The sequence below is a fragment of the Zea mays genome, chromosome 5, assembly GCF_902167145.1.
Source record: "Zea mays cultivar B73 chromosome 5, Zm-B73-REFERENCE-NAM-5.0, whole genome shotgun sequence".
In the NCBI taxonomy this organism is placed as follows: Eukaryota; Viridiplantae; Streptophyta; class Magnoliopsida; order Poales; family Poaceae; genus Zea; species Zea mays.
Genome location: NC_050100.1, coordinates 19,276,384 through 19,346,803, shown reverse-complemented (window position 1 = coordinate 19,346,803; position 70,420 = coordinate 19,276,384). Strand labels below are relative to the sequence as shown.

The window sequence follows — 70,420 nt, the reverse complement described above, 5'->3', positions numbered from 1 at the left end:
GTAACAAAATTTTTGATTGCTCCAATTTTGCCTTCGTTGGTATTTCGGCTGTTTCTGTGACTTCTGGCAGCAAGGTTGGCTCGGCTGGTTTTTCAGCTTCGGTGGCCGAAGAAGTCTCTCCGGTAAACTCAGGCACCGAAGCTGGTTCAATATAACGCGGTCGATGCGTAAGAACCTTTATCTTCTTCCTTTTCGGTTCTGGCTCGCTAGGAGCAGCTGCAGTTTCTTCTTTTGCAAAGGTTGTATTTTTTCTCTTCTGCCTTCGAATGGGGTAGCAATAGTCAGGGTAGACAAACCCGATGGCATCAAATACCCGATTCAGCATTTTCTTTTTTCGGCCTCCGAAGGCTGCTGACATTGCAGTATCTTCGGCCTTCGAGTATGTCCCAAGCAGCTCATCACTTAAATTGTCAATGCTTTTCAACCACTCATCATCTGGCTCAATAAATTTATCTCCAAATTTAAAAGTGTACTTAAATCTGACAAGTCCACCTTCGTCGGCCTCTTTAATGGTTTCTTGTGGCATTTCCCATTTCTCCGCAAGCGGCCACACCCTGAAGGCAATATGCTCTTGTACTAAGTCCCTTGTTCCTATAAAAGAGCAGACAACGCCGAAGGCTCTTTGGCACTCTTCGGCGGCTTCGTTCATTTCAACCTTCGGCCTCCGAAGGCCGAAGCTTTGCCAAATAGGACGCATAATTATACCTTTGATGTCTTCTCGTGCTGATAAGTCATTCTTCACATAAAACCATTCTGTCATCCAATCCCCGGGCCATCTCTTCCGAAAGGTTGGTACGGGACAGCTTGCCCCGGACCGAGAGACGAAGCTGTAGCAGCCAAAGTTGTTATGGTACTGTTCTTTGCCCCAAGGCTTTGTTTCATATAATAATTCATGAACATTACAGAAGCTTCTTGCGTCAGGCTTCAGACCTTGGCTTCTCGCGGCCCACACGAAGATATTTAGCCTTATAATTGCCTCGGGAGTAAGTTGATGAAGATAGACTTCGAAGATTTTCAACACCTCCACGACGAAGCTGCTCAAGGGGAATCGCAATCCAGCTTTCAAAAAGCTTCGATACACCACAACTTCATTTTCTTCAGGGTGTGGACAAGTTTTTTCCCCCTCGTCCGCCCTCACAATGGACAGATCCCGGAAATACCTTCCTCTCATATTAACAAGATGATTCTCTTTGATAGTTGATTTACCATAAACCGAATGGCTTGGTCGCCAGGGGCGATCTTCGGAGTCTTCGCCACCGCTGTCCACATCATAACTTTCACTGTCACCAGTATCTTCAGACAGCCCTTCCAGAATTTCCCTGGTGATCTTTTCTGTGTTGGTCTTCGACATTGCTATAAGAAACCCTAAGTTCTTCTCTTCATCAAGACTCAGCTTCATCTCAGCAGCAGCCTTCTTAGCAGCTTCAGACATCTTCGGAAACACTAAAAAACTGTTTTTAAAAGCCGAAGCTTCAAAGCTAAAAACTTAGCAGATCACAGTGCACAAGAGCTAAAAAATGAGTGAGCAGGAGTGGTTGGCCAGAAAGCGTGCAAAATAAGTTTGCGGTATGGCCGTATTTATACGCTTGATGCGTTGAAAGTTGAAAGACCCCACTTGTCATTGAATGTTGCTATTCTAGCAAAGGGAAGGTGTTTTTTCGGACCTTCGGCATAAAGCCTTCGTTCATATCGCGATCTGAATTTATTATTTCAAACAAATTAATATTGCGAGGGGCTACTGTTGGGGGCCTTCGGCTTCCGAAGGTCCTCAAAAACATGATTTAACAGTGTTTCTAGAGTGTAATGTGTGAACAGGTACCTTCGGACTTATATCAAAGAAGGAGAAGCTCAAAAGATACGAAGGTTGACACAGCGCCGAAGCTGTGAAGCAGTAAAGCTTCGGCATGTTCGCAGAAGAGGGAACCGACTTAAAGATGAAAAGGCCATTTAGACCTCGATAGATTGCTATGGAATTATCACCAAATGTAAAGGGCATGTATGTAATTTTGTATGGGTTGTATCCCGTGCCTATAAATAGGTGAACAGTACCCCCGTACTGTTCACGCTGACTTGGCATTCGCTTTTTGCGTCACACTTGTACTTTCATCTCCTTCCAAGCCGAAGGTACACTTATAATACAATATTGTTTCTATTTCTCTATGATAATATAAAAAGTTAAATGAATAATATTATATAAATATTCATGTTATTTTTTATGTTTTATATGCTTCGTCTTTTGTATACTGTGATGATGAAGGTTCGTCCTTCATGACCTTCGTCCGGAGATCGTTATATCCTAAGGGAAATAATGCTTCAAAGGACGAAGGACTTTATCGTTTAACATTTTCTGTGTTGCCTTGTTCTTAACTCATAGCATTTGAGAACAAGTCCCCAACAGGCAAGCTACCCTGCTACTGACGAACGGGTCCGGATACGCAAAATAGAAGGAAAAGAAACACAACCTTATATTACGATAATAAAGTGTTCGGACCTCGGCGGTCGCAAAAGACACATATGCATTCAAGATAAACTGCTCCGGCAGAATCAGGCGTCGCCCGGAGAAGGAGTCGCGCCCTCGGCTTCATCCCCACCCTCGGCAAGATCCGCCACGGCCTCGGACGACGGCGCAAGCGGAAGGATCTCTGCCTCGAAGGTGGTTGCCAGCACCGCGCTTGGGCCCGCGGCGGCCGTGTCGAGCCTCTGGACTTCGGCCAGGGCAGCTTCATCTTCGTCGGGAAGGCAATACCCCTCGCTGACCCGCTCCAGATCCACGTCGTAGTGGGAAGCGAGCACGGCGAAGGCCCGCCTGACACCGTGATGCAGCGCCTCGCGGAGTCTGCTGCGCGCATGGTCACCCAAGGCCTGCAGGCGACTCTGAGGGGAGCTTCCCGAGGGGACGTCGTCAGAACCAAAGACCCGGCAGAAGGCTGAGATGGCCTCGGACATAGCCGCGTGGTCGGCCTCCCTCTGCTCGCCCGCCTGGGCGAGTGCCTTGGTGGACTCATCAAGGGCAGACTCGAGCTCTGTAAACAACCAAAGCAGAAGACTTCAAACATGAGTTGAGGAACGAAGCAGAATCAAAATCTTAAAACAGCCAAGACATACCTTCGGCTCGGGCACGCTGCTCCGAGGATGCGGCTTGAGCCACGGCTAGGTCTGCCGCAAGGGCTCCGGCCCGAGCAGACGCCTCGGCTAACTGGACTCCAAGAGCCTCAGCCCAGCTTTCAGCCTCGGCGGCCCGGCTCCGAGATTGGTCCTGCTCGCCGATGACCTGGCCAAGCTCCGACCGCTGCCGCTGCGCCTCCACGCGTGCCGCCGCTGCCTCTGCTCCTAGATCGACACAGAGCAACCGAAGGTCCACCACCTCGGCGCTCCGTTGGGAGAGGCGCTCGGTAGCCCAGGCAAGCGTGGTCCTCAGGGACCGCAGCGAGCCCCAGACATCGGCCTCGCGGCGGATGAACGACGACTTGGCGGCGCTCAGATCCGTCAGATCCTGAGGAAAGGAAGCGGGGCGTCACAAAGAATGCCTTGATCACGCGAAAGGTATGCTTGAACTCATTATCTGGAGGATCTTGGGGACGCCCCTGTGAAGGACCTCCAAGGTCGACCGAAGCGACCCCACCGTCGTCTCGGCACACTCATGAAGCTCGTCCCAAGACTGCTCCTCTCGCTCATCGTCGAGGACGAAGAGAGGATCCGAAGCCCCACTAGTCCAGAACTGGAGCGACTGCCGCCGCCCGTCGGGACTGTGGTGCGTGGGGACGAGGCTGCCGCCCCCCAGAATGGGTCGCGGTTCCACGCCCCCCTCCTCCGAGGCAACAGGCAGCGACGCCTCGGCCATCTCAGCGTCGGCGGTGACGGGTGGCTCCACGGCCAGAACGGCAATGGCCTCGGCGGAAGCCGGTGCCAGCGCCGACAATACGTCTGGTGGGCCCAAGGCCACAGCCGTGCCAGCAGCCTCTGAAAGGGAAATGTGCCCTTGGGCCATTTCTAAGTATTTTGGTGATTTAGTGTCCAACACAAGTGCCTAAGTGTAAAATGGTGGACAAAGTACAAATCAAGGATAAAGGTGTGTTTCTCAAACTTAGTACATTGTTTTAGAGACTAATGTATTGTGTCTAAGTGCTGGAAACAGGAAAAATCGAATTGGAATTATCTTGGCTCGAGCAGCCAAGACTCTGCTCAGTCTAGGAGCACCGGACTGTCCGGTGGTGCACCGAACAGTGTCCGGTGCGCCAAGCTGGCTCGAGCGAACTGGCTGCTCTCGGGAATTCACCGGCGACGTACGGCTATAATTCACCGGACTGTCCGGTGAGCCAACGGTCGGCCGCGCGATCTGCGCGGGACACGTGGCCGAGCCAACGGCTAGAAGGAGGCACCGGACTGTCCGGTGCGCCAACGGCTCCAAGGCTGCCAACGGTCGGCTTCGCCATAGAAGGAAAGAAATCGGGCACCGGACAGTGTCCGGTGTGCACCAGACTGTCCGGTGCGCCACGCGATAGAAGGCAAGAATTGCCTTCCCAGATTGCTCTCAACGGCTCCTAGCTGCCTTGGGGCTATAAAAGGGACCCCTAGGCGCATGGAGGAGGACACCAAGCATTCCTTGAGCACTCTTGATCACTCACACTCCAATCTTGCGCACTTATTCGACATTCTAGTGATTTGAGCTCCGTTCTAGTGTGCTAGTCTTTTGAGGCTAAGTCTGGGTCTTGTGTGTGCGTATTTGCTGTGATCTTTGTGTCTTGTGTGAGTTGCTAATCCCTCCCTTGCTCCGTACTTCTTTGTGAACTTCAAGTGTAAGGGCGAGAGGCTCCAAGTTGTGGAGATTCCTCGCAAACGGGATTAAGAAAAGCAAAGAAAAACACCGTGGTATTCAAGTGGGTCTTTGGACCGCTTGAGAGGGGTTGATTGCAACCCTCGTCCGTTGGGACGCCACAACGTGGAATAGGCAAGCGTTGGTCTTGGCCGAACCACGGGATAACCACCGTGCCATCTCTGTGCTTGATATCCTTGTGGTCATTGTGTTTTGTTGAGACTCCTCTCTAGCCACTTGGCGATTATTGTGCTAACACTTAACCAAGTTTTGTGGCTTAAGTTTTGAGTTTTCCAGGATCACCTATTCACCCCCCCTCTAGGTGCTCTCAATTGGTATCGGAGCCGTTCTCTTCAAGAAGGGACTAATCGCCCGAAGAGATGGATCCTAAGGGAAAGGGGATGGTGGTCAACAACGAGAAGGAGTCTATCTTCAATGAGTCGAAAGATGACAAGCCCACCAACTCGGGCTCGGGCCACAAAAGAAGAGACGGGAAGAAGAAGAAGACAAGGCGCATCAAGGAGATAGTCTACTACGACAGCGACGAATCGTCTTCTTCCCAAAAGGACGAAGACGACTACGAGAAAAAGAAAACGGTCAATTCAAACTTTTCTTTTGATTACTCTCGTATTCCTCAAAGTACAAATGCTCATTTATTATCTATTCCACTTGGTAAACCTCCTCATTTTGATGGAGAGGACTACGGATTTTGAAGTCACAAAATGCGTAGTCACTTGTTCTCTCTCCATCCTAGTATATGGGAGATTGTAGAGAGTGGAATGCACTTTGATAGTACGGATAGTCCCATGTTCATTAATGATCAAATTCATAAAAATGCACAAGCTACTACTGTTCTTCTAGCTTCATTGTGCAGGGATGAATACCATAAGGTGAGCGGCTTGGACAATGCCAAACAGATCTGGGACACCCTCAAGATCTCACATGAGGGCAACGATGTCACCATGCTCACCAAGATGGAATTGGTGGAGGGCGAACTTGGGAGATTCGCTATGATAAGGGGGGAGGAGCCAACCCAAACATACAACCGGCTCAAGACCCTTATCAACAAAATAAGGAGCTATGGAAGCACGCGATGTATGGACCACGACGTCGTCCGCCTAATGCTAAGGTCCTTTACTATTCTTGATCCTCATCTTGTGAACAATATTCGTGAGAATCCTAGGTACACCAAGATGACGCCCGAGGAGATACTTGGAAAGTTCGTAAGCGGGCGGATGATGATCAAGGAGGCTAGATACGTGGATGATGCATTAAATGGCCCAATCCAAGAGCCTCAAACTATCGCTCTCAAAGCAACGAGAAGCAAGGAGGCGCTACCAAGCAAGGTGGCGCAAATTGAGGCGGCCGGGCTTAATGATGAAGAAATGGCCCTCATCATCAAGCGCTTCAAGACGACGCTAAGGGGTCGCAAGGAGCATCCCAACAAGACCAAGACGAAGGGGAAGCGCTCATGCTTCAAATGTGGTAAGATTGGTCACTTTATAGCTAATTGTCCCGATAATGATAGTGACCAGGAAAAGAAGAGTGGAAAATAGGAAAAGAAGAAAAACTACAAGAAGGCAAAGGGCGAGGCACATCTTGGAAAGGAGTGGGATTCGGATTGCTCCTCGTCCGACTCCGACAATGAAGGACTCGCCGCCACCGCCTTCAACAAGTCATCCCTCTTCCCCAACGAGCGTCACACATGCCTTATGGCAAAAGAGAAGAAGGTATGTACTCGAAACTCTACTTATGCTTCTTCAAGTGAGGATGAATCTAGTGATGAGGATGAAATAGATTATTCATGTTTATTTAAGGGCCTAGATAGAACCAAGGTAGATAAAATTAATGAATTGATTGATGCCTTGAATGATAAGAATAGGCTTTTAGAAAAGCAAGAGGATTTGTTGTATGAAGAACATGACAAATTTGTAGAAGCACAAAAATCTCATGCTTTAGAAGTTAAAAGAAATGAAATGCTTTCTTGTGAATTATCTTCTTGCCATGAGACAATTTCTAGCTTAAGGAGCATTAATGATGATTTGAATGCTAAGTTAGAAATAGCTAGTAAATCAACATCTTGTGTAGAAATTGTTGCAACATGTAATAGGTGTAAAGATTTTGACATTGATGCTTGTAATGAACACCTAGTTTCAATTTCCAAATTAAATGATGAAGTGGCTAGTCTTAATGCCCAACTTAAGACTAGCAAAAGTGAATTTGATCAGCTAAAATTTGCAAGGGATGCCTACACGATTGGTAGACATCCCTCAATTAAGGATGGACTTGGTTTCAAGAGGGAAGCCAAGGACTTAACAAGTCATAAGCCTCCCATCCCCGCCAAGGAGAAAGGGAAGATCCCTATGGCTAGTAGTGCCAAAAAGAACCATGCTTTTATGTATCATGATAGAAGACAGTCTCATAGGAGTAGTAATGCTTATAATACTTTTGATTCACATGCCTATGATTCTTATGCTATGTTTGCTTCTAGTTCTTCCTATATGCATGGTAGAGATATGCCTAGGAAAAATATTCATCATGTGCCTAGAAAGAATATTGTTCATGTTCCTAGGAAAGTTATGAATGGACCCTCTACAATTTATCATGCTTTAAATGCTTCCTTTGCTATTTGTAGAAAGGATAGGAAGATAGTTGCTAGGAAATTAGGGGCAAAATGCAAGGGTGATAAAACTTGCATTTGGGTCCCTAAGACAATTGTGACTAACCTTGTAGGACCCAACAAGAGTTGGGTACCTAAGTCCCAAGCCTAAATTTGCCTTGCAGGTTTATGCATCCGGGGGTTCAAGCTGGATTATCGACAGCGGATGCACAAACCATATGACGGGGGAGAAGAAGATGTTCACCTCCTACGTCAAGAATAAGGATTCACAAGATTCAATCATATTTGGTGATGGGAACCAAGGCAAGGTGAAAGGCTTAGGCAAGATTGCAATTTCAAATGAGCACTCTATCTCTAATGTGTTTTTAGTTGAGTGTCTTGGATATAATTTGCTATCTGTTAGTCAATTATGTAATATGGGTTATAATTGTCTATTTACAAATATAGATGTGTCTGTCTTTAGAAGAAGTGATGGTTCACTAGCTTTTAAGGGTGTATTAGACGGCAAACTTTATTTAGTTGATTTTGCAAAAGAGGAGGCCGGTCTAGATGCATGCTTAATTGCTAAGACTAGCATGGGCTGGCTGTGGCATCGCCGCTTAGCACATGTGGGGATGAAGAACTTACACAAGCTTCTAAAGGGAGAACACATGATAGGTCTAACCAATGTTACTTTCGAAAAAGATAGACCTTGTGCAGCTTGTCAAGCAGGTAAACAAGTGGGAGGAGCGCATCACAGCAAGAATGTGATGACCACATCAAGACCCCTGGAGCTGCTACATATGGACCTCTTCGGACCCGTCGCCTATCTAAGCATAGGAGGAAGTAAGTATGGTCTAGTTATTGTTGATGACTTTTCCCGCTTCACTTGGGTGTTCTTTTTTGCAGGATAAGTCTGAAACCCAAGGGACCCTCAAGCGCTTCCTAAGGAGAGCTCAAAATGAGTTTGAGCTCAAGGTGAAGAAGATAAGGAACGACAACGGGTCCGAGTTCAAGAACCTTCAAGTGGAGGAGTTCCTTGAGGAGGAAGGGATCAAGCACGAGTTCTCCGCTCCCTACACACCACAACAAAATGGTGTGGTAGAGAGGAAGAACAGGACGCTCATCGATATGGTGAGGACGATGCTTGGAGAGTTCAAGACCCCCGAGTGCTTTTGGTCGGAAGCCGTGAACACGGCTTGCCACACCATCAACAGGGTCTACCTTCATCGCCTCCTCAAGAAGACGTCGTATGAGCTGCTAACCGGTAACAAACCCAATGTATCGTACTTTCGTGTATTTGGGAGTAAATGCTACATTCTAGTGAAGAAGGGTAGGAATTCAAAATTTGCTCCCAAAGCCGTAGAAGGGTTTTTGTTAGGTTATGACTCAAATACAAAGGCGTATAGAGTCTTCAACAAATCATCGGGTTTGGTTGAAGTCTCTAGCGACGTTGTATTTGATGAGACTAATGGCTCTCCAAGAGAGCAAGTTGTTGATCTTGATGATGTAGATGAAGAAGACGTTCCAACGGCCGCGATACGCACCATGACGATTGGAGAGGTGCGGCCACAGGAACAAAATGAGCGAGATCAACCTTCTTCCTCAACTATGGTGCATCCCCCAACTCAAGACGATGAACAGGTTCATCAACAGGAGGCGTGTGATCAAGGGGGAGCACAAGATGATCAGGTGATGGAGGAAGAAGCGTAACCGGCACCTCCAACCCAAGTTCGAGCAATGATTCAAAGGGATCATCCCGTCGACCAAATTCTGGGTGATATTAGCAAGGGAGTAACTACTCGATCTCGATTAGTTAATTTTTGTGAGCATTACTCCTTTGTCTCTTCTATTGAGCCTTTCAGGGTAGAAGAGGCCTTGCTAGATCCGGATTGGGTGTTGGCCATGCAAGAGGAGCTCAACAACTTCAAGAGGAATGAAGTTTGGACGCTGGTGCCTCGTCCTAAACAAAATGTTGTGGGAACCAAGTGGGTGTTCCGCAACAAACAAGACGAGCACGGGGTGGTGACAAGGAACAAGGCTCGACTTGTGGCAAAAGGTTATGCCCAAGTCGCAGGTTTGGACTTTGAGGAGACTTTTGCTCCTGTGGCTAGGCTAGAGTCCATTCGTATTTTGCTAGCATATGCCGCTCACCATTCTTTCAGGTTGTTCCAAATGGATGTGAAGAGCGCTTTCCTCAACGGGCCAATCAAGGAGGAGGTGTACGTGGAGCAACCCCCTGGCTTCGAGGATGAACGGTACCCCGACCACGTGTGTAAGCTCTCTAAGGCGCTCTATGGACTTAAGCAAGCCCCAAGAGCATGGTATGAATGCCTTAGAGATTTCTTAATTACTAATGCTTTCAAGGTTGGGAAAGCCGATCCAACTCTTTTCACTAAGACATGTGATGGTGATTTGTTTGTGTGCCAAATTTATGTCGATGACATAATATTTGATTCTACTAACCAAAAGTCTTGTGAAGAGTTTAGCAGGGTGATGACGCAGAAATTCGAGATGTCGATGATTGGTGAGTTGAACTACTTCCTTGGGTTCCAAGTGAAGCAACTCAAGGACGGCACCTTCATCTCCCAAACGAAGTACACGCAAGACTTGCTAAAGCGGTTTGGGATGAAGGACGCCAAGCCCGCAAAGACTCCGATGGGGACCGACGGACACACTGACCTCAACAAAGGAGGTAAGTCCATTGATCAAAAGGCATACCGATCAATGATAGGGTCTTTACTTTATTTATGTGCTAGTAGACCGGATATTATGCTTAGCGTATGCATGTGTGCTAGATTTCAATCCGATCCTAAGGAGTGTCACTTAGTGGCGGTGAAGCGAATTCTTAGATATTTAGTTGCTACGCCTTGCTTCGGGATCTGGTATCCAAAGGGGTCTACCTTTGACTTAATTGGATATTCAGATTCCGACTATGCTGGATGTAAGGTTGATAGGAAGAGTACATCGGGGACGTGCCAATTCTTAGGAAGGTCCCTGGTGTCATGGAACTCTAAGAAACAAACTTCCGTTGCTCTATCCACCGCTGAGGCCGAGTATGTTGTCGCAGGACAGTGTTGCGCGCAACTACTTTGGATGAGGCAAACCCTCAGGGACTTTGGCTACAATCTGAGCAAAGTCCCACTCCTATGTGATAATGAGAGTGCTATCCGCATGGCGGAAAATCCTGTTGAACACAGCCGCACAAAGCACATTGACATCCGGCATCACTTTTTGAGAGACCACCAGTAAAAGGGGGATATCAAAGTGTTCCATGTTAGCTCCGAGAACCAGCTAGCCGATATCTTTACCAAGCCTCTAGATGAGCAGACCTTTTGCAGGTTGCGTAGTGAGCTAAATGTCTTAGATTCGCGGAACCTGGATTGATTTATAGCATACATGTGTTTATGCCCTTGATCATGTTCCTTATGCATTTCGTTGCTTACTTATGGTGCTCAAGTTGTACAAACACTCCCCGGACCTCACAAGTCCTTTTTGCAAGTGATGCACATATTTAGGGGGAGCTGTGGTACAACTTGACCCTTTGAGACTAACCATGTGCTTGAGTTTGCTTGTTTTAGTCTCAAAGGAGTTTTGAAAGGGAAAAGGTGGACTTGGACCATGAAAGACTTCCACTGCACTCCGATGAGAGGGTAACTTATTCCAAGTTCATCTCATGTACTCTTATTGCCTTTGTATTCTTATTGAAGATTTTGGTGAGGCAATGGGGTTCTGGGGCCAAGATTGATCCCGTTTTGGTGCTTGATGCCAAAGGGGGAGAAAATAAAGGCCAAAGCGATAAATGGATCAGCTACCACTTGAGAGATTTTGAAAATAGTAGAATAGAGCTTTTGGTTTGTCAAAACTCTCAAAACCCTTTTATTGTCTCTCTTGTCAAAAGTTGGCTTCTTGTGGGGAGAAGTGTTGATTATGAAAAAAGGGGAGTTTTTGAAATCTTGAATCATTTTCTCTTGGAATGACTTTCTTTATGTCTTAACATGTGTGTTTGACTTAGAGATAGAAATTTGAGTTTGATTTGCAAAAACAAACCAAGTGGTGGCAAAGAGTGATCCGTATATGTCAAATTTGAATCAAAACAATTTGAGTTCTTATTTGAATTGATTTTGTATTTGTTCTACTTGATTTATATTGTGTTGGCATAAATCACCAAAAAGGGGGAGATTGAAAGGGAAATGTGCCCTTGGGCCATTTCTAAGTATTTTGGTGATTTAGTGTCCAACACAAGTGCCTAAGTGTAAAATGGTGGACAAAGTACAAATCAAGGATAAAGGTATGTTTCTCAAACTTAGTACATTGTTTTAGAGACTAATGTATTGTGTCTAAGTGCTGGAAACAGGAAAAATCGAATTGGAATTATCTTGGCTCGAGCAGCCAAGACTCTGCTCAGTCTAGGAGCACCGGACTGTTCGGTGGTGCACCGGACTGTTCGGTGGTGCACCGGACAGTGTCCGGTGCGCCAAGCTGGCTCGAGCGAACTGGCCGCTCTCGGGAATTCACCGGCGACGTACGACTATAATTCACCGGACTGTCTGGTGTGCACCGGACTGTCCGGTGAGCCAACGGTCGGCCGGGCCAACGGCCGGCCGCGCGATCTGCGCGGGACACGTGGCCGAGCCAACGGCTAGAAGGAGGCACCGGACTGTCCGGTGTGCACCGGACATGTCCGGTGCGCCAACGGCTCCAAGGCTGCCAACGGTCGGCTTCGCCATAGAAGGAAAGAAATCGGGCACCGGACAGTGTCCGGTGTGCACCGGACAGTGTCCGGTGTGCACCGGACTGTCTGGTGCGCCACGCGACAGAAGGCAAGAATTGCCTTCCCAGATTGCTCTGAACGGCTCCTAGCTGCCTTGGGGCTATAAAAGGGACCCCTAGGCGCATGGAGGAGGACACCAAGCATTCCTTGAGCACTCTTGATCACTCACACTCCAATCTTGCGCACTTATTCGACATTCTAGTGATTTGAGCTCCGTTCTAGTGTGCTAGTCTTTTGAGCCTAAGTCTGGGTCTTGTGTGTGCGTATTTGCTGTGATCTTTGTGTCTTGTGTGAGTTGCTAATCCCTCCCTTGCTCCGTACTTCTTTGTGAACTTCAAGTGTAAGGGCGAGAGGCTCCAAGTTGTGGAGATTCCTCGCAAACGGGATTAAGAAAAGCAAAGAAAAACACCGTGGTATTCAAGTGGGTCTTTGGACCGCTTGAGAGGGGTTGATTGCAACCCTCGTCCGTTGGGACGCCACAACGTGGAATAGGCAAGCGTTGGTCTTGGCCGAACCACGGGATAACCACTGTGCCATCTCTATGCTTGATATCCTTGTGGTCATTGTGTTTTGTTGAGACTCCTCTCTAGCCACTTGGCGATTATTGTGCTAACACTTAACCAAGTTTTGTGGCTTAAGTTTTGAGTTTTCCAGGATCACCTATTCACCCCCCCTCTAGGTGCTCTCAGCCTCCCCCGGCGCGACGGCCGCCTCGACAGAGGAGTCGGCCTCAGGAGCTAGCCCCACTGCAACTGGTGCCGCCTGAGCCCCCCCGCTTTGGGGCGTCTTGCGGTGGGGTCAGTTGGCCTCCGAGGCCCGGCCCGGCACTAGCTGCAGAAGCCGCCGCGGTCTTGAGGGCCTTCCGAGGAGCCAGACCGGTCGAACCATGCCTCCGTTTGCTGGGGAAGGAAAGAAAGAGCTGGATCAGGACGTACGAAGAAGGGGCCAGGACAAAGATATCCTAGGATACTTACCCACTCCGGGCCATGATCAATCATGCCTGTGGGGAGGTCTCTCGAGCCCCGATCCCCGAAGGTACCACCGAGGTTGGCCTCGATGCCGGCTTCGGCACCATCCTTACCTCGGGCACCCGAGGCACCAGAGGGATGGATTTCCGAGGAGCCGCCACGACGACTCGAGAATCGCCCTCCCTCGCAGTCGGCACGGGCAACGTTTCTCGGGGAACAGGCGCCTCGGTCTGACTCGCCGGGGTCACCTCAACTACCTCGGCCAAGGGGTCAAGTACCCCCTCGGCCTGCCCCTGTTCTTCGAACCGGGACCCCGACGTCCCGGCCCGCTTGGGGGCTGGCTTGGTGACCCCTGGCCTAGCCTCAGATCCGGGCTGAGGCCGAGGCGGGCGGCCATGTCGTCGTCTTCATCATCGTCGTCGTCATCAGGCGTCTCGTCGACGACTCCCTTGGGAGCCCCTCCCTCTCCTGCCGACGACGAAGCCTTTCCAAGGCGTCCCGAGCCCGCGTCCGCTCGCGGGCCCGAGCCTTCTTCGCGTCCTTCTTCTCCTTCCTCTTCTCTGCGGCGACCCTCCGCGCAGCTCGGTCCACCGCGTCCTCCGGGACCGGTGGCAGGGAAGGCTTGTGATGCCCTACCTCCTGGAGACAGACGAAAAGTCTCGGCTGTGAGAATCGAGGGCAATCCGACGCAAGAAGGAAGAAGGAGCGGATACTCACCAGAGACACGCACCCGCGATCGAGACGCATCAAGGGCTAGGAAAAGGTGTCGGCCTCTAACTTCGCTACCGTACCGGCCACCCGCCTGTGGAGGTCGTCGGTGGGAAGAGGGTCCGAGGACATCTGCAAACCCTTCAAGTCAACCCCCGGCATCATCTCCCAAAGCGGCAGTCGCCGCTCCATCAAGGGGAGCACCCTCCGGCGATGAATGGCGGCAACCACCCCTGCGGCGGTGAGCCCTTTTTCTCGCAGCTCCTCCAGGGCCTTCAAAAGGGGCTGGAGGTTCTTCTGTCTATAGCGCGGGGCCCCGTAGCGCCAGTTCTCGCTGGCGGCGGTCACCACTCGTTGAGAAAACGATGGGAGCCTCCCGTCGTCATTTCGGAGATAGAACCACTGGCGCTGCCACCCTTTGTTCGAAGACGCGAGGATGGCAGGGATGTACTGTGGTGCCCGCGCCTGCCTCAACTGGAGGATGCAGCCACCAGCCCGCACCGCCATGCGAACCCTTCTTTCCCCCGTCGGCGAGGCAAAAAGCTCCGCGGAGAAGAGATGGGTCCACAGGTCCCAGTGGGGGGCAATCCCCAAATATCCTTCACAAACCGCCGCGAAGATGGCTGCTTGCAAGATGGAGTTGGGGCTGAGATTGTGCAGCTCCACCCTGTAGACGTGCAGAATCGCCCGCATAAAACGGCTTGCCGGCACTCCGAACCCCCGCTCGTGAAAGGAGACGAAGCTCACCACATACCCCGGCGGCGGGGACGGGGCGGCTCCGCTCGGAGGGGGCATCCACTCCGGCTGCGAGTTACCGGAGAGAGGGTGAAGCAAACCATCAGCAACAAGGGCCTCCAGGTCATCCGCCGTGATGGTGGAGAAAGGCCACGGGTCGCGCTGCGAAATAACGGTCACCCGGTCGGCCATCACCAAGCAGAAGAGGTGGCGGCGGACAGGACGAGGTGCGCGGTTTCCTTTCTCTGGCTATTCCCTCGGGTTGCGAAAACCTAAGTGGGAGGCGAGCAGTAGAGTAGAGAACCACCACCGGTCCCTCTCTCGAATATATAAAGGCCCAGACGAGACCCGTTCAACACTTCGCCCGAACTCGCCGCGAGATTCAAAACTCAAAGCGAGACGCCCGTTCCTCGAACGGCTCACGCACGCACAACGGCCGCCCCACGAGCCATTCGTCCCGTCGCATTAACTCTGCAGCAGGACAGGCGGCACCTTTGGCAGGCGAAGCAGGCGACGCTTCACCTCCTCCATAATGACCGCGTCAAAAAAGGTGTGCCACGTCATTCGATTTCGTATCCTTTTCCACTTCCTCTTTCTCTCTCTTACCACAGGGACCGGGAAAGGGGATACTCCGAAAGGGATCCTTCTCCACAAAGGAAGCGGGCCCCGAGCCCCCTACTGATCAGAGGTTCGAAGGCTGGCCCCTCGGAAGGGTTCAACGGCTGCCTCAGAGCACTCGGGCTCCGCGCCCACTACTGGTCAGAGGTTCGAAGGCCGACCCCTTGGAAGGGTTCAACGGCCGCCTCAGGCCACTCGAGCTCCACGCCCACTACTGATCAGGGGTTCGTAGGCTGGCCCCCGAAGGGTTCGACAACCGCCTCAGACGCAGAGCGAGGGATGACCCTGGGTATGTTCGATACATAACCAAGGCTCGGGCTACGCTCCCGAGGTACCCTAGGACATTTCCGAGACCGATGGGAACGATTTTGTAACGGAATCCCACCAGAGGGAGGCATCGAGCCCTCGGACCCCGTCAAAAGGGGACCGGGTCCGACAAATCACCCGCAGGTACTTTTGGAGCGCGCCTCCGGGCCACTAGCAGACCCCCTAACGAATGGGGCACGGGCGTCCACTCGGATTACCTGTTAGCAACTCACTGGAGACACCATGTTCGGCGCCCTCCGAGGGCAACATGGCGCTTTCCCCCCCTCCTCCTTGCGGAAAGGCGACGCAGGGGCGTATGTAAAAAAGTCGAGTCTGTCCTTGACCGTCCTCTCGCTCTGTGCGGAGGCTCGGGGGCTGCTCTCGCAAACCCGGCTCCGGCCAAACCGTTGACAGCGTCAACATACCAGCCCGAGAACTTGGGACTCGACTATGCACCCGGGCTACGGCCAGTTCGCATAAGGGAACAACCAGACCGGCCGAAGCATCACGAAACGCGCTAAGACCTCGAAGGAGTCAAACCACTCCTCCGAGGCCTCGGGGGCTACACCCGGCGGGTGCGCTCGCGCGCACCCACCGGAACGAAACGCAACCGAGAAAGGCCGGTCGCCTTGCAAAAAAGTGCGACAAAAGCCTCCAAGCGACCGCGTCAAAAAAGGTGCACCACACCGTTTAAATTCATATCCTTTTCCTCTTCCCCTTTCTCTCTCTTGCTACAGGGATCGGGAAAGGGGATATTTTGAAAGGGATCCTTCTCCGTGAAGGGAGCGGGCCCCGAGCCCTCCTACTGATCAGAGGTTAGAATGCTGGCCCCTCGGAAGGGTTTGACAGCCGCCCGAGAGCACTCGGGCTTCAAGCTCATTACTGATCAGGGGTTCGAAGGCTGGCCCCTCGGAAGGGTTCGACAGCTGCCTTAGAGCACTTGGGCTCCGAGCCCACTACTAATCAGGGGTTCGAAGGCTGGCCCCTCGGAAGGGTTTGACAGCCACCCCACAGCACGCAGAGCGATGGATGACTCTGGGTACGTCCGTTACATGGCCGAGGCTCAGGCTACGCTCCCGAGGTACCCTAGGACATTTCTGAGACCAGCAGGAGCGATTTTGTGACGGAATCCCATCAGAGGGAGGCATCGAGACCTTGGACCCTATCGAATGGGCCCGGGTCCGGCAAATCACCTGCAGGTACTTTTGGAGTGTGCCTCTGGGCCACTAGCCGACCCTTATCGAACGGGGCATGGGCGTCCACTCGGATCACCCGTTAGCAAGTCACTGGAGACACCATGTTCGGCGCCCTCCGAGGGCAACATGGTGCTCCCCCCTTCCTCCTTGCGGAAAGGCGACGAAGGGGCGTATAATAAAAGTCGAGATAGTCCGCGATCGTCCTCTCGCTCCGTCTAGAGGCTCGGAGGCTGCTCTCGCAACCCGGCTACGGCCAAACCGTTGACAGCGTCAACAAACCAGCCTAAAAACTTGGAACCTGACCATGCACCCGGGTTACAATCAGGTCGCATGAGGGAACAACCAGGCCGGCCAAGGCATCACGAAAGGCATTAAGACCTCAGAGGAGTCAAACCACTCCACTGAGGCCTCGGGGGCTACACCCGGCGGGTGCGCTCGTGCGCACCCACCGAAACAAAGTGTAACCGAGAAAGGTCGGTCCCCTCGCAAAAAAGTGCGGCAAAACCTCCAAGCGAGCACCAACACTCCCTTTGAAGCTCGGGGGCTACTGTCGGGTACCGTAATTAGGGGTACCCCCAACACTCCTAAACACGACTGATAACCACCATCAGCACAAACCGCAAAGACTGGTGGGCGCGGTTCAGGTCAAAGCTTCATCTACCCAAGGGGCGCGATCTCGCCTCGCCCGAGCCTAGCCTCGGGTGGGAGCTGTAGTCCCGGTCGAAGTTACGTCTCGCCCGAGGGCCTCCTCAGGCAGTGGGCGCACCCTCGGCATGCCCGAGGCCCAACTCGAGCAGGCTTCGTCGAGAAGCAACCTTGGCCAAATCGCCCCTCCAACCAACCGTATCGCAGACGCATTCAATGCAAGGATCGCCTGACACCTTATCCTGACACACGTGCCTTAGTCGACGGGATCGAAGAGACCGCAGTCACTTCACCCTTTCGCTGACCGACCTGACAGGAAAACAGCGCCGCTCGCTCCGCTCCGACTGCTTTGCCACCCACCAGGGTGAGGCTGACAACAGCCGAGTTCAGCCTCAGGCGCAACAGGAAGCTCCGCCTCGCCCGACCCTAGGGCTCGGCCTCAACCTCGGCCTCGGAAGATGGTATCCGCCTCGCCCGACCCTAGGGCTCGGCCTCAACCTCGGCCTCGGAAGGCGGTCTCCACCTCGCCCGACCTCAGGGCTCGGCCTCAACCTCGGCCTCGGAAGGTGGTCTCCGCCTCGCCCGACCTCAGGGCTCGGCCTCAACCTCGGCCTCGGGAGGAATCGCGTCCTCACCCGACCCCGGTCTCGGCCTCCAGAGAAGTCTCCGCCTCGCCCAACCTTGGGCTTGGACCGACCGCGCCACGGGGGATACATCATTACCCTACCCCTAGCTAGCTCAGGCTACGGGGGAACAAGACCGGCGTCCCATCTGGCTCGCCCCGGTAACAAGTAATGATGGCTCCCCGCGTGCGTCCATGACGACGGTGGTTCTCAGCCCCCTACGGAAGCAAGGAGACGTCAGCAAGGTCCTAGCAACACCGACAGCTGTGCTTCTACAGGGCTCAAGCACTTCTCCGACGGCCACGTTATCGCCTACACAGGGCTCAAGCACTTCTCCGACAGCCACGTTGGCATGTATGCAGGGCTCAGGCACTTCCCTGCCAGACACGTTAGCGCATATCTACACCCCCACTGTACATTTGGACCCTCTCCTTGCATCTATTAAAGGGAGGTCCAGGGCCTTCATGCGAGAGGTCGCGCTAGAGAACGAGCTAACGAACAGGCTCACTCTCTCTCGCAAACGCTTGTAACCCCTACTACGAGCACACCCCCCTGGCGCGGGATAATACGAGCCGCATTTTCCCTTGTGTTCCATCTCGCGCCAACCCATCTGGGCTAGGACGCGCAGCGACAAATTTACTCGTCGGTCCAGGGACCCCCAAGGGTCGAAACACCGACAATATATATATATATATATATATATATATATATATATATATATATATATATATATATATATATATACACACACACTATCGTTAAGATGATATCATTGTTTTTAGTTAATAAGTTCATAAATCATATAATCATATAATCATATTAACAGCTTTTTATATTTCGGGTTATTCGGTCTATTCGGGTTTTAGAGGTTAGGAACCGAACCCGAACACTACCAAAATCGAGTGTTTTGCCGAGTGCCTGAAGCACTCGGCAAAGCCTGAAAAACACTCGGCAAAGTCAGAGATCTCGGCGAACAGTACATCAGCAACGGCTTCTTTGTCGAGTACTTATTATCGGGCACTCGGCAAACACTTTGTCGAGTGCCACTCAGTATTCGGCAAAGAAAAGTGGTCGTCACGACGCCTGGTAACGGAGACGGCGCCTTTGCCGAGTGTTCTAGGTGACACTCTGCAAAGAGATTACCTTTGCCGAGTGTCACCTAATACACTCGGCAAAGAGATTACCTCTTTGCCGAGTGTCTACCGGCCTACATTGAAACCCTATGATTTCATGTGTAGTTCACTTAGGTTTGTACACAATGCGTCACAACTTTCTCGAAACATTCTCAAATTTTTATCACAACCTCTACATATGATATCATGACATGTGAACAAGTTTCACGATTTGCTGACTTTGTTTGTGTTTTATACAATTTTTAAACAACTTGATGACAAGTTCACGGTCATGTTTATTGAGCATGGTGCTCGAAAATTCCGGTCTGCTCCTAAAATCGGTCGTAACTTGTGTTAACTAACAAAGATATCATTTTTGCATTCACAGTTTTCCATTTTTTGAGTGACTTGCAGTTCAAATCTGAATCATCCGAAGAAATCCAATTAAACGAACTAAATCAAATAGTTATAGCAAACACTTTTATGACGGTGTCAAAATGGAACATTTAAGTCTACATAGTGTAGAAACATACCACAAAAAATTTGGTTGGAAAAATTAAAAAATAAACATATACTTTGCCTAGTGCCCAAAGAAGGCACTTGGCAAAGCATGCTCTGCCGAGTGTCATACTCTTCTTTGCCGAGTGCCAAAGCTTGGCGCTCGACAAAGATAACGGTCGTCAGATACAGACGGCTGCTGACGGCTCTTTGCCGAGCGTTGCCATTCGCCGAGTGTTTGGCACTCGGCAAAGATTTTTTTGCCGAGTGTATTTCTGTGCCGAGAGTCCTGCTCTCGGTAAACACGGTCGTTACCGAGAGTAGGACTTTGCCGAGTGCCCGACAAAAAGCACTCGGCAAAGCGCCGAGCACTCGGCAGAGCGCTCGATTCCGGTAGTGGAACCCATACCCTGAAATATAGCACATATAGAAATCGAACCCGAACTCGAACCCAAAAAAACTCGAATAGACCGACAATTCGGTCTGTTCGGGTTCGAGTTCGGTTTTCGATTTTAAAATGCCCACCCCTAAGCAAGACAAAACCCCACCGGTCGGCCACCCCACGTCCCCACCCAACAAAGTCTAAAACAAAACTGTTGTAAAAATACAGGGGCAAACACGCAAAGTCTAAAAAAGGTAAATCAACAATTACATGTTAAAATAGGGGCACCGACGCAATTATCACATAAATAAACTTGTATGGTATAAACAGTGTCCGTGTGGTTGATCCATCAGTCGGTTCAACCCATCCTAGCCCACAACCGAGTGGGGTAAGCACAAGCAAGACAAACCCCCACCCGGCCATCCAAAGTCTAAAACAAAATTGTTGTAAAAAAACAGGGACAAACACACAAAGTCTAAAAAAGGTAAATCTACAGTTACATGTTAAAATAGGGACACCGACACAATTATCACATAAATAAACTTGTACGATACGAACAACGTCAGTGTGGTTGATCCATCAGTCGGTGCAACCCAGCCCAGCCCACAACCAAGTGGGGTAACCACAAGCAAGACAAACCCCCACCCGATGACCCGACCATCCAAAGTCTAAAAAATGTTGTAAAAAACATGGACGAACACACAAAGTCTAAGAAAAGTAAATCTATTGTTACATGTTAAAATAGGGACATCGACACAATTATCACATAAATAAACTTGTACGGTACGAACAGCGTCAGTGTGGTTGATCCATCAGTCAGTGCAACCCAGCCCAATCCACAACCAAGTGGGGTAACCACAAGCAAGACAAACCCCCACCCGACCATCCAGAGTCTAAAACAAAAATGTTGTAAAAAACAGGATGAACACACGAAGTCTAAAATAGATAAATCTACAGTTACATGTTAAAATAGGGACTCCGACATAATCTCTACTATACCATATGTGCTTAGCGTGGGCGTTCACCACGGCTTCACCACGCCTCCGCCTCGGCAAGCGCCCCCTCCCTAGCGGCAATCTCCCTCGGCAAGCGCCCTCTCCCCCGCAGCAATCTTGCCGCGCCCTCGCTCCACGACAATCTTGGCAATGTCCCTCGCTCCGCGCCAATCTCGCTCGCTCCGCGGCGCCCCCATGCTCGCCCTCCCCCACGGCCCCCACGGCAATCTGCCTCCCCCATAAGGGCACCATCCCGAGCCCGCCCCAGCCGCCATTCTCGCTTCGGGGCGCCGCGTCCGCGTCGATTCAGTTTCCCTCGAGTTTCAGAAACCCCGCCCGCCAATAGCCCTCGCGTCTGTAGATCTCGCGTCCTCGATGGAAAGTTCGCCTCCACGCCATTCATGGCGCCTTCCTCGGTCCCCTTCCCCATGACCATATCACGCCATTGTGGAATCATGGTATTTGTCATCTTCGTGGAAGTTGAATAACCGCATATAATTTCTAGGAGCACCCGGGCCACTGCCAGTCCGCCATGCCCAAGCCACCGGCCGGCTTCGTGCTGAATGAATGGGGCAGGTGCATCGCCGCTGCATTCAAGTGCATCTTCATCATCGTGCGGAGTTGGCCTGCCGCCGGCCACCAATACCATCGCCTCGGTCCACCCACCAGTTGCAACGCTGGTCCTGTGCTCTCACCATTTGATAGGGAGTGAGGGACGATGGGATCAGGTCGACCTATGATGGGCATGCCTGCTCCGCCTCTCTGGCCCGATCTCACAGTCATCCCCAAATTCCCATGTACTACTCTTGCTATCAATCGGCTGAAGTTGTATGATGACTGTTGTTCATTGAATTTTCTTTCTGTCAATCGACCCGATTACTCTTATTTCTGACTAAAAAAACTCAGACTCAATGTCATGATATTTGTCTTTGCATTGGTTCTTTGTGAGGGGTTATATATAATTTGAGAAATTTCAAGATGTGATGATTACCAGGAGTCAGCAAAAAAGGTATTGTTTTCAGGAAGAATGTTCTTGTGAACAATCATCTTCACAGCTACCCCTTCCATGCCCATTAAGAAACAAGAAAGAATCGCAACATTTAGGTTCTCCAGATTTTCTAAAGCTCAATAATTGGTAAGCCTACAACCTTTGTACAGACATGACATGGACATATCAGTGAACTGATGGGAGAGTATTAATAATTCTGGTTTGCTATAATTTCTTTACCTTTTATTTCTTTTAGGAATTCAGTCCGAATATATTCATTGAACCAAAGAGAGGATCCATGTCGGACGTGGTGGCTTGGTAGATGTGGAAATTTTTCCAATAGTGACCCATTTTCCTTTCATAATTTTCATTTCATCACTACACAAATTTCATGGATTGCTTACTGACTTTGGCCAATATATTTTAGATATGTCCATAGTTTTGTTTTTTTCATCCCATATCTAAGCTTCAGTAAAACAAAGGTTGTGTTGTTGTGCATATAGATTGCCTGGACATAATCATACGATATTCAGGAAAAAATATTTCACATATTCAGAAGAATTTGCTCTTGTTTCTTCATGTTTCTTTTGCCTCCTTGACTCTTAGCATTTGGTTTTCTGATTTATGCAGGTTCAGTACAAAGAAGATATCAATTATGAAGAGGTTAGTCCTACTGCAATTCTCTTGGGTGGTCTAGTTCCCAACAACGAAAATCTTTTTTGATTCCATTGGTGTAGTATAAGCCAGTTTTTGCTAACACATTTCTGCGTTATTTTTTGCAAGACTTCTTCATGAATTCATGAGGAAACAAGCTCTTCACCTGCAGGTGTACACCGAGGAAATCAGAGTGCAGAGCTCTGGTCTTTATCTGCCACGGTAGAGACATCTCCTTACACTCATTTCCTCCCTTGGCTATGATTTGATTAAGAACTAACGAGCGGCTCTTTCTTCTGTGGCTCAATTTTGCTAGGATACGAAGCCGAGTGCAGCATATCCATCGGAGGTAAACCTTCAGTTTCATTTTTCATGTTCTTTTCATTAGTGAAAACCATGAACTCATGGCATCGATGTATGCTCACAAACTTCCATAAAAAACACAGACACAACCTTTGTTTTAGTACACCGTGGATACATTGTCCATGGAAACAACCATGATGGCCACAGTAAATCTTCAGGCTCGACAGGCTACCTGTCGAGCTTTGATGACACGTTAGAGACTGCTCTGACCATTTCAAGAGTGTATCTGGTGAGAACGAAGCTGTGGATTCTAGTGGCTATGTACGCAAACCATAGCCCTACATGGGACCTCCATTTATTTGCTAACATGTCCATTGCATTTCCATATAAATGAGAGAACATGCTAAAGAAAAGATTCCTCTACGGGTTCTCCATGGGAGGAACTGTGGTGGTGCAGCTCCATATGAATGATCCTTTCTACTGGGACAGTGTCGTGTTGCTTGCTCCAATGTGCAGGGTCTGGTGTTAACTGTATTGAATGGCCTAAGTCTCCTGCCTATATTTCCCCTGTGTCTGTGGACTGTTGTCTTTCTATTTCTTTCTATAGGATTGCTCTAAGTGCTCTCATCAAAATATATGGTTGCTTTTTGTTTCACCTGGCATCGGACTTCGATAACATGCGTCCTCACCTGATCATTGTTGGCGCACTGAAGATGATCAACATCATTGCGCCTAGCTGGAGAGTCATCCCTGCAACAAACATGATCGACAAAATCCGCAAAGACCCTCAGCTCAAGAAAAAGGTATTGAAAACGAGAATAATTTGACACTTTATAATCTGAAGTTCATGCGGAATTTTCTTTTCTCCATGAGGAAACAATGTGTTGCAAGCATACACTTTTGACATGTTGAACACATATTTCGTGCCTGAATTCATTCTTGTGCAGATCTGTTTCAATCCGTACATGTACAGAGGAAACCTCGCACTGCAAATAGGCTGCAAACTCCTTTCCGTCAGCCTAGACATCAAGAAGAGCCTGCACGAGGTGAGATCTTCGCCATCTGTTAGGCCACCACATGCAACATTGGTAGCATGAACGTTCCCGTTGGATCGTCGACCATGGGACTTCTACAGTAACATCGGCACGGACGACGTCGTCACTGATCGTTCCGGGAGCAAGCTGCTGCACAACCTGAAGAAGATTTGTCTTTTTAAGATGAAGGTTCTGAAGAAGTAATGACATGTTTCTTTGAGGTTTCCATAATTTCATCTCAATCCACTTCCCACACACAATCGGGAACCTTCAACATGAGCCCTTGACCCTCGACATGAGTGTTAAACACTTCGACAGATAGCTGTTTATGTGCTTTTGTTCCTTCCACAGCGTGATCCAGGTCGAGGAGATTTCTAAGGTCTTGGAAATCAGCGGCGAGCGCAGCCTCATCGATAACTTCGTCTTCTCCTACCACGTGTAATAATCACGGTACACAATTTTCAAACGAATTTATATTCTATGCTTTGTTTTTGGTTTATTTTTCTTTTTTGTTTCATACTTCCTTAAAATGTGGAGATAGCCTTCAACATGAGCCCTTGACCCTCGACATGAGTGTCTTGCTTAATTTTAGACCAAATAATTCCATTGAAGCTTCCCTTGAGTGTTTTACTCGTGTTAATCTGAATATGCTTCCTTGGTTATGAACTAAAAACAATAATTTAAATTCTTTATTGGTTGTTGGCAAAGAATCTGTCGTGTGATATTAAAGTTAATGATAATATATGTTGTTTGTTTTAATGTAATCGTTGTATATTAACTTTTTATCGAATAATTTGTACGTCGTCACAACGCATGGACACCTAATTATACTATACCTCTACTACTCTATATGACTCTATTGTGGAAGTCCCACCACTTCTACCCAATATCGGGCATATTTTTTGAGTTTTCTCATAAGCCTGTGAATTCACTCCATCCCGTTATTCAATATTACTACATTTACTTGTTACTTGTGCAATAGCTCTTGATTTTTTTATGTCTATATTCAAATAGGCAATGATGAATCTAGAAACGTATGTAAAACACATACATATAATATTGTATGAATCTATTTAAAGGCTAAAATGAAATTTAATTTGGGACAGAGTGCCTTATTATATTAAAAATATATAATCTCTTTTTATTTATAATCAAGTGCAGAGTGTTTAGCATGGATGGTTATTTCACTCCATTTTCCGAGCTTGTAAATTACGTAGAAGATATGAATTTCTTTAGGTCATCCATGATGTTAGTATTTTATCTCCTCTTAAGCAAGTTTTTTGCAGGTCTTTTGTACTGATAGAGTGTTTTTTTCCAATTTTCTTTTGTCAAGGCTAATGTGACACTTTTGCAACAATATCAATGCCGGACAACATGCATGCTCCTTGGGAGGAATTAAGGGGAAGATGAAGAACTAAAAAAATTACCAGAATCTAATTTACGCACGCCAAGTCAGACCACCGTGAAAAACTCTATCTCCACGTGACCAATCTTCTCCATTTTTCAGTTTGCAAGATACTTTTTATATTGATTAAAGTTCAATACCAATAACACTAATGTGAGCTCACTGTGGTGTTCATCTTTTTGCATAAATTTTATGAAAAGAAAACAGAACTCTTTCTATTTTGCCTTCTCTGCTATAGTAAAGATGTACCATTTCATGTTTATTCGTCCTCTTTTTGGTTCCTTACGGTCAATTAAGGATTATACTTTTGAGATGAGTTTTCTTTTCCTATACTTGTACACAGTATTCTCCGAAGTATAACCCCCAATCTTTATATTTTCATAATAACGTATTTTACATTCCCTTTTATATATTGTTTGATGCGGCCAAGAGGACGCACGTCCACGACACATCACCTGGCACGCTGACTACCACCGTGCACGCTGACGACGTCAACGCCATAGCGTGCGTCGCGGTGACAGCGGCAGGTGGGGCGACGAGGTTGTGGTGTATCCGCACTATGCGCGAGAGCTGGTGCCGTTGCCCCGGGGCGCCACGTTGCTCGTGATGTTGGTCCCACTCTAGGGTTTTCCCTGTTTGTCCGCTCCACGTTACCGCGCCAGAGGTCTTGTTCGCGTCCGTAGGGCTGCTCGACATGTTCAACGCCGACAACGTCGTGAAGGAGTGTGTCGTGACCAGCGGTGCTGGCGGCAAGGCCATGGCACTCAGGTCCATGGGTCGTGGGTGCGGCCTGTTCAGCGCCTACTATTCGCACGAGCCGGTGAGGTGCCTACTGGACATGGTGGAAGTGGAGTTCAGTTATGATGTTGACATCGACCTCGTGTTCGTCGACCTGCCCGTACTAGAGCAGGAGCGGTACCGGTGGACACTGGAGATTGTGGTGTAGGCCGTGACGCGCGAGCGTGGTCGTCGACATCAGCGTTTGTCTTCGTGTCTGAGCCACTCTGAGCTGGAGACCATTACCATTTGTGATGTGCATGAGAGATGTACTGTGGCGTCTTGTTGTATAATTGGTATGGAGAGAGTATGTTTTGCTATGTCCGTATTTGCATACTCTATGTGCTCTTAATGTTGTATAATATTGGATAATAAAGGATGATATGCTCCTTCAATAGGAATCTCTTCTCTAAACAGTTAATAGGAATTTGATCTTCTTTATTTCGATCCTGTATTATCAACTTAGGATTTGCTTATTTTGATTAATAGTGGCATTGAACTAAATTTTGATTGTTTAAAATGGCAGACTTCGACATTTGTTATGATTGTTGAGTTGATTCTTGATAGTAACACTAAATAATGATCTATGCGTGCACAAGTGTCATCCGTTGCAACGCACGGGCATATACTTAGTTATTCTACTAGGTGAGTGCCCGTGCGATGCGATGGGAGTAAAAAATTTGTATGAAACATATTATGTTACGTTGCAAGAAAGGGACTAAATCAATCTGCATAAGCTCCATCTTTGTTGAAGAAAAGATAGTTCATCCAAGCGCCCAACAGCATGAATGGCTCTGTTATTGTGAATAACATATATACATAGTGTCAACATAAGGTAATTTTGAATGATAACATAGACCATTAAAAGGCAATTGGTTTCATCTGTCTCGTCCTCATCAGAATCATCGTCATCCTTGCTCTTCTTGGAAGTCGGACTTGATTTTGAAGCTGCTATATTAAATAAACATGAAAAGTCAGAAACTCAACCATTTCAAGCCCTTGAAGATGCATTCTCAGCAACCTTTGTATTCACATCTTGTGTATTGATTGAAAGAGAGAACACCGTGGTGAAGCGAAGCAAGCGCTAACTGTGCTACTACTACTACTAATCTTTTTTGTCTATAGACAGAAAATAACTGAAATTGCACTCTGTTGCCTATCGGATTAGCAGGGTTTGGAAGGGAGAAGGTACTGAATGGTGAATAGTTACAACAGTTTTGGCGGAGGAGGCCCAGAGAGATCAGGCTGGCTATGCTTGAGCCTTTGGACCCAATGAGCAAGCCAGTTCTTGTGATCACGAGTCTCCTGGCAGATCGAGCTTAGCATATTGTTGAGTGTGCCATCTCTGTCAAGGACACTCTTAAACTTCTCCAGTATCAGAACAATTTGAGAAGTCAGGCCTAGTATAACTCACACGTAAAAAAAGCTAGTTATTAAAAAGCATATCAAAGCTATATTCTCATCAAAATTTTCTGATACCGTAATCTCTAATCCAGAAATATAAACAGAAAAAGAATGCTCGGAAATCATAATTGGGATGGATAAATTCATGCATAAGTTCTTGAGTTATGGCCATAGGTTACAGAATAAAAGCATCAACAATTAGCTAACAGATTCGTCAGAACACGTGATCCAAAATTACTGCTCTTAAAAATGAGCTTTATTACGCCAATAGTTCTTCAACATTAAGATCAGTACTTGAACTCTGAGAAAACGAAAATAATAAGTCAATACTTTGTATATTAACATACTCCTGGCTTCTCCATATGCCATCTCGCACACGTTTGGTCCGCAAATAGTTTTTGTGATCAAGACAGGTATTGCTCATATTAAATGATCCACCAACTTGACGACCGGCTAACTCATGTGCGGCTCTTGGCCCAATTCCAAAATCATTGGCTCGTCTTATTTAAATTATTTTGTGGAAAAATATAAAAAGTTTTAAAATCATATTTAAAGTATATTATATCCTAAACAATATCACAGTAAGAATTGGTAATAATTATGATTTTTCTAATAAGACGAGCCGATCAAATCTGAGGCCCAACAGGAGAGTAAGAATTTTATTTATTTTTAAAATCCCCTCTCACGCATCAGCAGGAAGTGCTCAAGAACACATTCTAAAAAAAAGGTGACAAATGGCGAGCAAACGTACCAATTGGACTTCATCTCCTGTTGCATACTTCCCGGCGCATCCTTTTAGTTGTATCAGGTTCTCAATAGCTAAACCATTAGGGAAAGCGAGCACATTACAGGATAGCAAGCTACTAAGGGAACTATGAGTGAATTTCAATAGTGGTGTAATACAACAGAACTGCAAAGCAAGCAATATTTTCTTGAAACAAATTTTGCTTGATGGAATTAATGCAGGCGAAAGTAGTATTCACTTCAATCAGTAAAGGGCGGTTATGTCTGTGAACCAACCTGTGAAACCTCTCTCGATTTGTTGTTGAGTCCACAACACACTCTCCCATGCACCAACCTTCTGGTCAATGAACCTCTGCAAACAGACAGGCAATGGGTCAAATAATGTTCCCATACGGTAACTTTGCATTTGATTTTCCTCTATTTGAGTATGCACGTTCCCATATGTCATTCATCAGCGATTGAGCAGAATCTTTTGTAAAAAATGGCCGTGGGGCTGCAGAGGCTGGAATTGTCCTCTTTTCTTTTTTAAAAACTGTATAATTGCACAATGCAGCGCTGCAGGCCGGAGAACTAGGAATCCTATATCACTATAGAACTTGACTAAGGTGCGCAGATCAATCTATTTCTACACAAATAACCACATATGCCAAGAAATAAGGTATGGTATATTTACCAACACTGTGAGGTTATGGAGAGGTTGAATACCAGAAGCTACAATGCTTGCAATCTGCAATAGGAAGATTGAAAAGTTCATGTTAAGCATGATGAATTGGTGATCAAGAAAAACAAAACAAACCACATGTCATTCCAGATTGCGGGTAGACCTTGGAACCTTGCTAAATTATATGGGCCTGTGCTGCAAGGGTGTTTACCTACAAGTGTGTTTCACGCCGCTGCAGGGTCCCCTGCCATAGCAGCCAGAGAGGAGGGAGCCACCGCCGGTCCGGGCACGCATCCACTGGGGAAGCGCTCGTGGGGGGGTTCTGAATAGTTATGCAATTAGTCATCATATATTTCAGATTTCTCGCTAGCCAAAGAATGACAAGAGATAGTATTTTTGTTAGGTTTATTGAACTTATCTTGGAAAGTGGACACAAGAAAAACAAAATATTGTTTTTAGCATCTTATACGCAACATCCCTTCATAAGTTTTAAATATGTATACCTCACTCCTAAAAGGCATCGAAGTCATGTTTGAGGAAAGTGCACTGATAGTACCATATTTTTTGCACTTTTCTAACTATAGCAACTTATGAACTACTTGTTAGTTAACTTTTCAGGTTTGGAAAAAAATATTGGGCACCTTTGAAGTGTGACCATGAAGCATGAACTATAGAAATAGGGGATGTCTACTTTGCAACCTGAAAATAAAACACAAATAAGCACTAAAGAATTATGGAATTCTGTAAAATAATGTAAAATCCAGTTACAAAAAACCACTGAGGATGCAGTTTTGGTAAATCAAAATTGACTCTAAATGTTACTAAAATAGGGAACCCACTGAGCATGCATTTTTGGTAAATTAAATTGACTCCCCTGCAATGCTAACCCATCAGTGTCTCAATTAGAAAATTTGAGTAATTAAATTCAGAGCATCTCTGAAAATTCAAGTACCTAAATTAGATCACAGAACATGGTGTTTATACAGTAGTAGAGAATGTAGCACAGAACATTGTGCTTTAGTTGGAACTCTACATGTGAAACTGAATTTTCTCCCAAAGTAGTTCTCTGTGAGAAGCCATCGATGGGCAATAGAAAATAAGCTGAGTTAGTGACTGTGATTAACTAAAGAGTAAAGACAAAATGCATAAACAATAAAGAGGACATGTGAAAAGAAACAGTAGAAGGATCTCATTAGCTAGCAGCATTACACGTTAATCACAAAGCATAAGGCATTAACATGGTATTGTGGTATTCTTTATAGCCATTTAAACTCACATTTTTTGAATAATAGAACTCACAAAGAAAAATTTGGAATCCATGGAATGTGTAATATTAGCCATGATCCACGAAAAAAAACTAAGAGCAATAACATTGCTGCCTCATCAGCAACTCAAATACTTTTGTAGTTAAATATGTGTAAATAATTAAGGGGTACTAAGGACCCTCTCATATTTGATTCTTTTAGTTGATTACCTCTGAATTAAGATGCATAATCTTGGAAGAGATGGCAAATGAGAAGAGTGTTGCTTATATATATACAAACATCATGTGAGTTCTGATTAGCTTACCCTATTTATTTTGGTAATATTTTTTAAAGAAAAACAAGAAAGATATATGCATGTTAACTTTTTATAAAATATAGATTAATGGATTTGAAATAAATCAAGAAAACAAACAGTGTTTTGTCTATTTTTCTTAATATCAACTGTTAAATGTAAATTACATGGACATATTTTGTACCTTATGTTGATGGTCCAGCTTCTGATGGTTCAGGAGTATGAGACCCTGGAATAGCTTTCCACAGCTGAACTGCATGTATAATGGTGTCACGTACCAGTTTTACCTATCATAGGAGGCATTAAGTCAATAAAACATAAAGGAAATATGTTACGACATAAATTCCACAGGGAGTGAAGAGATACAATACCTTGTCAAATTTACTACACTCAAGTGAGCGAAGGCAGGAAGTTCTGAAAGAGGTAATCAAATACCCAGAACTGACCACAATACTTGAAAGAGCTAGTGAGGCATCCTTCCTTGTATTCCAGTCAGTACTCTTCAGCGCATCCATAATACTTGTTAGAGCTGATGATAATGCCTGCTCTGTGGAAGCACCTTCAGCCTGAAAAATAGGGGTGCATAAGTAGACTAACACAATGTAAGATCCTATGGTATATTGGTAGTTACAAGCTATGAAATCGAACTGAAGATGAATATTGTTACTGTACGTCATGAAAGACATTAAGAGGTGCTGTTGAATTTACACCATATATTAGTGACCCATCAATCTAGCAATGCAACGCATGAACCTTAGTTTTTTTGAAGCAAGAAAGGCATGCAAATTTGTAGAAAGATTGTAGTATTTCCAATCTGACTAACCATTAATTAAATGACAAGTATTACACAGAAGAATGTTTCTACAAAAAAGGCATGCGAACTTGAGAAAATTGAGCAACTCAAAAGAAAACATGTGAAGTACTTTTGATGAAATAAAACATGAAGACTACCTGAACCCCTGCCATCTAGCCCTCTTGTGTGTCCTTGTTCTCCTTTACAGAACTACAATAGATGTAGGATAACAAAGAGCACTAAAGAGAATATCTAATAACATAATGCGGCAACAGATCATGACATATTTAATAGATGATTATAAACAATTTTGCTAAATGAGTTCACGCGAGATAGACATGCAAGGTGCTACAATCTAGTCATGATATACATACAAAGATATACAAACATAAAGAACCTTTGACCATTGAAAGACAAAAAATATGTTGCATGAAGTAGGCCCCTGTCAGATAAATTAGCAATTTAGAGCTGTAGCATGGAAGTTTGTAAGGGGGACGCAAACTTTTAATGAAGAAAAAACTATGTCTCAGCCTAACAATACTGTCATAATGCTTCAAGAAAGATAAATACAGCGCATTCGCAAAGAGTGGTTAATAAAGAAGAAATTCTGACTCAGGTACCTCATTACATACTGGTACTGGTAGCATGCTTTAGTAAACAGCACAAGTATTTGGTTAATGCAGCTACACAAGCAATCACAATTATATAGCTGACATGGGGCTATACACCTGCCCATGAAACCCTCCTAATTGATGCAGCAATTGCTACTACGATTGCCTACTTCTTAACTACTTGCTAAAAATCTGCTAGTATTGAAGATTGGGCCTAAATAAAATGAAACTGGAAACATGCAAACCTGGTGTTGAAAATAAGCTACCGAATTATCGATGATGTAGCAGCTCTTACATAGTTACACATAATGAGAAAAAAATAACAGTTGAAAATAAGCAAACAGGAGTTTGGATAGCCTAACAAGAGCCCCCACTTAAGAAACATTATTTACAGAACTGATATAATGACAATTTAAAAGGCGGTCAGTAAAGGTCATCGATATCGATTTAAATATTCTAGGAGGAACTTCTATAAAGGGTCAATTTAAAATCTCCTTAACTACTGGCTAAAATACTTAGTCAAAGATTTGGGTCTGAACTTAAACCATCCAAGAAGGCCTTGAAAAGATAATTAAGCAAAAATCTAAAACTGGAAGATTTGAATAAAAACCAAATGAACAATTAACAATACCAGTTCAGGCGCACAAAGATCGATTGGATTTTTAGCCATGTTCATTACCTATAAATTGTTTTAATGACAAGACATTTTAAACATAGGTCCAATAAAACTCATCAGAAGCATGAATGAAACAGTGAACAAAAAAGGAAAAAGACCTTCATCCTCAGGGACGCTAACATCCCGGTGGTTGTCCAGGTTAGACTTTTCATGCACTGAGGCAGACTGTGGCTGCTGGGCCAACTGTTGAGCCTGTTGTGACTCTGTAATCGCCATCGTTGCCTTTGATTTCGTTCGCAACTGATACCAAATCAAGCAATCAAGAAAAGCAGAAATTAGGAGTTAAGCTTAATTATAACATTTATAATGTATTTGCTTACCACTGAAGCATATGTCTTGGGTGCTTCTTCCACAGGTTCTTCAAGGGTAGGTGATGGAGGGTGGGGAGGAGCAAGAGGTGAATCCCTTTTAACATCCGTTGAATTGGGGAATGGGGGAATATGGCCAGTGGAGGCGGTGACGCGGGGGGCTACAGGCAGGCGGTTCCTGGGAGCGAGATGGGCGTGGAGGCGACGGCGCATCGGGGTAGCGGGCAGGTCTGGTTGGGGGCGGCGCTAGACTCGACGGTTCCACCACACGACCTCGGCGGCGGGGGATGTGGCAATGATTGTGGTGTCGATGAGGCACGCGTGGAGGAGGCATCGCGCGTTGTCTCCGCTGGGGGGGTGGCGGGCGCGACAGCGAGATGGGCGGGGAGCGGCGCGATATTTCCGGGGGGCGGGGGCGGGGGCGGGCAGCGGGGGGTGCTTGCGCGAGGGGGCGGGGGCACGGAGGTGTGGACGCCCTCCTTAGCTTCATAATAGAGTAGTATAGATAAATAAAATTGTACGGTACCGACAGCGTCCGTGTGACTAATCCATTAGGTCTCGTTCGTTTCTAGCTGATCCAGCCGTTCCAGGCCTCTTTCCAGCCGGAAAAATTATCCAGTTTCGAATCCGGCATTCAGCTGTTCGTTTCAATCTGAAATAAAAACAAAAACGGCCCGGTTCAAAGTTTCCACTTCCTCTATGGCTCGGTAGGAATCCAGGCCTCTTACCATTTGGATCAAATCCTAGGCTGGTTTGAGTGATCTACTGTTTCCTGGCCTAGAACTGTTTCTGGCCTGGATGACTTCCCAGGCAACCGAACGGGGCCTTAGTAGATTAGTAGATACATTCCAGCCCAGCCACAACCGAGTGGGGTAACCAAAGACAACCCCCGCCCCACGTCCCCACCCACTCCTATATTCCCTTCTCCACGATTACGAACGACCCCAACTCCCTCTGGAGTGCTCTGGACCGCCCTCCCCAACCAACGGACGACGCCTCCATCCAGAATTATTCCAGATCACGCCTCTCTCTCTCTCTCTCTCTCTCTCTCTCTCTCTCTCTCTCTCTCCGCGTCGTCCTCGGTCTCCTCGCTCGCCGACCCTGCCCCCTACTGAACTGCCGCGCGCGCGTCGTGGAGTAGAGATCCCTCCGTCCGGCCATGAAGTGATCCCGTGGCCTTCTTCATCGTCTCTTCATTGGTAAGAATAAGAACCATGCGGGTGTACGTGCCCTAGCAAATTCCGCGGAATAACCCGTCCGAATTGAATCTCCGTATCTTCCTTTTCTGGATCCATGCGGCCGGCGCATGTTGGCTGACCCGATAATCCCTCGATCTCAATCACCCCAGTACAGCACTCATTTTGTACGTATGTGTAGATTTCATCAGCACTGCGTGCATACAAGGAGGAGAGGAGTCCGGCCGCTGGCAGCGAAGATGTCGTCCTCTAACTCTCCATGCGCCGCGTGTAAGCTGCTGCGGCGCAAGTGCACCCAGGGATGCGTCTTCGCGCCCTACTTCCCGCCAGACAACCCAGCGAAGTTTGCTAGTGTGCACCGTATCTTTGGTGCCAGCAACGTCTCCAAGCTGCTCAACGATCTTCCGGCGGTGCAGCGGGAGGACGCCGTCAACTCTCTCGCATACGAGGCGGAGGCGCGCATCCGCGACCCTGTCTACGGCTGCGTCTCCCACATCTCCGTCCTACAGGTCAGGATCAGGCAGGTGCGCGACGAGCTCGTCGCCGCGCGCAAGGAACTGGCCGCCTACATTGGGCCCGCCGCCTTTACGCCTTTCGTCGCGACGCCGCAGCAGTACCACCACCAGTATGCCGCAGGCGCTGGCGGCGGCGTGCCTCTCGCGACGGGCATGGGTCTCGCAGTCGGCGTCGGGCCGCAGCCGCACCAGCAGCACGGTCACCCGCACCAGCAGCAGATGATGGCGCACGGGCAGCACCTCCACCACCAGCACCATCTGATGGCTGCTGCTGAGGCGCAGCAGCAGCTCGCTCTGGCCGCGCAGGTCGCGCGCGAGCAGGATGTCATGATGAGGCAGGCGGTGGTCTACGCGCACGCCGTGCCCGGGAGCGGCGCCACGGTGGCCGTTGGGCCGCCCGACGCGGTGCCGTACGAGGGCGGCTTCCTCTTCCAGCAGCAGCACCACCAGCAACCGCCGTCGCAGGCGCAGACGACCGTGGCGCTCACGTACCAGATGGAGCAGTCCCCGCCGCCGTCGTCCCCGGGCCAGTCTCACTCTCACCCCGAGGTGTCGCAGCAGAAGAACACGGATGGCAGCGACGAGGGCAGCGGTGGCGGCGGTCTCGTTCCGCCGCCGGCCTGATCTGATGAGTCCGATGGCCGCGCCTGCCTCTGATTCGTGCTTCCTTCGGCCTTTTCCTTTCTTGTTTGGTGTTCGTTCGCCCTTGTTCGTTATGAATTCTTTTCCCCTCGTCGATCTCCATCATGTTCATATGGCGTCGCGTCGCGGCATCGTCGATCTCTCGGATCCATGCACGCCTCCCGAAGGCAGGCTATAGCTGGATTATTATATCAAGGTATCTTTTCTTTTTATTGCCACAAATAGATCCCCATAGATATATGCTCCCCTTCCGATTAATATTGAATATGGTTGTGGCCTTCTTTAATTTGTTTGTTTCTCTTTTGACTTTCTCGATCTTCGAAACTATTGTTTGGTACATATAGATCTGTTCTTTTCAACCAGCAATGTAAACATGAGAAGTATATGTGTGTTTGTTTGCCATGTTAATCCTTATTAGAAAAACTCCATCTATTCCAACTTATAAGTTATTCTGGTTTTTATATATACATAGTTTTACCTGGTAGATAGACATAACAAAATTACCTAGGCCCTTACAGTTTAAATTTAGAACGTTCTACTAGTACCATTTTGTATTCCAGGGGAGCTTATTTAACTTCTTAACCTGAAAATATGCAAGTTGTTTGGGAGTGCTATATCTTACAAACTCCAGTAATTCGTGCAGAATTAACAAATGAAATTTACAGGGAAAACTGATTTTTGAGTTGGTGAATATATATTATTGCTCACCCAGATGTATAGTAGTAGAGTGGTGTGGCTTAGCTTCATGAAAAGGCTATCCTGGAATGTTAATGAAGAAGTATACTAGCTAGTATATATAGGTGCTAGCTTCTTGCATATACAAAACCTATTGCTTGAGTTCATTGTCCATATTTTTTTCCTTGTGGGTCAGAAAAAAAGGCAATTCACATCATTAATGTAAGGGGTGTTTGGTTTCTAGGGACTAATTTTTAGTCCCTACATTTTATTCCATTTTAGTTGCAAAATTGCTAAATATAGAAACTAAAACTCTATTATAGTTTCTAAATTTGACAATTTATAGTCTAAAATGGAATAAAATGGGACTAAACATTAGTCCCTACAAACCAAACACCCCCGTATATATACCTATGCATATGTAGCTACTAGTAGGTAGCTAAATGACCACTGCAAGCCAGCATTTCACTTGATTACAAGAAATCATAGTTAGGCATGCAGCTAGCTAGATATGTAAAGATGACAGCCGCCATGTGCACGATCTGAAATATCTTCTATTGGACTTCTTTATCACGCGCTGTACTGCTAAAACTCAGCTGTCCACATTTTTAGCTCTTTGTAAAGTGTGTTCTTGAGGTAGAAAATAGCTTAGTTTAAAAGGATTGGCAAGCTTTGAAGGGCTGACAAAAAGTAAAAAAAAACACGGTGGATTATGGTCATCCCGGCCCTAAAATGGAATTATTGCCTTGTAATCTAGGTCATAGTGCTTTGGAAGCACCTCTAGGTCCTAGGTTTAATTTCTGGTGGGAGCAAATTTAGGCTAATAAACCTTGCTAGAAAAGAAGGGGCCGGGTTTGAGAATTTTCTTGGCCAGGAAGGGCAAAGCAGGAGGTTTATTTGTGACTTTTTAACCTTACCTTCGGGGAGGGGGAGACAAACACATGGCGAGTCAAGTTTTTTTTTATGATCTACCCCCCTGAAGTTAAAGGTGCAATGAATCTGCCTAGTTGTTCAATAATATATATAGTAACATCCTCTTGGTTGCTTAAACAGTTGTTGATATCAGTGCTAGTTACACTCACTAAGCATGACTTGAAAGACACATCAGTTTGATACTTTGATGCATGATTAGGGAACACAAGTAACCAACTCTTGCATTTTTAATCTCTATATAGTCTAGCTAGATTGTGCGTGCAATGGACTTACCTTCTAGGTTAATTAGCACTTAATCTTCTAGTGCATAAATTAAATATCCCTCTTTCTATCCTCCCCGCTGACTACTACAAGCATCATGAACTAACGTGATGTATGAAATACTGTTTATCACTCATCCATTCAATTTCACTCTCGCTGACATATATCATTCACCTGAAATTATGCCATGGCAGGTTCCTCATGATCAGTTGCCTTCCTTGCTCAAGAGTTAGGGCCAAAATAAATGCAAGACAGAAGGAGTGGTATGAAATGGGGCCGGGACAGAGGTGCTCATCATATATATGGATCAGCGTAACACAGAGAAATCAATGGTGGGAAGGTGAGAGAGGCAGACAGACACAGCAGAGAGAAGCATGCATGGTGTGCTGCAGCTGCAGCGCAGGACGACGACGACGACGGCAGCAGCTAGCAGCGAGTGGTGATGTGAGATAGAGAAACAAAATGCATGCAGCAAATAGCTTTCTTCGCTTTTTTTTTTTTGCAGGCGGATCGGAGGGGGAGCGGCAGGCATGAATTGATGAAGGAATTAACACACCAATGCAACTTGGAGGAGCGCTCAGCTAAACATGTATCTTCGTTCACTTGTGCATTTATTTGGTGTCGTTGAACATGTGGATCTTCTTTCTTTCTTCACCCCTCTCGTTAGTATTCTTCGCCTTTAATTTCACTCCTTTTTCCGTTTCCCTTTCACAATTTCTTTCTGCCGTGAGTACGTCTTCAGAGAGAGAGAAACGGTTCTGCCCGTATTGCTTGCATTGTGTCTATAAATAAATAGAAGTATTTATTTGGACATGAATGGATGGAGGGCAAGGAGCTACCTATTCATCATTTTAGTTTATATTGTGTTACTATCGATTTTGTTTGAATTATCATTCATGCCTATGATAGAGAGGGCCATCAGGCTCACTTCACAATTCTATATGTTACGTCGTTGTCCCATGAATAATATGCATGTATAAAGTTTTAACTGAAGATGTGTTATTTCTTTGGAAGGAAATTTCACAAAAAAAAGCAGTGACAATTATGTATATATATCTATGATTGTTATTATATATATCGAGTCATTCACGCATGCAGTCACGCATGTTTTTGTTTCAAGTGGATGGCACCGGTGCACCCCCGAGCGATTATGAATGTAGTTGAGTCAGAATCATCAACTCATCCCTAGCAAAATACTCGTCCGGCCGGAGTCACACCTTGACCCGGACTATATACATCAACCAAATAGCCTGTTAACAAATGGGAGATATATATTACAGAACCTGCTTGTGTGGTGGCTAGCCATTTTGTTCTTTTAAATTTTTTTCGTCAGTTTTGATCCAACATCGGTTCAAGTTTAAATCAAAATGACCTATTACCTCATGCTTGAAGAAACATCTCTTTAACATATAGTAGTAAATTTTGATTCCATTGAACTTGCATTGCATTATATATATGTCTTAAATTACTAGCAAGGGGATTTGGGCCAGAGGGCCAACTTTTTTCGTTGAGTTGAGGCACTCTCTTTTTGCATTGACAGTATTATTAGACCGTCTTCAACAGTTTATCCGTATCGTCATCCAGAATACTGTTTTACGTTATTCACAGAGTGAAGTTTAAATATGAGATGAAAATGAATAAGCCGTTGGAGGTATGTGCAGTGCAGTTAATAAATGGGATCTGGGGATCGAAGTTCTTCTCTATTGCTAGGTCGTCGCTGGTCCTGGATGTCCTTAGCTGTTTGTTTGAGGCTGCTCCCTAGTTTTTTCTTTCTAGAGTGTTGTTTTTTTACTAAACCTCGTGGGGGTGCATGGGAGGGGGTTTTCTTACTTCCCTCCCCCTTTTATCTTTTTAATTTCTTTTAATAAATGAAAAAAAAATCTTCTCTAGAAGAATTAGCAGAGCCGCAGCAAAGTTAACATATCTTTCAGGAAAAAAATTGGCCTGAAGTAAATAAATTACGTTGTTGAGCTAAACCTTGAAGCATGAATCCCCACCGGAGTTCAAAGTACGTATAAGGGAGCTAGCTAGCTAGTATATAGAGTACTCTAGTACTAGTCATTAGCAACGGTTCTATGGATTGCACTGAAATCAATGGATCTCACAGACATCTAGGGCTGACTTCCCATCCCTCCCCAAACCCCAATGATCATATTATTCCATGGCTTGCAGCCTACTGTATCATTGTTTAACCGAGATTCCGTAGCTAGAAATGAAAGGGAGCTATCTAGCCAACAAAAATCTACTCCATGCACCCATGCATGCACACATTTCTTATTCCATGAAGTAAATAAATTTAATTTTTAGAAACCGTGCAAGTCAAACCATGTTAAATTCTTAGTCCTGACTAACTTTATAGGAAAGAGTATGACATAATTAACATGAATATTTTATGAAAATACATTCTATGTTGTATCTAACGATGCTAATTAATTTGATGTCATAAATCTTTGTGGATTTTCTAGATATTTGACCAAAGTTTCGAACTTTTGACTTAAGACATCTCTCTACGAATTATAACCCATTGACGACACACAGCAGGGAGCATTTCTCATCGCATGTGTTGCGCTAGCTGAAGTTGTATGTATGTGTATAAAGTGTGTACAGTAGCCTGTAGTGCAAAGCAAGGTTACTATCTATTAGAGCGAGACCACATAATTAATTAACTAAGCTCCTGATCCCGTCCCCATGCGTAGCTATATATTGACCTACATTATTAACTAGCTAGTTAGAAACAATCCAGCTAGCTGGATTCAGAAGCCGGTCCATGCATCTAGCGTTTGTGTGTTTGTACGTTGTTGTACTAGCAAACAGTGGTGCACCAATGAGTGGCATGGGTAGCCACGTCGTGGTAGGGCTTCCCTTTGCATGCATGGGAACAGAAACAAAGTTGTAGCATATGCTGCCATCGCCATCCCTGTCCTTGCTGTTTAGTACATATGCATATGTATGCATAAATATAATGTGTACAAATACCCCAAATGTAACCTTTAATTAATCCATATAAATTTAGTAATATTGAGTCGGTTTAAATTCATAGCAAGTCAAAATTCATTCCAATCCATTTCAATACAGGCTAATCCATGTAGAATTGGAATAACCAAACAATGTCTAAGAGAGATGTGCATGTATCACCGGCCTTGAATTAATTACAAGTACAACAAGGACGACGGTTTAGACCGTCTGCAACAGTCTACCTAGAACACTGCTTCACACTGTAGACTGTGTTATTCACAAAGTGTGATTTGAATACAGGTATGTGGATGGGTAAACTGATGGAGATAGCCTTACACATGCAAAGAGCAGGGGGAAGGGGACCACATTGTCATCCACTGATTATTGTGCATATATTTGTGTGGGATGAAATTCCGTGGCTTAAATGCAGGAGGAAACGGATGGCCGGGGTGGTTTTGTTGGTGTATCTAACTCTCTGGGGACCTCTGAATTTAGTTGTTGTTGCTCCTGTTCTGGCCGCGGTTTGGATCGGAGTTATTGCCACGACTATCTGCCGACGATACTTACCAACTCCGCGCGATGATGAAAGAGCAGCGAGCGAGCAAAGAGATTAGTATCTTCAATTCAATCATTGCACTCGGCGAAAAGGATAGTGTTATTTTCCTCGCTCTGAGTGTGCATTGCTGTCTGGGACAAAAAGGATTGATCATCAGGCGACAAACGCACGTAAAGTTAAAAAAAATTATACTGCATGAGCGCAACAAACATACTGGGGAGAAAGAAAAAAATGAACTGTAAATATATTGCACCAGAAATGTGATGTTGTGATTCCTTCCTTTTGTCACATCTTATTAACAGGCTGCCTTCAAGACATACAAACATGAACATGAAGAACAGCATTGCTGCAGGGTGTTACCATCTCCTTGATTGAATCTTTCTTGAGATCAACGTAGCTATGATTAGCAGCTGGAATTCCTCGACCCAATAAAAAAATCTAACCAATATGTAGCTATACCATAAAAACTTCTTTAAAAGAACAAGAAGACAAGATTTATTTTCTATTTCATAAGAAACATTAAAAAAATAATTACATAAGAGGGAGCAGGCCATGCATATCGAGGAAGCTACTGGTCGTCAAGATTGGAGGGATCGACCCCATATCACCCATAGAAGAAACACCGACTAAATCATCATCTGAGTCCCACCCCTCGTGGGCGAGCTTGGCTTTCCCTGGATCTAGTGGCAAGCCATCAACTTCGCCATTTCCTAGATTTCATCCTCGATGGACCGGTGAAGCTCCGGTACCATGTCTTCGTGTAGGGGCTCTAGTGAGAGCTCTAGGTTCTAGATGTAGCAAACCTTAACCCTAATCAGGGTTAGGAGCTTAGTGACAGGAACGAGGAACGATGCTGCGTTCCGCGTTCCAGGAATTTCGTCCCAAAACGAGGAACGGGAACACACGGGAACAAGCCAAGAAACGTTCGCAGAACGACGTCTATCATAGCTAGGAACGATGGAGGAAGCCACGCCGCCGCGCTGCCGTCGTCCGGCCACCGCGCTGTGACGCTGCGTCGTCTGTCCGCCTTGCTGCGTCTTCCTTCTGTGGAGGCAACGCAAAGGCGCAGAGCCACCATCGACGTCAAGCGGACAAGGCACCAAGGCTCTTCCAGTCTTCCATGGAGGACGCGGTGGGGGAAACCATAAACGTGTCAGGAAGAGGAAGGGGAATAGCGGCGGGGCCACGGGATGTGATGCGACATAAGAGGAAGGGAAATAGCGGCGGGGCACGGGGCCACCAGAGGAGAAGAGGAATCGATTGGGCCGTCGGCCGCGTTGCAATGGGAAATCGGTGCTGCAGCGTGAGTACAGGGAGCGACGGGGCCACGAAAGGAGAAGAGGAAGGGATTAGGAAGCTGAGACGGCTCCGCGGCTGGCTGCCATCGTGGGGAGAAGAAGGGACGACGCACAGCCCAACCCACAGTCCCACACCATTTAAATAGTACGCTCAATCCGCCAATGCACAGCCCAACCCAAACCTGAAGCTCAACGCAGACATGGTTTCGATTCTTCAAGCAAAAGAAAGTGTGCGGATCAAAAAGATGATGATGATGATGATGTGTAAGTCATCCATGAGGTGCCTGTAGATATCCAAGATGGCGGTGCAGACGCAGACAGTTGTGACGAAGATGGGGCTGCGGCTACTGGTATGAGACATCCACTTCTAGATGAAGTTAATATTATTGGTGTTCCAAGTGGAAAAAATGTTGGTGGAACAAAGGAGTGGCAGTGTAAACATTGCAAGAAATCATACAAAGGTAGTTTAACTAGAGTTTGTGTTCATTTGCTTGGTCCATTACCTGGTAAAAAGGCACAAATTGCACGTTGTCTGTCATTGCAAAATGATCCCAACAAGAGCAAAGCTTTGCGTGAAAAGGTGAAAGAAGCTGATAGTAAAGGATGTCATATGAGATCAACAACTTCTCTACCATTGCTTTTAGCTTCTCTTCAAGTTGCTAGCAGGCCTGCTCCCTCCTCTCTGGGCCCAACTTCTCATCTTTCATTTTTTTCTCGGATGACGTGGATCTTATGATACCTAGAAAGGAGGCCAAGGCCTGCTCCCTCGCCTCTGCCTTGTCCTTAAAGACTTTCTCCACCATCTAGTGTGAAGTGAGCCTCTTGGCTAGGTCATGCTCTTATAAAATGAGAACCTACTTCCACACCCATATGGCAGCGAAGTTTGCCTCTAACTCTTGGCACAACTCAAGATTTTCACTTTCCTTGGCCTTTGCATCCTCCCAATTGTGTTTGTGGTCTACTTTTACTGCTTTAGTGCCTCAAGCTCCTTTTCAGCCTTGAGGATAGTATATCCTCCATACCCTTCCAAAAGAGGGTATCCAGCATAACTATCGCCTAGGCCTCCTTGATGGGCTCCTCTAGTTGGGTCCGTGTCTAGGCAAGGAGGTCTTGTTCCTCCTTAATCCTTCACCATTCAGCAATCACTGACGCTCGAAACTCTTCCACTACTAAATGTTCTTAGGCTAGCGAGTCTTCCAAGGGTAGAGGAGGCCTCAAGGATCTTCTCGAAGACATGAACACTATACCGCATTGGGTGGTGGGGTCCCAAGATAGGTGCGGCAACAACGCCCCACATGGAGTCCTGTTGAGGTATAACCATCTTGCACTATAGGATCTTCATGATTAGACCTGTTCAAACATCGGGACAAGTCAGGTCGTGTGTTGTTTGGCACGACCTATGCCTGACACGTGCCTAGTGTAAGGAAAATGGACCCCGGGCCATTTGGCTAATTGAGTTTTGGTGTTTGATGATCGACACAATCCGTGAACTAATAAGTTGTAGCATCCCAAAAATTCAAATTCTGAAATATTCTCAAACTCACTCTAAATTCAAAATGAATTTCAAATTTTATTTCAAAATGTTTGTTTGCAAGTTGATATCAACAAGTAAAATATAGTGGTCTATATTCTCTCTAAAATCCTACTCAAAATATCCTACAAATATTTCCCCAGTGATCACCCTCAAACTCTTTCAGAAATACTGCCCAAATATTCCACCGATATATCTCCAAGTATTTTCTTCCTGAGAAATACCTTCAGAATCATTTTTGAAGTCCCTACAAATATTTTCTTCATAACTTTCCTCATGCTCACACGTATACGTATGCCTCCTGTGTCATACGTTGAGCTCTACAAGCTAATTACACTCATATAAGACAAATCCATGCTAATATCCCACTAATCCTCTCATCCTCCCACTAATCCTCTCATCCCTCCCCCTAATCCCCCCACCATGGCTATAAATAGAGGGGCAAGGGCCTCCTCTCATCCCACCCCAAGCCATTTCATGGCAACTCCCTCCCTCCCCCCCACACCCACACGCCCACTCCAACTCCACCTCCCACACAAGCACACACTAGCACAAGGATCGTTCGGTCGTTCTTCGATCGTTTGTCCCCCTGTTCTTAGTTTGTTCGTTCGTTCGTCCGATCGTTCGATCGTTCGTCCGATCGTTCATGGTTCCTTCGTCCGTTCGTCCGATCGTTCGTCCGTTCGTTCGTCCAAATAATCTTTTTCCTGTCGTTATGCTGCCGAAATTCCGATCGTTCGTTCGTCCGATCGTTCGTCCGATCGTTCATGGTTCGTTCGTCCGTTCGTCCGATCGTTCGATCGTTCGTCCAAATAATCTTTTTCCAGCCGTTATGCTGCCGAAATTCCGATCGTTCGTTCGTTCGATCATTCGATCGTTCATCGTTCGTTCATAGTTCCTATTCATCGTTCGTTCATCGTCACTATTCACCATTCATCGTTCGTTCATACGAGCTATTCACCATCACTATTCACCATTACTATTCACCATTACTATTCACCGTTACTATTCATTGATCATCCGATCACCCCAAATTTCAACTACTCATCCATCATGTTGTCTAGTCCACCTAAGACCAGCCAGACCCATATTCCAGTCATACGAACTCCGGTGACTGTGATTTTCATTCCAGTAGGGAACTTCCCATCTGGTCACTCATCCTAGATTTTTCCAAGTTGAGCACGCTTAACTTTGGGATTCTTTCAAGCCAGACTTCCAAAAAAAGGCAAACCTTGTTTGTATGGATACGTCTTCAATCCTATAAAACCTGGCCCAAGATACCATAGCCCACTCGGACCAGAATACCACAACATTCCAGCTATTTGGGTCCCGCCTCACTGTTGTCTGATGTGACACAGTAGGTAGGACCAGTTTCCACCAACATAAACCTCTGTCCAAGAAAAGCCCAAAAATAATTCCTCGCACCCCGCTCAAAAATACATTTGTATTTTTGATTTTCCAAATATCTCTAAATATTCAAATTCTAGAATATTCCTTTCCTTTTCTTTTTCTCCTTATGATTATAAAATCCAAAACTCCTCCATCCAAACTCAGATTTCAGTCATTCTTGTTTCTAAAATTCTTGTCAAACTATTCCCTATCCAACCATGTCATCCCTTAAGCATGGTTCATATTCTAGAAAACTCCCAAAATACTCTTGTCCCATATTCTGCCTATAATTCTCCTGTTCAGACTAAGTCAGACGATTTATTCGTCACTATTCTCACCAACAGTGAACTTCACTGTGCTACACCACATACACCCAGCTATAAATACACCTAGCTACCCTCTCCCTCTCCACACACACTCAACACCCTCAGCCAAGGCAAACACCCCACCCACTCAGTTACTCTGCTCTGCCGGCTACACGCATAGTGTCCCTTCGCCTCCAGTCCACCCTCCTGGTAAGCACCTCCGCTCCACCACTAGTAGTATCTCAACACCACATGACACAGATTCTACTCAAGACTCTACCCATCCATATATTGCTATTTTGACCACTATACTAAATATTTGTTGGTATACTTGCTTGTTTGTATGTTTGCTTGTTCATGCTGCATAATTATCGGAGCCTTCGTGCCGTCTCGTGGAGGCCAGATCTACAAGTCTATGCTAGGCGGTGGAGCCAGAAGCCAGTTCCGCGAGCTCTCCCCCCTTTCGCCGGATAAGCACGGCAAGCTCACTGGATCCCTTTGATGCATAAATTACCTATGTTTTTCAACCACAACCCTCAGCCTGTTATTTTATGCATGATATGATTTTGAGATAAGTTATTATGGCCACCCAGCCGCTTGCCGCAATCAATCCCTGATATATTTGTTACAAATGATTTGAGGAAAGGTGTGAGTTTTCAAAAGAAAATGCTTTTCAAAATGTGTTTGATGAAGGGTTTTCACCCTTATCACCTTTGAGTAGGGATGATCAGGGACTCCCTGGTTTAGGGGAGGGCCTAAGGTGCTGGCTCAGCTGGTTTAGGTGTGAGCAGAAGGATTGTCCCCTCACATAAGGACCGGTTTGTCATCCTTCACTACCTGTACTCATGATAAGTACAACCACTCGAGACTGTGTGGGCAGTCACTCAATCTGAACTCGTACGGTCCAACCCCAGGGTTATGAAGACTGGGGAGCACCGGGAGGATAAGGAGGGGGGATGTTTTGTCCGGGTTGGACATGGCGGTGGCCTGACTCCTTCCGGTATAACCGTTAAGGTAAGGATGTGCGAGGAAAGAAAGAGATTCGGCATTCGGGTCTCACGACGGTGAGATCGCAGAAACCGAGCTAGTGGGTAAAGTGTACCCCTCTGCGCAGAGTTTGAAAACCTATTCGAATAGTCCGTGTCCACAGGAATGGACGAGTCTGGTATGGTATGGCAATTAATGTTTTGTTTTCAAAAAAAGGGTGCGTTTGAGAAAAATGGTTTTTAAAAGGTCCGGCGGTTGAGCCGTGAGCTATGGTGGACGGGAAGTCCAGTAGCTGTTTTTTAAAATGAAAACCAGTGGGAAACTGCTAAGATACATGGATGGTTTAGTCTAGGGGATTTCGTTCTATACTGAAAAACTTCCTGCTCCTTTTGGAGAGGATGCGCTTTGCAAAATACAAAATGTTTTTCAAAACAACCCTGCATAAAATATTGTTGTTTCTGCAAATATCCTGAGCTCCACATATTCCATGCATTATATCTGATTTCCCCATTCCGCGGGTGAAGGTGAGCTGCTGAGTACGTTTGTACTCAGCCTTGCTTATTTGTTGTTTTTCAGAAAAAGGAGATCTGGTAAGAGTTACGACTGTTCCCAACCTTGCCTGTGGCTGTTGGACCGCTGATTTGCTTCGCTGCGTATATCGGGCTGCTTCAGCCCCACTCTGATGATATGTCCCGAGTTGTGGACCAACTCTTAAAGTTGATCGCCACCTTTATAGGTTTGTCTCGTTTAAGAAGATCTAGAACTATCTGATGTATAAATGTGTTTACTAGCCTCCTGGGACTAGTAATTGTATCACATTTGAGTCCCAGAGGATTGGGGCGCTTCAGGTGGTATCAGAGCTGTTAGGTTGGCCGCAGGACATAACCCTTAGCCTGATCCAAAAGTTTTTGAGTCAAAACTATTTTCTTAAAAAAATCCGGCTCTCATCCCTCCATTTCAAAAATGCTTTCCCCCTTTCCTTCTCTCTGAAGTCAGATGGAGGTCCGCTGCCAAACCAGCTTTTGCCAGAATGAAGATGGTTTCCCCAAGTTGCTGAGAGCATGCACAGTTCGCCTCGGAATCAAGAGCCAGCCAGAGTATGATGGTCGTGAATTCGTCGAGCATGGCACAAAGAAGTGTGTCGTGACTGTATACATTGGATCCAGTCCACACCATGTGGAATGGAGTGTCACTGCTGCTGGGCACAGATTCAAAGACACCTGTCAAGTCGTCGCTCGCAAGGCATGAGGGCCCTGTGTCAGATCTATGAAGAAGAAGTGACCGACACACCGCTCAGATTCTTTCTGCCCTTTCAGAGAGACCGTCCAGTTTGGATGGCCAGGATGCGTGCATTGGAAGGTCAGCAGCTGCTTGAGGACGACCCCTCAGTCGTGTACCTCACTGCATACCTGCTCACCCTGGATGCACAGTATGATTTCTTGGCTCGGCACCACCGTCAGATGATTGCCCGAGCAGAAGATGCAGAGAAGCGCAACCGTAAGCTCCATGTGGATCTCACCACAGCTCAAGCCCGTACAACTGCCTTGGAAAGTCGTGACGTCATTGATGTTGAAGCCCTGAAGCAAGCCAAGAATGAGCACGTCCAGAAGTTGATGGAGGCCTACTTGGTAACCCATAACCAACATAGAGCTCTGCGGATCCAAGAGCCCGCTCCATCCAACCCAGGAGAGCTGAAGATCCCCAGATTCTTGAAGGTCACCCGGTCTCTATCAGAGGAGAGAAGAAGGCTTGGGAACTACCGGAAGGAGCCATAGTCTTGGAAGGAATTCCAGTCTCCCCTAAGGCTATGGATAAGCAAGAGCACCCTGAATCCTCCCAAGATCCCCCGTCAGAGTTGTTTGAGCCCCTCACCATGAAGAAGATTCCAGCACCCTCCCTTGAGGTCAAAGAAGAAGTTGCAAGCACCCCGCCAGCACCACCGCCCTCTGAGGAGCTACAAGAGTCAGTCCCGCTTGAAGAAGAGTTCGACCCCGTCTTGCCATCTCAACCATCGCCAGAAGAAGTCATCAACATCAGCTCCCTCTTGACCCATCCAGGAGATGTCTCAGATTGAAGTTGTGTGCCAGCCTTGCCAGAAGAGAAGCTGTCTGGTCTGAAGTTTGTTATGCCCAGTCCTCTGCATGCATTGGGTAGTGAAGTTTTTCTTCACTTTGGCTAGAGCCCTGCATGTATGAGAAGTAATCGTGTAGAATCGTGTTTTGCAAAACTCTAATTGTGTGGCCCCCTAGGGCATTTCAAAATGAAGTTCGCTTGATGTTTTCTCCCCTTTTGAGTGCATATGTGATACTTTAACGTTAGTGCTCATAAGTTGCATAGTTCTCAATTCAGGAGCCAAGCAATAGTAGTTATGCTTAGCCCCCGAATCTGAGTAGTCCGTGATTTGGAAAAACTCTATTCTTCCCTTATTCAAAACATTTGATTTGTTTGTGCTTATCATTGCTGAGCTTGTGCGTTTTCTTTCTTTTTAAGAAAGGTTTTCTCTAAAAACATAGATCACAAATTAGAGCTAATCCTCACCTTATGCTTCCATTCTCATCTTAACCCATCTCAAGAGAAAAGTACCTTACCCAAGAAGATACCAGGAAGCTTACCCTTGAAGCCTCGAATAAGCTACAGAAGAAACCAGTCCGGTCGCTCAGTCAAAAGGACCGACCGTGAGAATCAAAGCACTGCCCCTGAGTCAAAGTAAACAGGAAAAGATGACAGAAGGCGTTATTACCATACAAGAGAGGCAAAGATTCTTGGGACCAGAGGCCACAAACATCAGGGTCGTCGACCCCACCACTCACCCTTGCCCCCCGCACGCGTGCCCGCCTCCATGCGCACTACCACCGCCCCCACACCCCCTTTGCAGCGCACCCACCGCCACCATTGTCGCCGGCAACATGCTTCCCCCTCCCCTTGTCGTGTTTTCCGCCGCGTGGCACCTGCTCCATCACCGCCACTCCGCACCTCGAGCACCACCTTGCATGCCGCTCGCCTATAAAACCCCCACACCAGCTCCCTCAACTCCCAACTCGCTCAATGAAAAGCACACACCTGATAAAATCCCCTCTGCCAAATCGCAAGCAACTCCATTTTCCACTCCCTCGCCCCTAAGATCACAATGCTTGGTGATTCTTGGGTTGAAGACTGTTGTACATGGTTTATAGTCTTTGGTTTCCTCCTCTGTATGATGGTGATACTCTTTGATAGAATCCTCCAGTGGGAAGAGCAAAGAGAAAGAAAGGGTCAGTGAAAAGAAGATAGTGAAGAGAAGATAAGAAGAAGGTTCTCCCAGAATCAACCATGTGTCAGTCATTTCTCCGCAGCCTGCTCAAGCAGCAACATCAGAAGAAGGCCCCGTAACACCCTTGTTATGAGGTACTTCAAGGAGTTCAAATCCCCAAGATTCAAGAGATCTACCCTCATTCTTTTTAAGTGGGGTAGTGTTCCAGTAAGGTTCCTGCTATGGAGAAAAAGAAGAAGGCATGCAGCAAGCTTGTGGAGGACAAGATCATCAAAGCATATAAGTTTCTGGATGAGAAGTGGTCACCCAAGTTTTGTTGATGAAGCACCAGAAGACTAATCAAGGAAGGAATCCATGTGGGAGTTCGCAAAAGAAAGATTGCATGTTGGCATCGTTGCTTCTTCAATAAGCTAGCTGCCAAGAGAAAGCTAGAAGCCTGAAGATGGTCTTTGATTAGCCAGAATCAGCGTTTGCAATCAGCAACCGGATGCTCCGCAAGGGCCAGATTTTGTTGAAGTTCCATCTCGAAGAGTCTGCAAAGTGAAGATATGTAGCTGAAGTAAAGCTATACCCATAACCCTTCTAAGCTGAATCTCGAGGACGAGATTCCTTTTAAGTGGGGTAGATTTGTAGCATCCCAAAAATTCAAATTCTGAAATATTCTCAAACTCGCTCTAAATTCAAAATGAATTTCAAATTTTATTTCAAAATGTTTGTTTGCAAGTTGATATCAACAAGTAAAATATAGTGGTCTATATTCTCTCTAAAATCCTACTCAAAATATCCTACAAATATTTCCCCAGTGATCACCCTCAAACTCTTTCAGAAATACTGCCCAAATATTCCACCGATATATCTCCAAGTATTTTCTTCCTGAGAAATACCTTCATAATCATTTTTGAAGTCCCTACAAATATTTTCTTCATAACTTTCCTCATGCTCACACGTATATGTATGCCTCCTGTGTCATACGTTGAGCTCTACAAGCTAATTACACTCATATAAGACAAATCCATGCTAATATCCCACTAATTCTCTCATCCTCCCACTAATCCTCTCATCCCTCCCCCTAATCCCCCCACCATGGCTATAAATAGAGGGGCAAGGGCCTCCTCTCATCCCACCCCAAGCCATTTCATGGCAACTCCCTCCCTCCCCCCCACACCCACACGCCCACTCCAACTCCACCTCCCACACAAGCACACACCAGCACAAGGATCGTTCGGTCGTTCTTCGATCGTTCGTCCCCCTGTTCTTAGTTTGTTCGTTCATTCGTCCGATCGTTCGATCGTTCATCTGATCGTTCATGGTTCGTTCGTCCGATCGTTCGATCGTTCGTCCGTTCGTTCGTCCAAATAATCTTTTTCCTGCCGTTATGCTGCCGAAATTACGATCGTTCGTTCGTCCGATCGTTCGATCGTTCGTCCGTTCGTCCAAATAATCTTTTTCCTGCCGTTATGCTGCCGAAATTTCAATCGTTCGTTCGATCGTTCATCGTTCGTTCATAGTTCCTATTCATCATTCATCGTTCGTTCATCGTCACTATTCACCGTTCATCGTTCGTTCATACGAGCTATTCACCATTACTATTCACCGTTACTATTCATCGATCATCCGATCACCCCAAATTTCAACTACTCATCCATCATGTTCTCCAGTCCACCTAAGACCAGCCAGACCCATATTCCAGTCATACGAACTCCGGTGACTGTGATTTTCATTCCAGTAGGGAACTTCCCATCTGGTCACCCATCCTAGGTTTCTCCAAGTTGAGCACGCTTAACTTTGGGATTCTTTCAAGCCAGACTTCCAAAAAGAAAGGCAAACCTTGTTTGTATGAATACGTCTTCAATCCTATAAAACCTGGCCCAAGATACCATAGCTCACTCGGACCAGAATACCACAGCATTCCAGCTATTTGGGTCCCGCCTTACTGTTGTCTGATGTGACACAGTAGGTAGGAACAGTTTCCACCAACATAAACCTCTGTCCAAGAAAAGCCCAAAAATAATTCCTCGCACCCCGCTCAAAAATACATTTGTATTTTTGATTTTCCAAATATCTCTAAATATTCAAATTCTAGAATATTCCAAGAATATTCCTTTCCTTTTCTTTTTCTCCTTATGATTATAAAATCCAAAACTCCTCCATCCAAACTCAGATTTCAGTCATTCTTGTTTCTAAAATTCTTGTCAAACTATTCCCTATCCAACCATGTCATCCCTTAAGCATGGTTCATATTCCAGAAAACTCCTAAAATACTCTTGTCCCATATTCTGCCTATAATTCTCCTGTTCAGACTAAGTCAGACGATTTATTCGTCACTATTCTCACCAACAGTGAACTTCACTGTGCTACACCACATACACCCAGCTATAAATACACCTAGCTACCCTCTCCCTCTCCACACACAATCAACACCCTCAGCCAAGGCAAACACCCCACCCACTCGGTTACTCTGCTTTGCCGGCTACACACATAGTGTCCCTTCGCCTCCAGTCCACCCTCCTGGTAAGCACCTCCGCTCCACCACTAGTAGTATCTCAACACCACATGACACAGATTCTACTCAAGACTCTACCCATCCATATATCGCTATTCTGACCACTATACTAAATATTTGTTGGTATACTTGCTTGTTTGTATGTTTGCTTGTTCATGTTGCATAGTTATCGGAGCGTTCATGTTGTCTCGTGGAGGCCAGATATGCAAGTCTACGCTAGGCGGTGGAGCCAGAAGCCAGTTCCGCGAGCTCTCCCCCCTTTCGCCGGATAAGCACGACAAGCTCACTGGATCCCTTTGATGCATAAATTACCTATGTTTTTCAACCATAACCCTCAGCCTGTTATTTTATGCATGATATGATTTTGAGACAAGTTATTATGGCCACCCAGCCGCTTGCCGCAATCAATCCCTGATATATTTGTTACAAATGATTTGAGGAAAGGTGTGAGTTTTCAAAAGAAAATGCTTTTCAAAATGTGTTTGATGAAGGGTTTTCACCCTTATCACCTTTGAGTAGGGATGATCAGGGACTCCCTGGTTTAGGGGAGGGCCTAAGGTGATGGCTCAGCTGGTTTAGGTGTGAGCAGAAGGATTGTCCCCTCACATAAGGGCCGGTTTGTCATCCTTCACTACCTGTACTCATGATAAGTACAACCACTCGAGACTGTGTGGGCAGTCACTCAATCTGAACTCGTGTGGTCCAACCCCAGGGTTATGAAGGCTGGGAGCACCGGGAGGATAAGGAGGGGGAATGTTTTGTCCGGTTTGGACATGGCAGTGGCCTGACTCCTTCTGGTATAACCGTTAAGGTAATGATGTGCGAGGAAAGAAAGAGATTCGGCATTCGGGTCTCACGACGGTGAGATCGCAGAAACCGAGCTAGTGGGTAAAGTGTACCCCTCTGCGCAGAGTTTGAAAACCTATTCGAATAGTCCGTGTCCACAGGAATGGACGAGTCTGGTATGGTATGGCAATTAATGTTTTGTTTTCAAAAAAAGGGTGCGTTTGAGAAAAATGGTTTTTAAAAGGTCCGGCGGTTGAGCCGTGAGCTATGGTGGACGGGAAGTCCAGTAGCTGTTTTTGAAAATGAAAACCAGTGGGAAACTGCTGAGATACATGGATGGTTTAGTCTAGGGGATTTCGTTCTATACTGAAAAACTTCCTGCTCCTTTTGGAGAGGATGCGCTTTGCAAAATACAAAATGTTTTTCAAAACAACCCTGCATAAAATATTGTTGTTTCTGCAAATATCCTGAGCTCCACATATTCCATGCATTATATCTGATTTCCCCATTCCACGGGTGAAGGTGGGCTGCTGAGTACGCTTGTACTCAACCTTGCTTATTTGTTGTTTTTCAGAAAAAGGAGATCGGGTAAGAGTTACGACTGTTCCCAACCTTGCATGTGGCTGTTGGATCGCTGATTTGCTTCACTGCGTATATCGGGTTGCTTCAGCCCCACTCTGATGATATGTCCCGAGTTGTGGACCAACTCTTAAAGTTGATCGCCACCTTTATAGGTTTGTCTCGTTTAAGCAGATCTAGAACTATCTGATGTATAAATGTGTTTACTAGCCTCCTGGGACTAGTAATTGTATCACATTTGAGTCCCAGAGGATTGGGGCGCTTCATAAGTTTCTCTAGTGTTTATGTTTGTAGTTCATAGGATGCAAGAATTACTTGGACTAAGTAATTGAGGAAAGCAACACCTCAAAGAAAGACATTAAGAAGATCAAGAAAAGTCCAAGAAAGAAGGCGTGTGCTGCCTGCGGACTGTCTATGCGTGGAGCACCGGACTGTTCGGTGCCCACACGCCGGACTGTCCGGTGCACTAGGGAACAGCAGCCCAACGGCTAGTTCCAGGTGGCACCCGGAGAGAAGACCACCGGACTGTCCGATGTGGAAAAGCCTGCGGCGCCAACGGTCACCTGCTCTGACAGGGCAACGGCTAGACGCACCGGACAGGTGCACCACCGGACTGTCCGGTGTGACACAGAAAGCAGCAGCTTTTCTCCAACGGCTATATTTGTGTTGGGGGCTATAAATACACCCCCAACCGGCCATTTCCAAGTGTGGGAGCCCAAGAGACATACCAAGGCATATAGTAGACATTCCCAAGTGCTCTTACACCCAAGTGCTTAATAGAATCACTCGGTGATTAGCGTAGGTGCTTTGCGAAGTGCTTAGGTTAGTTAGACCGCTTTAGCGCTTGCTCTAGGTGAACCCTAGATTGTTGAGTGAGTTTAGACAAACCACACAACCCCTCGGCTCTTGCGCGGGCCGTTGTAATTGTACCGAGTGGGGCGAGTGTCTTGCGAGACCGTGACAACCGCGTTTGTGTCACGGCCGCCACCGTGTACTGGAGGGAACGAGGCCCGCGGCGTTTCGGCTGGAAGCTCGATAGTGGAGACAGCGGGGAGCGTCCGAGAGGAGCCAAAAGCGGAGCACCACTTGCACGTGGAGAAGGCCCACGGCTCTCTACGGAGTTACTCGACCGAGGTGCTTGGCCCTCTCGTGGGCTTCCCTTTGCGTAGGGGCACCAACGAGGATTAGTCGGGACCTTGCGCGGTTCCGGATACCTCGGTAAAAATACCGGCGTCATCCACGAGAGTTTGCTTCTCTACTTTGCTCTTTAAGTTACCGCATTTATATTAAGCATTTAAGTTTCAATCTTGTATTCATACTTATCTAGTGTAGATTGAAACTTAGCCTTTGCGGTAGAGATAGCAACATTTAGACAAAACCTAGTTTGCATATTCTAGTTTGATTATTTGCATAGGTTTTGCTCTAGGGATTTAATTGTGGCCTAGTTTAGTAAAAGTTTTAGAAGTCCTAATTCACCCCCCTCTTAGGCGTCACCCGTTTCCTACAAGTGGTATCAGAGGCCGGTTTGGCTCATTTGAAATGCTTTAGCTTCACCGCTAAAAGAGCCGATGCTTATTAGAGGAAGGGATGGATACCCATAGGCCACCACACTTCGACGGCACTAACTTCCCATATTATAGTGCTAGAATGGCTAGTTACCTAGAGGTCGTTGATCTAGGTGTTTGGAGAGTCACTCGTGACGGGATGAAACCCCTCAAGAATCCCGAGAAACCCACCACGAGTGACGAAAAAGAAATTCATTTAAATGCTAGAGCCAAAAATTGCTTGTATGAATCTCTTAGCATGGATATTTTTAATCAAGTATTTACCTTGAAAATTGCTAATGAGATTTGGCTAAAATTGCATGAGCTCCATGACGGCACATCCAATGTCCGTGAGCAAAAACATTGCCTAGTCTTAAATGAGTATAATTCTTTTGCTATGAAAGATGATGAGCTTGTTAGAGACATGTATTCTCGTTTGAATCTAATTATCAATGAGCTCAACTCTATTGGCATTAATAAGCTACGTGATGCGGACATTGTGAGGAAGATTATCTCCCTGCTACCACAACAAAGATATGGGAGCATCATCACCATCCTTCACAACATGGAGGACTTGAGCAACATGACCCCGACCATTGTGATTGGAAAAATCGCGTCTTTTGAGATGTCGCGAAAAATGTGTCGAGGAGAGGAGCCAACTTCCTCAAGGCCATATGATTTTGCATGTGATGAAAGGAAGGGCAAAAAGAAGGCTCCCACTCCAAGTTCCTCAAGTGAAGAAGAGGAAGAAGATGAAAGTGATGATGATGAAGATAATCAACCATGCACATCATCCTCTGAGGACGAAGAAACAATTCGACGCGTCGGAAAGGTAATGGGGATGATCCGCAAGATTAATCTAATGGGTGTGCCCCTGCAGGTAGAGGATCTTCTCTTTAACATTGACAGGAAAAAGCAAAGAAAGAGAGGATGCTTCGCGTGCGGGGAGAAGGGCCACTTCAGGGACAACTGTCCAACTATGGTCGAACCCAAAAAGGAGAGGAGCAAAGGCAAGGCCCTAACAAGTGTTAGAACTTGGGATGATTCTCAAGTGAAGATGAACCTCCAAGGACGCGCAGCCACCGGTCCTCATCACGCTCATCACACAAATGCCTTATGGCAAGAGGTAAAATGAGCATTCCATCCTCTAGTGATGATAGTAGTAGTGATGATGATGGTGAGGGAAAGCCCTCCATAGATGAACTTGCGGAAGCCGTTAAATTTTTCCAGGATGTTTGCACTAAGCAAAAAACTCAACTTAAAACTTTGAAAAATAAGTTGATTAGCTCCCAAAATTATTACAAAGGATTGCTAGAAAAATTTGAAACTTTTGCAAACCTAAATTGTGAGCTGTCAACTAAAATTGAACTATTAGAGTCTAGTGCTCCATCCACTACTACTGATGATGGCCTTATCAAAAAGAATGAAAAACTTAAGGCTAAGTTAGCTACCTCCAAAGAAGCTATTGAAAATTTGCTAGAGAAAATGGAAATTCTTAGCATACACAATAATGAGCTAACTACTAAGCTAGAAGACATCGGTAGCACCCCAGCAGCATCTTTAGTTGAAATACCTAAAATTATTAAGAAAGATGCTTCTACTTCTTGCTTTGATTTGATTGATGATTCTAACCCCTGCGACCAAGTTCTTGTTGAGAATATTGTTGTAGAAACATGTTCGGACGAGGTTGCAAAGGAAAATGAACAATTAAGGTAAGAAGTGGCTTGCCTTGGCAAGGCTTTGTATGACAAGAAAGGCAAAGCCAAACAAATCCGACCTCCACAGGATAACACCACTACGGGAGTGAACAAGCCTATGGAGGGAGAGACTGTGATTTGTAGGCTATGCCACATGGAAGGCCATAAGTCTTTCCAATGCAAGGCGATGACCAGGGATAAACAAAGGCAAAAGCTCAAGCAAAAGCCATCAAGCAAAATCTCCAACACCTACATCAAAAAGGTGGACAAAAAGGCTGCTACACCATACTTGATCAAGAAGAAAAAGAATGGAAAGGTGGTAGCAATCAAGGCCAACAAGCAAGCCAACAAAGGAAAGGGGGCCAAACGCATCTGGGTGCCAAAGGAAATAATTTCAACCATGAAAAGCACCAAGAAGGTTTGGATCCCGAAAGGGAAGTGAGTGGACCAAAGGTCATCGGGGAATTTGGAGACTTGGCAAAGTTGGGATGTATATCATGGGATACATCATATTGGATTAAGATTATTGCCAAGTAGGTTAGTAAAAATTATGGACCCAAATTTCCCACCCATGACTAAGGTAACTAGATTTATTGTATTCCTTATTTTTAGATATGCGTATCTATTTTTCTTGTATCTAGTTTTACCTTTCATGCCTAGTATTTTGTTTTGATATTTGCTTTACAATGCATGCATACTAGGTAAATCAAATGGTAGGATTGTTTGCTTTCAATTCATATACTTAAGCAAACCTACATGGTTTAAAATGTTTAATTAAGCACGTCACATAGCTTATCTAACATCCCTAAGTAAATGACACCAATGCATCAAAAGCTTATATCATACAATTGGTTTCATTTAACTTATATGTGCCAAAGTTCGGATTGTAGATAATTTGCCCCTCTTGATATCAAATCAAAGTGCATGTCTCCTACAAGTATTCAAAACTTGTATGCACAAATCCAGGGGGAGGTTACTCTATAATCTAAGACTTTGAGACTAACACTGTCTCAAGTCTATTTTTATGTGATAGTTTCATTGTAAGGAAAATGAAGTCCCCGGAGAATGACAACAAACTTCCACTGCATAATCTCCAAGAACTTTCATGTCTCACAAGCCTACCATTGGTTTTTAATTGGTCCGCCATTGACTTTCCATTGGTATCTTTGAGACTACATTAAGTATCATTTACATGTCTTCTACAATATTTGATTAGACTATATTTCATATCTTATGCTTCCCATGTTGCTATAAATGCATATACTATTAACTCATATTTTGTTACCTATGCATAAGGGAAGTTAGTCTTTTCAAATCATGTTTTGCACCTCTATTTCTCACATGCTTTTTCCTAAGTAGAAGATCTCTGTCAGGGGGCGTTTTTTCTTCGTCTCTAAAGGGGGAGAAAATTCTTTCTAAAGGAGAACACTCATTTAGGGGGAGTAATCATCTGAGGGCAATTTTTTACTTCCTTCTTGCTTTTAATGTCTTCCTTTTCGGTGGTTGATGCCAAAGGGGGAGAAATTTAGGGACCAAAGCAATGAAAAATGTATCAAACACCAAACACCACCTACTAAAATTTTAATTTTTCAAGTAAATTTTAATTCTTCAAGTGGTTTTGGTTATTTGGTCCAAAATAGGAAGTAAGTGAATTATGGAGTTAGGGGGAGGCTTAAGTCCATAATATCACATTGTGGGGACAATCATGCATCCTAGCAAGTAGATTGCATATTTTCATTCAAATACTTATATTATTTGCTTGCTTTGGTTGTGTTGTCATCAATCACCAAAAAGGGGGAGATTGTAAGGAAAATGGACCCCAGGCCATTTGGCTAATTGAGTTTTGGTGTTTGATGATCAACACAATCCGTGAACTAATAAGTTTCTCTAGTGTTTATGTTTGTAGTTCACAGGATGCAAGAATTACTTGGAGTAAGGAATTGAGGAAAGCAACACCTCAAAAGAAGACATTAAGAAGATCAAGAAAAGTCCAAGAAAGAAGGCGTGTGCTGCCTGCGGACTGTCTGTGCGTGGAGCACCGGACTGTCCGGTGCCCACACGCCGGACTGTCTGGTGCACCAGGGAACAGTAGCCCAACGGCTAGTTCTAGGTGGCACCCGGAGAGAAGACCAACGGATTGTCCGGTGGCACACCAGACTGTCCGGTGTGGAAAAGCCTGCGGCGCCAACGGTCACCTGCTCTGATAGGGCAATAGCTAGGCGCACCGGACAGGCTACAGTGCGCTGTCCGGTGCACCACCGGACTGTCCGGTGTGACACAGAAAGCAGTAGCTTTTCTCCAACGGTGTGGGAGCCCTCAACCGGCCATTTCCAAGTGTGGGAGCCCAAGAGACATACCAAGGCATATAGTAGACATTCCCAAGTGCTCTTACACCCAAGTGCTTAATAGAATCACTCGGTGATTAGTGTAGGTGCTTTGCGAAGTGCTTAGGTTAGTTAGACCGCTTTAGCGCTTGCTCTAGGTGAACCCTAGATTATTGAGTGAGTTTAGACAAACCACACAACCCCTCGGCTCTTGCGCGGGCCGTTGTAATTGTACCGAGTGGGGCGAGTGTCTTGCGAGACCGTGACAACCGTGTTTGTGTCACGGCCGCCACCGTGTACTGGAGGGAACGAGGCCCGCGGCGTTTCGGCTGGAAGCTCGATAGTGGAGACGGCGGGGAGCGTCCGAGAGGAGCTAAAAGTGGAGCACCACTTGCGCGTGGAGAAGGCCTGCGACTCTCTACGGAGTTACTCTACCGAGGTGCTTGGCCCTCATGTGGGCTTCCCTTTGCGTAGGGGCACCAACGAGGATTAGTCGGGACCTTGCGCGGTTCCGGATACCTCGGTAAAAATATCGGCGTCATCCACGAGAGTTTTCTTCTCTACTTTGCTCTTTAAGTTACCGCATTTATATTAAGCATTTAAGTTTCAATCTTGTATTCATACTTATCTATTGTAGATTGAAACTTAGCCTTTGCGGTAGAGATAGCAACACTTAGACAAAACCTAGTTTGCATATTCTAGTTTGATTATTTGCATAGGTTTTGCTATAGGGATTTAATTGTGGCCTAGTTTAGTAAAAGTTTTAGAAGTACTAATTCACCCCCCTCTTAGGCGTCACTCGTTTCCTACACCTAGTTTGATATCGGGTCGAGTTGGCCCATGCCTCCCTGTTGGACGTGTCATGTCGGTTTTTTTGGGTTGGGTCAGGTTTTTTGGATTTGGGGTCATTTTTTGGGTTGGGTTAGATTTTATGTCAAAAATCATGGCCCGTGCTTGACCCGTGAATCATTGCGGGTCAAAAACTATGACCCATACCTGCCCGTTGCATTTGCCGGGTCAGGTCGGGGGTTTTTTATGAGGAGGCGATATAGGGACCCACCAATGAAATCTTGGCTCCTAGGGTGATTTTCTCACCTGCGCCTAGTGTAGTTCATGTTGAAGGAATGTGTTTTCCCCCCTCGGTCAAAGAAGTGACTAGATCGACGGGTCGAGCAGACTCTTCCCTGTCAAGGAGGTTTCGGTGGGTGGAGTTGGGGGTCGGTCATCCGATGGATCTAGACCATGTCCCTCCATGTTTTTAGAGAGCATGGACCTATAGTTTTTTAGCCTAACCCCACCTTGGTGTGTGCCACCCCCAATGATTGTGTGCTCGGGGCAGAAGGCTCCACACTTGCACACCTGCCCCTCAACCATAGTCAATGAGGCCTTTAGGGACAGGCCCTCGCTCCTAAACTTTTGTGCACCAGAAGATTCTATCAAAAGTGTGTCGAATAGAGTTGATGTCGCCAAGGCTAGAGTTAGACCTATTACAGTATATTGGGCGTGTACTACTTCTTGTTGCTTACTATGGGTCGACCCTACCCTAGGAGGATTTGGCCTCACAATGCTGATACTGCGTGTTGGCTCACCCTACAATGATGATCCATCACTACCACCAACAAAGGAAGCCTTGGCCTGTCTTAATATAGGGCCAGGGGTTGGCACCCGAGGCTAAGCATCCTACATGGGGGGCAAAGTTGTGGAACTAAAAGGTGATATAAAAAGATATAAAAAGAAAATAGGGAAGATATAAAGAAGGCTACAAACCAGGATCGACGCTAGGTGCCCAAGAAAAGAGCCTCTAGGCCTTGTCGCTATCGTTTGCGAGGGGAGTCTTCATGCTCTAGCGACCTCTTTGTGAGTTCTCGAGCTGGCCTCATCTAGATCCTTTCCCTTTTAGGATGAATCCTAGCTAGGGGCGGCCTGCCACCAACAAGGCATGTCCACTTTAGGGGACGCCTGCTGCCCCTAATGGTGCACATCAACTCCAACGACTATTTGCTCCCGATTGATGCCCCGACTATGTACATGTTCTCTGATATGTTCAAGGGGCCCAAACAATAGCCTTCCCATTGGGGCTGCAAGGCCACTTGTGTTTTTGTCTAACATTGTAGCTATAGTTCGTTCATACACCTTATTGCTTTGGAAGATGGCATGGATCACTGCTAGGAGCTAGAGCATCTCATCGTTGTAGGCGGTCGCGCAAAGGCGAACAAGGTGTTGTGGGTTGTAACAAGAAAGTCTCCTTCATGGCTAGACCTAACTTGCATCTCATTTCGCAACCCATTGTACTCTCACATGGGGTTCTTATGCCTTTGAAGCAGAGTGATCCACTAGGCTTGAAAGTGTGAGATGGTCACAGATATCGAGATCCTAGCCCCCATAAGTTCTTATATTCTCACTAACACGGGTTTCTAGCCTTCATCCATCTCAGGGACGTCCTCCCGTTAGGACCTATCCACTATGGATAGAACCAAAGCTACAATCCTCCACTAGAATGATTATGTTGATGCATATGTGTTGTGTGTCACAAGACTACGATATGATAAGGGGCATTGGCCTAATTACAGGTAGGGACCAGAGGAGGTATATACATGTAAATTATTTCCCCTTTGGACTATAAAAGGGATGCTAGAGCATCATTTAATTCAAGTTCAGAACATATAACTCCCCACAATAATCCACAACAAGATCAACTAAGCCCAAGCCAAGCCAGGAGAGTTAAAGACGACCCAATCAAGATGGCAATACTAAGAGTTAGTCTACCTTGCCTTATTTCGCTTCTCTCCAAAGAGGTGTTGTGCCTCTTTAGATTGATTCTTGTAATATTGCATATCATCTACTTGTAGTAATTCATAATGAGTAAAAGGGCACATTGTGGCCCAAACATAATCCTTACATGTAAGACTTTTAATGTCATGACCTCATATATCAGTGTGGGCAATGAGAATGTGTAGTTATACACGATGGTGTGCAGCTTCGACGTCCATGTGTCGTAGATCCAATGGTGGGGGATCTGTTATGGACTAATATGGCGGCTACCCTACCTAAAGAAAATGTGGGGGTTGTGGTTATTGTATACTCTCTCTATTTAAGAGGATGTGAGTTTAATACTGTTATATAGGCATCATCGGAGCTTCAACAACGAGCGGTGCAGCTTTACTTGGGCCGGCACCATCCGTGCCAAGGCAATGAGCAAGTGGCTAGTTCTGCGGATAGAGATCGCACAGAGAAGGATGACAACCACTAACTAGAGTCACATGGCCACCATGAGTTAAGGGGCAAAGGGCGTGATTGGTTGACCACATCAGTGTTCCCACCAGGTCCAGTGGGTTAGGGCTGGAAAAGAGCGGAGCGAGCTCGGCTCGCCCACTGCACGAGCTCAAAGATGAGGCTCGGCTCGTTTCGAGGTTGGCTCGCTAGTCACACTTTGATAAATACAATTGCATTATATATTAAATTAATAGTATTTAAATATGAAATATATAATCATTATTCAATAGTACGATTAATCTAAAATTTCAATTACATATATCCATCATTAAAAACTAAGAAATGAATCAATGATCTATTATTATTCTACGAATTGATTAATTTAGCATAGATGACACAGCTCGCGAGCCGGCTCAGGAGCCGAAACGAGCCAACTCGGCTCGGCTCGCTTCACCGAGCCCAAAAAACAGGCTCGCGAGACGAGCTACTCCAAGCTCAAGCCGGTACGCAAATCTCGAGCTTATTTGTTAGCCCTACAGTGGTGCGTGATTGGTAGTCTGGTTTGGGTCTATAGCCAGGCCCAGCGCATCCACCTCCGCCTCGAGAGCCAGGCCCGAGGCAAGGTTCTCTCTTCGGCCAGGTTGGAGCGTGCATGCGTGGAGACGGATGGAGCCAGGCGCAGTTCGCTCTGGTTGAGGTGCGCCCCCGCGTGCGGGCAAGTAACCACGCTTAGAATTGATTTGGTGACAAGAGTACGGAGGAATTGGAGATTGAGAGAAAAATGAACTAATTTCTCACACAATCCCCTTCAATCCTCTGTGATCCCTCATCACCAAATAAGCCAAAAGTTAGGGCCAAAGGGGGCATGGCCACGTCCAGGGTCAACAAGAGAGCCAAGGCGCTCGAAGACCATGCGACGCTGTCCATGGTGAAAAACAAATCTTAAGTGTGTGAAGATAAATCCATGTTTACTGTTGATGGTGCAGTGACCTTCGTGCCTTTGTTCTCTTTGTTTCTTGAAAGCAAAAGTGTTGATGACATGTTAAACGTGAATGTAAATGAATAAGTAGAATAGAAAAGCTATTTTTTCATGGTAAAATAAAAAAACTATCTTTTTCAGTGATATGAGAAAGAATTTACACAAGATGAAGGGGTGCCCTGATGAAGGGTCACAACTGCTCTCGAAAGAAACAACCGAACAAACATATAACAGTTCTAAAAGGGCATACCTTCTAGGGGTAAATCTGACTACCTAATCCTAACCACTAATCTAGTGCTTGAATAAATGAGATCTCTTTTGGCGAAGAGGTGATGTTTCACAACAGATTGCATGCAGATCCCGCACCATCTGTACAAGATCATGCATGCATGCAATGGTCCATCCCTGCCAGACCAGAAAAAGATCAGATGGTCGGCGACTGGGATCTGGAGACATTCACACAATGGTTAATATGAAAAGGTAGGTTGCCCGTACAGGGCAACACTCATCTACCGGATCGTTTGCATGAATACAACATTCAATACGTAGAATCATGACAGTACAATGCATGCAGTCAGGACGATGAATTGTGAGCCGCTGCAAGAGTAGCTTAGAGAATGAATTCACCCAGGCCACAGCAAAGGATAGTCGTCTTACATGTCATGTGTCCCTGAACCCAAACTGAATGAGAAAGGATGTTATTCTATAGCGGTTGGTACAGACAATGTCTCTCCAGTGATATTTCTTCATTTTGTTCCTTCGTATCTTTACTTGAAGCCCATAGCTTGTCTGAATCCACTATCACATTGAAACCTAGGGGGCAGATGACCAAAAAGCAAGCCAAGAACTAGGGACGGAGCTGCTGGAGGGCTGTACCACCTAAAGGTACAATGTTATCAGCTCTGAAGTATTTGCAGCGCCTCCTACTCGTCTGGCTTTGAGGCCAAGATCTTGCAGACGGGCATGGTCTCGTTTTTACTCAGCAACTTGAGCGATGGATGGACGGGAATGTCATGCATCAATACCCTATCTCCGACATCAAGATTTGTCAGGTCCACCTCAATTTTTGGAGGGATGTGCTCAGCTGGGCAGAGATACACCAGGCTGGTCCTTATTTTCTGCAAAAAGCCTCCTGCCAATTTGATAGTCAGGTCAAGGACACAGCGAGAAATACAGGTAGCAAATTACATAATCAAAGAATGCAATAGAATGAGCTAGGCGATGCACGTAAAAAGGTGTTATTCTAGATGAAATGATCATAACATACTCTAGATGCACGTATACATGTTGCCTTGTAACTACTCTTCAGGTTGGTATAGTTGTACCTAAGAAAAAAAAGATTGTGACGAAATGATCATCACATACTCTTGATGCGTGTATGCAGATAGATTTTTTTTTGTGGCAAACTGTACGCATCATGCTGGGGTCCAGAGCAAACTAAATTTCAAGTGAGTACCAAATGAATTATCAAATACTGCAGCCAGATGAATGGTCACTGCTACCATACTGCAAGTTACGTAGTCTCAGCTGACCAATGGAAAGCGTGAGAGTTGAACCAAGCAACTTCGAATAATAAGAGTAAAGTGTGCTGGCAATCCCTAAACTTGTTCAGGTGTGTCAAACTGGTCCCTAAACTCTCAGAACAGTCGATTAAGTCCCTAAACTTTATTCCAGTATCATTTTAGTCCAATTGGCTGTGAACAAGACTTGGTTAGCTGACGTGGCCTTACCACCGTGTTGTCCACATGGCACGACATCGTCGGAGCATGACGCGGCGAGGACAAGGAGGCGGGATGTCGTGCCACGTGGACGACACGGTAGCAAGGTTTTCAAGTCGAAGTCGAGTCGACAAGGTACTGACTTGGTGACTAGTCGATAAGTCAGTCGACTAGTCGTCGACTTGCCAATATAGTGGTTGTTTTGCCTATATAATGGCTTCATATAGACAATATAGCATTTATATATGAATAAACTGAAATAAACAGCAAGTCTTACATCATTTGAAGCCTCAAATTGAACTAAATCAGCCACACAAGTGATAAGTCATAAACTCATAAGTCATAACAGCCATATAGTTCAAATTGGAAAACAAATAGCAAGAAAATATAGTTCAAACTTGAAAGGAAATAAGCTCCATTAGATAGCTAAGCTGCTGTTGCAGCTAGATAGATACTAGATACCCTAAATATCCCCCAAATCAAGATCACCCAAATCAAGTCACTAGGTTCCAGCAGATTGATTCACCCGCGTGCAGACTGCAGAGGGCCGACTAGCTAGAACAGATAAGGCGTGCGGCTGCGTGAAAGGAGGGGCGGCCGGCGGCGTGAGAGGAGGGGCGGCCAGCGGCGTGAGAGTAGGGGCGGCCTGCGGCGTGAGGACTGAGGGGCGGGCGGCTGCAGATGAGGCGTGCGGCTGCAGATGAGGGTTAGGTTAGGGTTTAAAGTGTGTAATGGGCTGCTTGGGCTGAATTGGGGACAAGTCGGCCGACTAGCTAGAACAAGTCGACGACTAGTCGACTGAGAAATTCTAGTCGTTGACAAGTCGCCCGACTTGCCCGAAAAGTCGAGCCGGTCCCCCAAGTCGAACTCCCATGACCGACAGGACGACTAGTCGCCGACTAGTCGACGACTTGAAAACAGGGCACGGTAGCATGGCCACGTCAGCTAACCAGGTCCTATTCATGGACTAAAGTGCCACCAGAACAATGTTTAGAGACCTAATCGGCTATTCTAAGAGTTTAGTGCTGGCTTGACACACCTGAACAAGTTTAGGGACCGCCAGCGCACTTTACTCGAATAATAACATTAACATCTATGTAATCTTTAGATCCGCCACATCAAACTAATAAAAGTCTATTTCATAGAAATAGTTTCATAATCTTTATTTTACAACCTGTACAAACCAACACTCAACATAAATCATGAAGACTCCGAAAAGTCAAATGCAACACTTTATTCTGACAGAAGGCAGTAAACATCGTGTATGTCCTTTAACGAGCCAAACAAACAGTAAACAACACCTTACTAATACAGACTTCAAACCCTAGAAGTAGATGTACATATAGTTCAAGTAACTCAGGAAACTGACAAATGCAAAAGGCAAGGAGACACTGACTAGTAAAGTAGTAATATTTTGAACAGATGTGCCAATTAACATGTGCTACCCTGACTGAGTGTTGACCTACTGTGCGTTGCAACTATGAGCTGTATGATTTCTGACATCTTTTTTTTTCCTTTTTTACTGTAGTCAATTTGGCACTAACCTGGAACACATAAAATAAAAAGATAAGGACAAGCTTGTGAATCGTGGGCACTAAATACTATGAACTTGTGACATCATAAAGACACAGCATTGCAGCAATGGTTAATGACTTCCCAGATAAGACTAAACAGCACTTGTACTGAAAAAGCATGAGGAACCTTTGAACCAAGCTTTCTCGAGAAGCCCAGCTTATGTGGCTTCTAAAGGAAAATATGCACATTGAAGTTAGCATTCAGGTAAGTGAAAATCAAGTACAGGAAGTTGTCCCTCTCACAATCGACAAGCCTTTCATAATCAACAGCACATATGGGACCTATTGGTTGCAGTTTATCATTGCACAAATACCAAAGTCATGGTTGATTCCTTATACCAGACGTTTCGATACAAACAAAGACAAATGACACCAGGCCAGGACCACAATTGATGCAGAAGTAAATAACAGAGGATACAAGTGCCTTGTAGAAAACGGATGCGCGTCAAAACTAGGGCATAGAACAATTAAGATGTCTAGAGCAGTATACTGATACAGAACTTACATAACTCAAATGTATCCATGAATTAGGACAATTTGAACACCATAACAGGAGTAATAATCTTACCGTGGAACTTTTAGTCATTTTTTTATGGGACATGTGTTGAAAACCCTACTGGAACTTGATTAAAAAACAATGCATGGTTTTTTTGGTATATTTACTGAATAATCAAGGTCTGGTTTTTCTTGGTATCCTAAGAGCATCTCCATGAGACTATACATAGCTAGCTCTTTATAAAAAAATTTAGAAAACAAACAAAAAAAACATGTTCCAATAGATTTTCCAAATCACTATCCGTCTTTTGCGCTCTCCACTTTTGGAAAGGCTACATGGTTCTCCAAATGCAATAGATGGTAGTTTCCTCAAGATTTTTTCACAAAAAAATTATGATAAGCTATTGAAGTATAGATAACAAAAAATGGAAATTCTATTGGAGACATGAGAGATATACAAAGAGACTATCCGTTGAATGATTTACATACCCCATTTGTCAACTGCAAAATGACCAGTTAATTCAAAATGCCAGTCCGGTTTCTAATTTTTACTTATAAATTAAGTACAGGTAAAATGATATATTATTTCATACGCAGCATATGTTCTGAACCATAATCATAAACACATATTTGGCCCCCTGAAATCAACGCCAACATGGAAACCGTCTTAATCTTTGCATTTCATGTAATTAGAGCCTGATACTTCAATTTCCAACTATCCTAGAAAGGTAGAGAAACACAAAAAAAAAAATCTGCCGTCAAATCTACATGACTAGATAGGGAATCCTAGATCGATAAACATCAAATATCCTAGATGCTATATTGCTATCTACTACAAAAAGGTCCTTTTAAGAAACACACAACTCTGAGTCTGTTGTGATAGTACTTTGAGAAACAAAATAGATGATAGGTCACATCCAAATTGTCACTCTTCACTTCCTATTAAGCTAGGAAGCATGAGAAGTCCAGAAATTTTATAAGTGTAGCAACAGAGAGGAAACGAGTGCCAGACCACCAGTTATCCAATTGCACCAACTACATGACTCACTATTTTCATGTATCCATAGCATTTGGCAACTGGGTATATAATTGTGGAAGAAAACGATTTGCATGGACTCTGGAAAATGACCACCATACAACCCCAAATCCTAGTACTACCTTACCACCAAACCTGTCAGCCCAAATACCTCCAAGGTCCTTCAGAAGAATTGGCAGGGATGACGCTTCCAATCCCGCCTCCTCGACTCCCAAAACCATCCGTTCGCCTCCCTGCCTTGGCCGACGCCCCTGTCCCTTCCTTTACCAGCCCCACGCCGGTTCTCATTTCGAGGCCGGCGGCAACTGCACTTTCTTCCCCGGCGTCGGCCGCTGCTTCTGCTTCTCCTCTCCCCAGCCCTGGCGGGCGTACGAAGGCCCAGCGTTGGAGTGACGAGGGCGGCCACTCTTCGGCTGTCGCTCTGGTTCGCGGCGCGTCCAGGCGTTCCTACAAGGAGGTGTTGCTGGCTGCGGATTCTCCAGCTTCTGGTGGCGCCGCCGGCGGGGTTGATGGCGTTGGCTGGATAAGAGTGGAAGGTCGCCGGGCTCGACGTGCAACTGCTGGCGCTCCGAAGCCCTTACCAAGACCTGTCCCAGTCGACTTGCGCGAGAAGTGCTTCAATTGCTTCTCCTCTTCCCATCGTGCTGCTGCGTGCCGGAGCTTAGTTCGCTGCTTCTCCTGCCGGCGGCCTGGTCATCGGACGCTCTCATGCCCTTCCCGGCGGTCGCCCCTGTCCCCTTCTCGACCTGCTCGGGTGTGGCGCCCGATCAGTAGGGGGGCCGCTTCTCTGTCTGGACGTGCTCAGGTGTGGCGTCCGGTCTTCAGGGAGTCCTCCTCGGTGGCGATTCCTCCTGGTGCTATGGAGGCAGTCCTTCCTGGTGGGCTAAAGAAGCGCACTCGTCGTGGACAGAGGAGGAGGAAGGCTGCTGCTGTTGTCTCTGGTCAGGTGGCGTCTGATCATTCGTCTGGTGGGCCTGCTCGTATTGTGAAGTTCCTTCGTCGCTCCTGGGAGGTTGAGCATGCCGAGGCTGACCTTCGTCGGGTGATGATCGTCACTGTTCTTGGTCCGGGGAGCTCTGATTGCGCCGCGGTGGTGTTGGAGCAGCTCGCCTCAAGGGTTTCGCTTGAAGCTGATGCGCTCCACCTACGGCGTGCTGCGTCGAACTCTTTCCTCGTCTTCTTCCCCTCGGAGGAGCTGGCTTCGCGTGCCATCATTGTTGGGCAGTCGCTTTTCGTTTCCCCCGTCCGGCTGCACCTTAGGCGTTGGTCTCATCAAGCCTTGGCCTCTGGCGGGGGCAGCCTGCCAATGCTTATGGATATCGAGTTGGAAGGGGTCCCTGCTCACCTTTGGGGGGTGGGAACTGCTGAGCTCCTGTTGGATGGTCTGTGCATGGTTCAGGGACTTCACCCAGATTCAATTGACAGTGTGGATATGGCTGTTCTCAAGCTCGAGGCGTGGTGTTTCTCTCCGGATAGCCTGCCAGCGGTAATTGATCTACATGTTCAGGAACCTCTTGTTGTTGGGGAGGATGGATCCTTTGTCCCTCGCACTTTGGTTTATCCCATTTCTGTGAGGGTGATTTCTCCTGGTGATTGGCCGGGAGGGGACATGTCTGAGGTATTGCCTCCTGCTGTCGAAGATGAAGATGACAAAGATGAAGATGACAGGGATCAGTTTCAGCAGAGGCGGCGCATTCTTGGGCTTGTTCATCCAGCTCGGCCCTCGGTGCATTCCAGGCTTGGGCCGCGATCGTCTTCTTCGTCGGCTGCTGAACCTGTCGTTGACGCGTTACCCCCGGTTGTGTTGGCTGATGAGCTGGATGTGCCTGGGTCTGATGCCCTTGTTGACGCTGAATTTCTCCCATGTGCTTCGGTTGAAGAGTTGTTGGCTCCTGGGCCTGCTGAACCAGGTGAACCAGTTGATGCTACAATTCTCCCGAATGCCTTGGATGGGTCTGCTGAACCATTTATTCCTGGTGTTGCGGTTGTAGAGTTGACGGCGCCTGGGTCCGCTGATCCAGTTGATGCTGACATTCTCCCGAGTGCCCTGGCTGTTGTTGATTCCAATTTGTGCTCTGCAGACATACAGGTTGCTGATGTCAATATTGTGGAATTCTCTAGTTCCTTCTTCAATCTGCTTGGGAGGCCGGGACCATCGCTGAATTGCTGGTTAAGTACCAAGTCGCGGTGCTTCAAGGTCTACTCTAGAAGGAAGAAGATAATGGTGGTTGAGGAATCGGTGATATCACCCCAATTGCTGGATTTCAGAAACGATCTCGTGTTGCCGACGACTCAGCTGTTGCCTACTCCTCCTCTGATTGCTAAACGCAGAAAGTTGATGCCAAGCAATTTCAAACCGCGGCGTAGCAGGAGGGTTGCGAAGTTTCCCCCTGAGTTGGGGTCTGAATCCGCTGCTAAAGTGTGCAGATTTTTGGGCTTTTGTGATGAGCAGGAAAATATTTCTTTCCAGGATGCTAGGAAGTATGCGAGCTTGTTTGATGCTGCCCTGTCCAGCGATCATATTGCTGCCCTAGCGGCACTGTTTGGTTGGGAGGTGCCTCAAGTGGTGCAGGCCTGAGTTGGTTCTGTCAC

At 46.2% G+C, this 70,420-nt stretch overlaps 4 protein-coding genes, 1 long non-coding RNA gene and 1 pseudogene across 13 annotated transcripts in view; 3 read left to right on the top strand and 3 right to left on the bottom strand.

Annotated features, from left to right (window-relative positions):
* Window positions 1-21,011: 21,011 nt before the first annotated feature.
* On the top strand, window positions 21,012-25,618 carry LOC103626056 (uncharacterized). Of its 5 annotated transcripts, none has more exons than XR_552686.2 (9): window positions 21,012-22,107; window positions 22,217-22,278; window positions 22,591-22,623; window positions 22,744-22,836; window positions 22,931-22,963; window positions 23,631-23,720; window positions 23,865-24,151; window positions 24,303-24,401; window positions 25,285-25,618. It is a non-coding gene; the product is annotated as an uncharacterized lncRNA (long non-coding RNA). The 5 variants fall into 5 exon arrangements; XR_552685.2 differs by having other exon boundaries at window positions 22,217-22,623; window positions 23,865-23,963; window positions 24,053-24,151; XR_002262184.1 differs by having other exon boundaries at window positions 22,217-22,623; window positions 23,865-24,140.
* Window positions 25,619-25,675: 57 nt separating this feature from the next.
* On the top strand, window positions 25,676-26,502 carry LOC109939641 (probable galactinol--sucrose galactosyltransferase 2; annotated as a pseudogene).
* Window positions 26,503-26,862: 360 nt separating this feature from the next.
* On the bottom strand, window positions 26,863-31,093 carry LOC109939224 (glutathione S-transferase 1). 4 transcript variants are annotated; one of them, XR_002262183.2, is made up of 8 exons: window positions 30,871-31,093; window positions 30,684-30,786; window positions 29,584-29,641; window positions 29,154-29,264; window positions 28,955-29,008; window positions 28,558-28,633; window positions 28,289-28,356; window positions 26,863-27,081 (listed from the first exon to the last, which is right to left on the bottom strand). XR_002262183.2 is itself a non-coding variant. In XM_020537912.3 (4 exons), exons 1-4 carry the CDS (start codon window positions 29,042-29,044, stop codon window positions 26,995-26,997), a joined length of 324 nt encoding a protein of 107 aa, XP_020393501.1. In that variant the 5' UTR covers window positions 29,045-29,086; the 3' UTR covers window positions 26,863-26,994. The 4 variants fall into 4 exon arrangements, 3 of the variants coding, with proteins under 3 accessions (XP_020393501.1, XP_020393502.1, XP_020393503.1); XM_020537912.3 differs by lacking the exons at window positions 29,154-29,264; window positions 29,584-29,641; window positions 30,684-30,786; window positions 30,871-31,093 and having other exon boundaries at window positions 26,863-27,084; window positions 28,955-29,086; XM_020537913.2 differs by lacking the exons at window positions 29,154-29,264; window positions 29,584-29,641; window positions 30,684-30,786; window positions 30,871-31,093 and having other exon boundaries at window positions 28,955-29,086.
* A 416-nt stretch (window positions 31,094-31,509) lies between these two features.
* On the bottom strand, window positions 31,510-33,263 carry LOC109939622 (uncharacterized). The gene is made up of 3 exons (XM_020537911.2): window positions 32,900-33,263; window positions 32,678-32,819; window positions 31,510-32,582 (listed from the first exon to the last, which is right to left on the bottom strand). The coding sequence occupies exons 1-3, from the start codon at window positions 33,098-33,100 to the stop codon at window positions 32,566-32,568; spliced, it is 360 nt and encodes a 119-aa protein (XP_020393500.1). The 5' UTR covers window positions 33,101-33,263; the 3' UTR covers window positions 31,510-32,565.
* Window positions 33,264-33,788: 525 nt separating this feature from the next.
* Window positions 33,789-37,966, top strand: LOC100382144 (uncharacterized). 2 transcript variants are annotated; one of them, XM_008645769.2, is made up of 3 exons: window positions 33,789-34,086; window positions 34,275-35,436; window positions 37,304-37,966. In XM_008645769.2, the coding sequence occupies exon 2, from the start codon at window positions 34,323-34,325 to the stop codon at window positions 35,220-35,222; it is 900 nt and encodes a 299-aa protein (XP_008643991.1). In that variant the 5' UTR covers window positions 33,789-34,086; window positions 34,275-34,322; the 3' UTR covers window positions 35,223-35,436; window positions 37,304-37,966. The 2 variants fall into 2 exon arrangements, with proteins under 2 accessions (XP_008643991.1, NP_001168375.1); NM_001174904.1 differs by having other exon boundaries at window positions 33,965-34,086; window positions 34,265-35,436; window positions 37,304-37,957.
* Window positions 37,967-63,528: 25,562 nt separating this feature from the next.
* LOC100283916 (uncharacterized) overlaps window positions 63,529-70,420 on the bottom strand; it is an 11,852-nt gene continuing 4,960 nt past the window's right edge. Inside the window, exon 3 of the mRNA NM_001156814.2 lies at window positions 63,529-64,137. Within this exon, the coding sequence (NP_001150286.2) occupies window positions 63,929-64,137 (209 nt within the window). The 3' untranslated portion in view covers window positions 63,529-63,928. The remainder of the gene's footprint in view (window positions 64,138-70,420) is intronic.

What these genes read in the sequence shown, in the direction of transcription:
- LOC100382144 (XM_008645769.2), top strand. Translation starts at nt 34,323, where the DNA reads ATGTCGTCCTCTAACTCTCCATGCGCCGCGTGTAAGCTGCTGCGGCGC.
- LOC109939622 (XM_020537911.2), bottom strand. Translation starts at nt 33,100, where the DNA reads ATGCGCCGTCGCCTCCACGCCCATCTCGCTCCCAGGAACCGCCTGCCT. An exon ending in CCAAGACATATGCTTCAGTG is followed by an intron (nt 32,820 to 32,899) that starts GTAAGCAAATAC and finishes ATTTGGTATCAG; the next exon opens with TTGCGAACGAAATCAAAGGC.
- LOC109939224 (XM_020537912.3), bottom strand. Translation starts at nt 29,044, where the DNA reads ATGCTTAACATGAACTTTTCAATCTTCCTATTGCAGATTGCAAGCATT. An exon ending in TCCATAACCTCACAGTGTTG is followed by an intron (nt 28,634 to 28,954) that starts GTAAATATACCA and finishes GTCTGTTTGCAG; the next exon opens with AGGTTCATTGACCAGAAGGT. An exon ending in AATCGAGAGAGGTTTCACAG is followed by an intron (nt 28,357 to 28,557) that starts GTTGGTTCACAG and finishes CTAATGGTTTAG; the next exon opens with CTATTGAGAACCTGATACAA.